This window comes from Macaca nemestrina, chromosome 1 (assembly GCF_043159975.1).
Source record: "Macaca nemestrina isolate mMacNem1 chromosome 1, mMacNem.hap1, whole genome shotgun sequence".
NCBI classification, from domain to species: domain Eukaryota; kingdom Metazoa; phylum Chordata; class Mammalia; order Primates; family Cercopithecidae; genus Macaca; species Macaca nemestrina.
This window is the reverse complement of record NC_092125.1, coordinates 225941122-226013210: the sequence shown is the minus strand read 5'-3', so window position 1 is coordinate 226013210 and position 72089 is coordinate 225941122. Positions and strand designations below refer to the sequence as shown.

General features: G+C 45.9%; 2 long non-coding RNA genes across 2 annotated transcripts; one reads left to right on the top strand and one right to left on the bottom strand.

Moving 5' to 3' along the window:
- Window positions 1-12340: 12340 nt before the first annotated feature.
- Window positions 12341-53100, top strand: LOC105479258 (uncharacterized). The gene is made up of 3 exons (XR_985783.2): window positions 12341-12482; window positions 12635-12718; window positions 52666-53100. It is a non-coding gene; the product is annotated as an uncharacterized lncRNA (long non-coding RNA).
- Window positions 53101-65583: 12483 nt separating this feature from the next.
- Window positions 65584-67547, bottom strand: LOC139355437 (uncharacterized). The gene is made up of 4 exons (XR_011606062.1): window positions 67413-67547; window positions 66820-67007; window positions 66402-66524; window positions 65584-66137 (listed from the first exon to the last, which is right to left on the bottom strand). It is a non-coding gene; the product is annotated as an uncharacterized lncRNA (long non-coding RNA).
- Between the last annotated feature and the right edge of the window lie 4542 nt (window positions 67548-72089).

The following is a 72089-nucleotide window of genomic DNA, read 5'->3' as shown; positions in this document are numbered from 1 at the left end:
ACAGGTCTCTGGTTGCCTTGGGTCAGGAGTGGTTGGTCCAGATTTACCGGGAAGGGACATAAGGGAAACTTTTAGGATGATAGAAATGTCCTTTATCTTTTTTTTTTTTTTTTGAGACGGAGTCTCACTCTGTTGCCCAGGCTGGAGTGCAGTGGTATGATCTCGGCTCACGGCAACCTCTGCCTCCCGGGTTCAAGCGATTCTCCTGCCTCAGCCTCCCGAGTAGCTGGGACTACTGGCGTGCACCACCACACCCAGCTAATTTTTTTATTTGTAGTAGAGATGGGGTTTCACCATGTTGCCCAGGCTGGTCTCAAGCTCCCAGCCTCAGGTGATCCACCCGTCTCGGTCTCCCAAAGTGCTGGGATTACAGGCGTGAACCGCTGTGCCCAGCCCGAAACATTCTATAGCTTAATCGTGATGACGGTTACGTGGGTGTACATATTCATCTGTCAAAACTCACATTGCACACTTAGAGTTTATACATTTTATGGCATGTAAATTATACCTTAATGAGGTTGAGTTTAAAGGTCCAGAACTTTTCTCATCTTGTGTGATTGAAACTGTGTGCCCATTAAACAACCCCCTACTCCCTCTTCTCCAGCTCCTGGCAACCACCATTCTACTTTCTGTCTCTTCATTTGACTGCTCTCAGTGCCTCTCGTAGGTGGAATCATACAATGATTATCTTTTTGTGACTGGCTTGTTTCACTTAGCATAATGTCTTCAAGGCTCATCTATTCAATTTTTTTTTGAGGGGCCATCATAATGATTTTTTGTAACGCATGACAGCCTTACTCCTTGCCATATTGCCGCCCCCACCCCCACATGAGTCCCAGTTTCAGCAAATAACTCCCATGTGGTGACATCATTATCCCCATCTTCTGCTCCCAGAGTTCAGAATTGGCTGCAGAATAAGGAAGTGCATGGGCTGGGGAGAAACAGCATGTTAGGTAAGGAGAATTCCCTTAGACAGAAAGAGGAAACACAAGCCCTTTCACTAGGGACAAAAGTCAAAGCTGACAAGACTGGGATTAAAACATTGCCTACAGCCCTCAGGTCAACAGAGAGCCCTACTTCCTGCATCCAGTGGTTCAACTTTTTTTTTTGGACATAGGGTCTCACTCTGCCACCCAGGCTGGAGTTCAGTGAGTGGTGCCATCGCAGCTCACTGCAGCCTCAACCTCCTTGGCTTAAGAGATTCTCCCACTCCGAGTGGCTGGGATCACAGGCACGAGCCACCATGCCTGGCTGATGTTTGTATTTTTGCAGAGATGGGGTTTTGCCACGTTGCCCAGGCTGGTCTCCAACTCCTGGGCTCAATCATTCCTCCCGCCTCGGCCTCCCAAAGTGCTGGGACTACAGGCGTGAGCCGCCGTGCCAGGTCACTTGATCTACCTTTTAAGATGCACCTTGGCATGCCTGAAGTCAAACCTTGACACAAAGCTGAGACACGTGTTCCCCATCATCTAACTCCATATTGTCATCTGCAGATAGAGGTCATGGCAGCAAGTAATCATAGTTTCTATTGACCATATGGAGGTCTGAAGGCAACTGCTTCATTAATTTTTTGAAGCCAGTGATTATTAAGGATGGAATCTGTTATTATTTCAGTGTTTATTGAGGACCCATAATGTGCTAAACACTTGTTTTGATCACCAAATAAACAGTCTGCACAAAGCAATATGGCTGTGGTTACTTCAAATTTCCAGGTCATGGGGACCAGTTGCAAGGGAAGCATGAGTGACCAGATAAATATTAATAAGCATCATGTGGATGAGTATAGGGAACATATATTTAAGGTAATATAATTTAAACTATATTTAGGAGGAGGATGCCATCTGAGGTGTTGATTATAACCCAGGAAGGAGATCTGTAAGTCATAGTAACCAAGCCAGACCATGCTGGGGACCATCAGCAGGTGTGTTGAAAACAAAGTATATTTTCATGCTATTAAATGTATATGGGGTGAACCAATGAATAAACGAACAATTTTTAGCAAATCACTTGTCTTTTTGGCCCTCAGGACGAACACCAAAATGGCCTTGCTATTAAAATGTAAACCTTTTCTTTTTCCTGAACCAAGACTCTCAGGCCGTGCAGAGTCTCTATTCTTAACTTTGGTTTCCTTGGCCAGGCGCGGTGGCTCACGCCTGTAATCCCAGCACTTTGAGAGGCAGAGTTGGGCAGATCATTTGAGGTCAGGAGTTCGAGACCAGCCTGGCCGACATGGTAAAACCCTGTCTCTAATAAAAATACAAAAATTAGCCGAGTGTGGTGGCACGCACCTATTATCCAAGCCAGTTGGGAGGCTGAGGCAGGAGAATCGCTTGAACCTGGGAGTCAGGGGTTGCAGTGAGCAGAGATTGCATCACTGCTCCACAGTCTGGGTGACAGAAGGAGACTCCATCTCAAAAAAAAAAAAAAAAAAAAAATGGATTCCTGTGTGAGACTCCTTGTTAGGAAGGACATTGTTGACTAATACATGGTTATCTAGTCCTGTGGTGATAACCTATTTTTCATGAAGTCCAGTGAGGAAAAAGAAAAAAGATTTTTAAAAAAGTCCCTATTTAAAATCAAAATAGATTTGAGACCCATGGGAAATATGTAGACTTAAAAAATTTAGGTTATCTTATTGATTCAGTAATAAAATGCCTTTGAGAAAAATGGAACTGCATTGTTAATATCGGCGACATCAGTCTGTAGTAAAATGAAAATGTTTTCTAATCTTTTATCCAGAAATTAGATCTTGGCCTGTGTAATGACAAGAATTGGCCTATATGTCCTTGATCACGGATGTGGCCCCTTGTGGCTTAGGTTATTGGCTGTGACTATCACTGGTAAGACGCGCTCCCTGCCTCTTCCCTCACGCCTTCTACCGAAACAGCAGTATAGCTTAAAATAAGGCATTTAATGACTAGTGCAACATATAATAATACTTTAGCCATATTGTTTATAACATATATAACCATAATGTACATAACATAACATACACATGAGAATTAAAACATGCTGTAATTAGAAAGATCATTACATTGTTTGTAATTAAATATTTAAGTACATGCCCTGTGTCAAGCACAGTACAAGCTGATGGGCAAAAAGGACTAAGCAATAATGAAAAAGACATAATAATGAGTGCCACTGAGGAAGTGGAGAAACTGAAACCCTTGTACAGTGCTGGTGGGATTTTAAGATGGTGTAGCTGCTTTGCAAAGCAGTTTGGCAAGTTCCTCAAACAGTTAAACATGGTGTCACCATATGACCAGCAATTCCACAACTAATTATGTACTCAAGAGATACGAAAACATATGTCCGTGAAAAACTTGTACACAAATGTTCAGAGTGGCATTACTCCTAATAGTAAAAAAGCGGAAACGACCCAAATGTCTATCAATGGATAAATGGATAAGTAAAATGTCATGTACATCCACACAGAAGTGTTATTCAGCAATAAAAAGCAGTAACCACATGCTATGCTGTGGTCTCAATGTCTGTGCTTCTTCCATCCCCCAAAATTCCTATGTTGAAACCTGATCTCCAATGCAAAAGTATTAAGAAATGGGGCATTTAAAGCCGGGCATGGTGGTGTGTGCCTGTAATCCCAGCTACTTGGGAGGCTGAGGCAGGAGAATCCCTTGAACCTGGGAGGCAGAGGTTGCAGTGAGCTGAGATCGTGCCACTGCACTCCAGCCTGGGTGACAGAGGGAGACTCCATCTCAAAAAAAAGAAATGGGGCACTTAGGAAGTGGTTAGGTCTTGAGGATAGAGCCCTGGTGGATGGGATTCATGCTTTTATAAAAGAGACCCCAGTGAGCTCCCTCACCCCTTCTGCTGTGTGAGGACACAGCAAGAGTGCACCATCTGTGAGACAGAGAGAAAGCTCTCGCCAGACACCGAATCTGCTGGTGCCTTGATCTTGAACTTCCTAACCTTCAAACTATGAGAAATCATTTGTTGATTGTAAGCCACCCAGTCCAAGGCATTTTTGTTATAGCAGCACCAATAAACTAAGACATGCTACTGCATGGATGAATCTTGAAAATGTGCAAGTGAAAGAAGCCAGTCACGAAAGACCATCTATTATATGATTTTATTTCTACAAAGTATTCAGAATAGACAAATCTGTAGAAAGTGGAGATACATGGTTGCCTAGGGCTGGGATGGCTGGAGGAAACAGGGAGTGACTGCTATTGGGTATGAGTTTTTTTGGGGGGTTGAAAACGTCTAAACTTGATTGTAGTGATGGTTGCATGATTCTGAATATACTAAAAGCCTTTGATTTGTACACTGTAAATAGGTGAATTGTGTTGGCATATGAATTATATCTTAAAGCTATTATGAAAAATACTTATATATATTTATATATAATATCTATTTTTATATATTTTATATATACATATATGTATGTATTTGAGATAGAGTCTCATCGTGTCACCTAGGCTGGAGTGCAGTGGCATGACCATGGCTCTTGAACTCCCAGGTTCGAGCAATCCTCCTGCCTCAATCTCCCGAATAGCTGTGCCACCACACCTGGCGAATATTTTTGCCTTTTTTTTTGAGATGAAGTCTTGATCTGTTGCCCAGGCTGGAGTGCAGTGGTGTGATCATGGCTCACCGCAACCTCCACCTCCTGGGTTCAAACGATTCTCCTGCTCCAGCCTCACCAGTAACTGGGATTACAGGCATACGCCACCATGCCCGGCCTAGAGAAATATTTTTTTTAAGAAAGGTAAATAAAATAGCCAAGATCTCTGTGCTAATAGAGCTAATTGGGACTAGTAACAATAAAGCCAGAAAATAGTGGAATACTGTAATGTCTTTAGCACACTGATATAAAATAATTTTCCATGGAGATTTGCATCTCTAGTGAAAGGATCTTTCAGGAATGAGTGTAAAAGAAAGATGAGGCGTCCCAGAGTAGAGCTCAGCCAATTTCAAAGGACTGATATCATGCAGTCCACTTTTCTGATTACAATGTAATTAGTAATCAATAACAAAACTGTGAGGCCAGGCGTGGTGGCTCATGCCTATAATCCCAGCACTTTGGGAGGCCAAGGCGGGTGGATCATGAGTTCAGGAGATCAAGACCATCCTGGCTAACACAGTGAAACCCCATCTGTACTAAAAATACAAAAATTATCCAGGCATAGTGGCATGCGCCTGTAGTCCTAGCTACCTGGAAGCCTGAGACAGGAGATTCGCTTGAACCTGAGAGGCGGAAGTTGCAGTGAGCCGAGATCGCACCACTGCACTCCAGCCTGGGTGACAGAGAGAGACTCTGACTCAAAAAACAAAACAAAACAAAAATTGTACCTAAAATTCCCCATACTTTTAGAAATTAAAAAGTTTCTAAATAACCTAATATAAAATAAAATATCATTATGGAAACAAGGAAGTATTTGAGAGTGAATGAGAAAAATAATTACATATTAGAACTGGAAGAATCTTGCTAAAGCAATAATTAGAGTAAAAATTTTAGCCATAAGTATTTCTTTATATCAGAAAGGAACTGCTGCTGTTAATTAGTGAGCCAAGTATTCGGTGTAATTCGGTGTAACAAGTTGGATTAAGGACTTGGGAATAAATGTGAAGAAAGTGAAAACAAGGGAATACTCAAAATAAAAACAGAAATCAATGAAACAGATAACAAAGAAATAGAAAGCATTAATAAGGAAAAATTCTTTGAAAAGACCAAAAAAAGAAACACCCACTTCAGCAAAACTGATCAAGGCCAGAAGAGAGAAGCACCAAGTCAAGACTGAAATAGGACCCACAAATACAGGCCCAACAGAGCTCCAAATGATAAGAGGACCCTGTAAACATCTTTAAGACTATCCACTGATAAGTTACCAGAGCAAGAAACCGTATCAACAGTGACTCACGAAGAAATAGTAAACCTGCCTGGTTCTAAACCCATTAAAGAAATTGAAACAGGCCATGTGCAGTGTCTCATGCCTGTAATCCCAGCACTCTGGGAGGCCAAGGAGGATCACTTGAGCCCAGGAGTTCGGGACCAGCCTGGACAATACGGCGAAACCCCATCTCTACGAAAAATATGAAAGTTTAGCCAGGTGTGGTAGCACGTGCCTATAATCCCAGCTACTCAGGAGGCGGAGGTGGGAGGATCACCTGAGTCTGGGAGGTTGAGGCTGCAGTGAGCTGTGATTGTGCCACTGCAATTCAACCTGGGCGACTGAGCAAGACTCTGTTTCCAAAAAAAATAACAAAGAAATTGCAACAGACAATAAAATCTGTCCTCAAGGAACTATCAAGCCCAGGTATTTCTACAGCTAAGTTTACCAACTGTTCAAGGAAGAAATAATCTCAATATTGCACAAACTCTTCCAAGTAATAGAAATGAAGCAAAGACTCCCTAATTAATTGAGACCCAAATCAATTTGTATAAGCACAAAACCAAAAAAACAGGCAAAAATGGTACAAGAAAGGAGAATTCCTGACCAATTTCACTCATGAACGTAGCTGTAAGAATCCTAAGCGAAATATTTGTCAGCAGAACCAAGGAAGGTGCAGGCCCACCCTGTTTTATTGTGGTTCACTCTCTTGCACTTCACTGATGCTATATTTTTTACAAATTAAAGGATTGTGGCAACCCTGCGTTGAGCAAATCTCCTGGTGCCATTTTCCAACGGTATGTACTCACTTCCTGTCTCTGTGTCACATTTTCAAACTAATTCTCACACTATTTCAAACTTTTTAATATGTATTGTCTCTGTTATGGTGATCTGTGATCAATGATCCTAGACGTTACTGTTGTGATTGTTTTGGGGCTTCATGAACTGTGCCCACATAAGACTGCAAACTTGATCGGTAAATGTGCGCCTTCTGACTGCTCCACCGATCGGCCGTCCTTCCCGTCTCTTTCCTTCTCCTTGGGCCCCCTATTCCCTGAGACACAACAATTAATAACCCTACAATGACTTCTAAGTGTTCAAGTGATAGGAAGAGCCGCATATCTCTATGTCGGTGAAAAGGTCGTTGCAGGTTTTGCCATTGAAAGTAACGCAAAACCCGCAACGACCTTTGCACCAACCTAATATTTTAAATCAAATGCTGAAAATGAGTACACTTAGTGAGGAGTGCATATTGAAAGCTGAGACAGGTCAAAAGCTGGGTCTCTTTTGCCAAACAGTTAGCCAAACTGAGTGCAAAGGAAAAGCTCTTGAAGGAAATTCCAAGTGCCGCTCCAGTGAACACACAAATGATAAGAAAGCAAAACAGCCTTATTGCTGATATGGAGAAAGTTCTAGTGGTCTGGATAGAAGACCAAACAAGCCACAACACTCCCTTAAACCAATGCCTAATCCAGAGCAGAGCCCTAACTCTTTTTTTTTTTTTTTTTTTTTTTGAGACAGAGGCTTGCTCTGTTGCCTGAGCTGGAGTGCAGTGGCGTGCGTGATCTTGGCTCACTGCAACCTCTGCCTCCAGGGTTCACGCGACTCTCCTGCCTCAGCCTCCTGAGTAGCTGGGATTACAAATGTGCCCCACCACACCCAGCTAATTTTTGTATTTTCAGTAGAGACAGGGTTTCACCATGTTGGCCAGGCTGGTCTCGAATTCCTGACCTCAGGTGATCCACCCACCTCGGCCTCCCAAAGTGCTGGGATTACAGGCGTGAGCCACAGCACCTGGTCTAACTCTTTTCAATCCTGTGAAGTCTGAGAGAGATGAGAAAGCTGCAGAGGAAACTTTCGAAGCCAGCAGAGGCTGGTTCATGAGGTTTAAGGAATGAAGCCATCTCCATAACGTAAAAGCCAAAGGTGAGGCAGCAAGTACTGGGAAGCTACCCCAGGTTATCCAGAAGATCCAGCTAAGATCCTTGATAAAGGTGGCTCCACTGAACAACAGATTTCCAATGTAGATGAAACAGCCTTCTACTGGAAGATGATGTCATCTAGGACTTCTATAGACAGAGAAGAGAAGTCGATACCTGGCTCCAAAGCTTCAAAGGACAGGCGGACTCTTGTTAGGAGCAAATGCAGCTGTTCATGTTAGATCGAAGTCCACGCTCCTTTGCCATTCCAAAAATCCCGCGACTCTTAAGACTTAAGCTAAATCTACTCTGTCTGTGCTTTATAAATGAAACAACAAAGTTTGGATGACAGCACATCTGTTTACAGCATGGCTTACTAAATTATTTTAAGCTCACTGTTGAGACCTACTATTTAGGAAAAAGATTTCTTTCAAAATATTACTGCTCATTGACAATGTACCTGATCACTCAAGAGCTCTGCTGGAGATGTACAAGGAAATGAATGTTGTTTTCTTGCCTGCTAACACAGCATTCATTCTGCAGCCCATGGATCCAGTAATTTTGACTTTCAAATCTTATTATGTAAGAAATTTGTTTTGTAGGGCTATGGCTGCACATAGTGATTCCTCTGAAGGATCTGGGCAAAGTAAATTGAAAACCTTCTGGAAAATATTTACCATTCTAGATGCCATTAAAAATGTTTGTGATTCACGGGAGGAGGTCAAAATATCCACATTAACAGGAGTTTGAAAGAAGTGGATCCCAACCCTCATGGGTGACTTTGTGCGGTTCAAGGCTTCAGTGGAGGAAGTAACTACAGATGTAGTGGAAATAGCAACAGAACTTGAATTAGAAGTGCAGCCTGAAGATGTGGCTGAATTACTACAATCTCATGATCAAACTTGAATGATGAAGAGTTGCTTCTTGTGGATGAGCAAAGAAAGTGGTTTCTTGAGATGGAATTTACTTCTGGTGAAGATACTGTGAACACTGTTGAAATGACAGCAAAGGATTTAGAATATTATTTAGACTTAGCTGATAAAGCAGCAGCAAGTTTGAGAGGACTGACTCCAATTTTGAAAGAAGTTCTGTGGGTAAAATGCTATCATACAGCATCACATGTTATGAAGAAATATTTCGTGAAAGGAAGAGTCCTAATCAATGCAAAAAACGTCATTGTCTTATTTTGAGAAATTGCCACAGCCATGCCAACCTTCAGCAACCACCACTGTGATCAGCCAGCAGCCATCAACATAGAGGCAAGACCCTCTGCCAACAAAAAGATTGTGACTCACTGAAGGCTCAGATGACTGTTAGCACTTTTTAGCAATAAGTTATTATTATTATTATTTGAGACGGAGTCTCACTCTATCGCCCAGGCTGGAGTGCAGTGGCACGATCTTGGCTCACTGCAACTTCCGCCTCCTGGATTCAAGCAATCCTCCTGCCTCAACCTCCCAAGTAGCTGGGACTACAGGCATGAGTATCACACTTGGCTAATTTTCATATTTTTAGTAGAGACAGGGTTTCACCATGTTGGCCAGGCTTGTCTCAAACTCCTGACTTCAAGTGATCCACCCACCTCAGCCTCCAAAAGTGTTGGGATTACAGGTGTGAGCCACCGTGCCTGGCCTTAATTAAAGTATGTACATTTTTTAGACATAATGCTATTGCACACTTACAGACTACAGTATAGTTTAAATAAAACTTTTATATACACTGAGAAACCAAAAAATTAGTGTGACTTGCTTTAATATTTGCTTTATTGAGGTGGTCTGGAATGCAACCCAAAATATCTCCATTGTATGCCTATATGAGAAAGATAAAGTTTATTCCAGGAAAATCTATTGCAATCTGTACCATCAGTCGATTAAAGGAGAAAAACTATGTGATTGTCTTAATCAATGTAGAAAAGTAAACTATAAAATTTAACATTCATCCATAATTTAAAAAATCTTAATTGACTATAAGTAGAAGCGAATATCCTTCACATAATGAAGACCATTTCTAAAAACAAACAAAACTACAGCAAACCTCAAACTTTATGGTAAAACCTTAAAAACACTCTCTCGGCTGGGTGCGGTGGCTCACGCCTGTAATCCCAGCACTCTGGCAGGCCAAGGTGGGTGAATCACGAGGTTAGGAGATCAAGACCATGCTGGCTAACATGGTGAAACCCCTTCTCTACTAAAAATACAAAAAATTAGCTGGGCGTGGTGGCGGGCGCCTGTAGTCCCAGCTATTCCGGAGGCTGAGGCAGGAGAATGGTGTGAACCCAGGAGGTGGAGCTTGTAGTGAGCTGAGATCATGCCACTGCACTCCAACCTGGGCGACAGAGCAAGAGTCTGTCTGAAAAAACAAAAACAAAACAACAAAAACAATTATCTTGAAAATGAGGAAGAACTCCAAGGCATCAAGTCTCGTCAGTTTGAGTTCACATAGTAATGGAGATGCTTGTCAGATCAGTAAGACAAGGAAGAAAAGAAAATTATAGAATTGGAAAGAAAGAAAGAAAACAGAAATCATTCAGAGATGTACTTGGTTGGCTTCTTAGAAAATCCTGAGGAATATACAGATGGATTAATAGAGCATTTCAGCTAAGTTACTGCATACAAAATCAAAATGCAAAGATCCATTACGTTTCGATAATATCATCACACTAACAACAGTGAAAAATAGATAATAAAAAGGATACCAGGAGGCGTGGTGGCATCATTACAAGCTCACACCTGCAATCCCAGCACTTTGGGAGGCCGAGGTGGGAGGATTGCTTGAGTCCAGGAGTTCAAGACCAACCTGGGCAGCATAGTGAGATCCCATCTCTACAAATAATAATACTAAAAACTAGCCAGGCTTGATGGCACATGCCTGTGGTCCCAGCTACTTGGGAGGCTGTGGTCGGAGGATTGCTTGAGCCCAGGTGGTAGAGGCTGCAGTGAGTTGTGATCACACCACTGCACTCCAGGCTGGGCGACAGAGCGGGACCCTGTTTCCAGAACAACAACAAACGATGCCATTTGCAATAATACTTAGGAATAAACGCAACAGAAACGAGCGAGACCTTCATGGAAAACAGGATGCAATAGGCTTGTCAGACATAAAGACCTAAATACATGGAGAATTAGATCATGTTTTTGAAGACATAACCTCCAAAAGACATCAGTTCTCCTCCCACTAAGCTACAGATTCAATGTCATTCCAATCAAAATCCCAACAATTGTTTCTGTTTGGTTTTGAATTCAGCAAACCACATTTTTAATGTGCTGGTTATAATGTAGTTATATACGAGAGGATCTCATTATGTAAAAGCAAAACATACGCACTCACCGTATGCATAATTAATTGCTCTAGAAAAAGATCTGGGTGGAGGGAGTATTCGTTTCCTGTTGCTCTGTAACAAAACAGCACTGACTGAGCTGGGAAAACAACACCCATTCATGAGCTCACAGTCGTGCGGGTCAGACGCCTGTCCTGGTGTGGCTGGGTTTTCTTCTCAGGATATCATAAGCCTCAGGACATCAAGGTATTGACTAGGTTGCATTCTTGTCTGGAGGCTCTAAAGGAAAATGCACTTTAAAAAAAAAAAATCTTCAACTTATTTTAAGTTCAGGGCTACACGTGCAGGATGTGCAGGTTTGTTCCATAGGTCAATGTGTGCCACGGTGGCTTTGCACAGATCATCCTATCACCTAGGGTTGGTTTGTTTGTTTGTTTGTTTGAGACAGGGTCTCGCTCTGTTGCCCAGGCTGGAGTGCAGTGGTGCAATCTCGGCTCAGTGCAAGCTTCGCCTCCCGGGTTCAAACCATTCTCCTGCCTCAGCCTCCCGAGTAGCTGGGACTACAGGTGCCCGCCACCCACACCCGGCTAATTTTTTGTATTTTTAGCAGAGACGGAGTTTCACGGTGTTAGCCAGGATGGTCTCCATCTCCTGACCTCGTACTCGGCCCACCTCGGCCTGCCAACATCACCTAGTTATTAAGCCCAGGATCCATTCTTCCTGGTGCACTCCCTCCCCCTATCCCCACAGGCCCCCGTGTGTGTTGTTCCCCTCCATGTGTCCATGTGTTCTCAGCATTCAGCTCCCACTTATAAGCGAGAACATGTGGTGTTTGTTTTCTGTTTCTGCATTCGTTTGCGGAGGAAAATCCACTTCTAGGCTCATTCTTGTTGGCAAAATTCAGTCCTTTGTATCACAAGACTGAGCTCCCCTTTCCTTGCTGCCTGTCAGCTGGGGACTGTTCTCAGCACCCAGAAGCTGCCCACGTCCCTTCCACGCGGCCCATTCAGGCCAGCAGGGGCACACAGAACCCTCCCATGCTGCCCCGACTGCCTTTTCTGTGACCGTCTGGAGAAAACTGTCTGCCTTAAAGGGCCCACGTCACTAGGTCAGGCCTATCCCGGCCCGCGGGATAGTCAGAGCAGGCCCTGGAGGAGGGGGTGGGAATTTGGGGAACAAGAGACACGAGATATGGAGACAAAACAGTGCTCTGATCAAGTCTCGTTTAATGGCTGTAATGCACTGCTTTATATATACTTGGAAGGGAAGGGGTTGGGCTAAGGCGGAAATGATCTCATTGCCGAGGGCGTGGCCAGGTTAGTTTCGGTTTCTCCGGTCGGACGTCATGTTGCGCTTGCGCTATTAAGTAACAATTTTCCCCGGCGCGGGAAAAGTGAGTGAAGAAGCAGCAGGAAGAGCGCCATCTTTAATGAGGTATTAGTACAGGGGAAAAAAGGCAAAGATAGGGAGAAGGTGTGGGGTGGAAATGAGTATAGCTCAGGCGTTTAATCCTCAATTATTATTCGCTATGGCCGGGGCGTGCAGCTCCGGACACAGGCCCACTGAGTGTTTTCTCTATTTTCAAGTCAACTGATTTAGGACCTGAATACATTGCAGCTCCTTTTCACAGCAGTACCTAGATTCACGTTTGATTGGATAACTGGAAAACGGTATGTGTATATCGGGGGCCTGGAAATTCGGTGGGGCGGGTTACATCTTCGATTTCTGCCAAGCACACTGAGATTACAATTTTGTGTGTGTGTGTGTGTGTGTGTGTGTGTATTTTAAGATGACTCTACACCGACTTTTAGAGGGAAAGATTTAAAAAATAATTTAGGAAATGGAATAAGTTACCAAATAAAAAGCGCATGTAGCCGGGCACGGTGGCTCACACCTGTGATCCTAGTACTTTGGGAGGCTGAGATGCATGGATCACCTGAGGTCAGAGGTTCGACACCAGCCTGGCCAACGTGGCAAAAACCTCTCTCTTCTAAAAATACAGAAATCAGCCGGGCATGGTGGCGCCGGGCACGGCTGCCTGTAATCCCAGCTACTCAGGAGGCTGAGGCAGGAGAATTGCTTGAACCTAGGAGTTGGAGGTTGCAGTGAGCCAAGATGAGATCATGCTACTGCACTCCAGCCTGGGCAACACAGCAAGACTCTGTCTCAAAGGAATAAAAAAAAAGAGCATCTATAGACCACAGAGGATTTTTAGGGCAGTGAAGACACTCTGTATGATATTATAATCGGTTGGTTTATGTCAATATGCGTTTGTCCAAATTCATAGAACATATAACACCAAGAATGAAACTAATGTGAATGAAGGACTTTACTTAATAGTGAAGATTGGCTCAGCAATTGTAACAAACATGCCACACTCATGCAAAGTGTTAATAACAGGGGAACTGAGTTGGGGCATCTGGGAATTCTGTACTTTTGACTCTGCTTTTCCTGTACACCAAAAACTACTACTACTACTACTACTACTAATAAAGTCTACTAGTTACTAGTTAGTTAAAAAATCAAGGCTGGGCGCAGTGGCTCACACCTGTAGTCCCAGTACCTTGAGAGACCAAGGCAGGTAGACTGTGTGAGCCCAGGGCAACATAGCAAGACCCCATCTCTACAGAAAATTTAAACAGCTGGGCATGGTGGTGAGCACTTGTAGTTTCAGCTGCTCAAGAGGTGAAGGCACAAAGATAGCTTTGAGCCTGGGAGTTTGAGGCTGCATTGAACTATGCACACAACACTGCACTCCAGCCTGGGCAACAGAGTGAGACCTGTCTCAAAAAATAAAAAAAATTCAAACAGCACAGAACTAGTATCTTAGGCCATTATTGGGCACCGAAGAGGCTTTGGGTTGCATTTCTTCACTCATCAGCGTGGGTAAACCATTGCAGAGCTCTAGTGTGGACACCACTGGGGAAACAAGGTTGGGAGTAGCAAGGAATATGGGAAGCAGAGACAGTGAATAGTGCCTGACAGTGAATAGAGCCGGCTCAGCTGGCCTCTGGCCTCACAGTGAATACAGCCGGCTCAGCTGGCCTCTGGCCTCACAGTGAATAGAGCCGGCTCAGTCGGCCTCCCGGCCTGACAGTGAATAGGGCCAGCTGAGTTGGCCTCTGGGCCTGACAGTCTATGTGTCTTAATGTTTTTCATGTAGCCCCAGTGTTCAGAGCTTGCTGGCTGTGATGTCACACTTTCCTTAATGCCGGGATTGCAGTCATCCTCGTGCCTACCTGCCTGGCTGCGGGAAGCTCTGTTTACTTCTAGGCTCTTCTCCCCAGGGCCACTTCCTTGTCTGCAAATCCGTGTGAGCCAGCCCTCTGCTCTGATTCCAGACTTCACCTCCTGGATTCCCGCAGGCCACCTCTGCCGCTTCCCAGACCTTTCCCTCCCGTCCCTCTCAGGGTGAGCTGTGACCAGGCAGTAACTTTCAGCAGGACATTGCTGCATGCTTTGGAATCACAGATGGCAGTGACACCACAGAATGTAATGCTGGACGCCAGACGCACCTGCCTATGAGTCCCAAGGCCTGAGTCTCTTTGGAGAGTGGGTTCCTCACTGGTGCCTCTGTGCGTGCCATGGCCGGCCACATGCGGGACGATACAGATGACACATGTGTCACACCAAGGCAGGCTCAGAAGAATGTTTGAGATTTCAGAAAAAGTATTCAAGAAATCATTATGGGAGACCAGAACCTTGTGGGGTCAGAGTTGTTGGCTCACAGCCTCTTAAATTTTAGTTTTCCATATTAAAAACTTAGAGGGCAGGTGAAGTGGCTCACGCCTATAATCCCACACTTTGGGAGGCCGAGGCAGGCGGATGACTTGAGGCCAGGAGTTCGAGACCAGCCTGGCCAACATGGCGAAACCCCGTCTCTACTAAAAACACAAAAACTTAGCCAGGCGTGGTGGCGCACATCTGTAGTCCCAGCTTCTCAGAAGGTGAGACATGAGAATCACCTGTGGGAGGCACAGGTTGCAGTGAGCCAAGATCGCGCCACTGCACTCCAGCCTGGGTGACAGAGTCGAGATTCTGTCTCAAAAAACAAAAACTTAGAGATTTCTTGTTTTTCTTTTAAAAAGTCAGATGGTGCCGTGACAGTGTGCATTGGCACCAGATGTCTGGCGGTGGGCAGGGCTGTCTTTTGGGGCAGATGTGCTCTTTTGAGCTCACCAAGGCCCCTCCATGCCCCACAGCCTGGATGATGACACCATCTCATTTTTTAAGCTTCATATTAAGGGCATTGGGTGTTCCCAATTAGCAGGTTGCGCTGATGGCCAAAAGTATTTCTCAATCACGTAGAGTTTTCCTGGGATCTTCCTGGTTCGTGGCTGAGTAAAAACAGGCCCTACCATCTAATCATTTAGACCCTTCTTTTGTGCCCTTTCTGTCCCCGGGTCTTGGAATGTGCAATTCCTTTAACAGCCATAAAAAACATAATGCTGAAACTTTTCAATATCAGTAGAACAATCAGAAAGGGGCCTTTTCTGTGTCTGTTTTAGAGTTGACTCAAAAACAAATTCTAATCCTGCAGAGAACTGCTTGTGTTGAAATATTTACAGAAGGTCAGGGGTTTCTCCTCCCGCCTGGAGCAGAGAAGTGAAGCTGTGGGCCGTGGTTGAGCGAGGCTGGCCTTTCAAGCCTTGTTTATTCTGGAAATAACTTTGGAAAATGCCTCATATGGTTCCCCAGAGGCCTGGAGGTGGGCCTGTGCCGTTCACGACCAATGAAAACAAACCATTCCTCTGCAGTGTTTAGCAGAATTTATTAAAAAGATCTTTTTTAGAACTTCTAGACAGACCCGATGGACTAGAAATGAAAGTGTGAGGAAGTCACTCCACAAAGTGACACACACACACACACACACACTATATAGATGTATATATTTATGTATTTCACCCACTTTATAACTGATTTAGATAGTGGAAATTTTGTAAAGTACACTGCAAAGCAGCGGTTTGAAGTGGATATGAGACACTTGTTTGTTTTCTTCAATCTCCGGAATGAAATCATTCCCCGAGGACCGGGTTAGCTGCTCCCTTCCCGGCATGGCCCTGCCTGTTTAAACTCACTCCCAGGGGGACGAGACTGTTGCCTGATGCAGCTGGGGCAGCCAGCAGAAGCACTGCTGGCTGCTGGATGAAGAAACCTTTACATCCCAGGATCCCTCTCTGAGATCAATGAACAGATGGGTTTTCACAACAAGCTCCGTCTCCAGGCAAGCTTTATGTATGTTACCGACCATGGCCGTGAAGTCCAACCTACAGCATCTTTTTTTTTTTTTTGAGACGGAATCTTGCTCTGTCACCCAGGTTGGAGTGCAGTGGCGTGATCTCGGCTCACTGCAACCTCTGCCTCCCAGGTTCAAGTGATTCTCCTACCTCAGCCTCTTGAGTAGCTGTGACTACAGGCACCCGCCACCATGCCCGGCTACTTTTTTGTATTTTTAATAGAGAGGGTTTCACCGTGTTAGCCAGGATGGTCTCAATCTCCTGACCTCATGATCCAACCGCCTTGGCCTCCCAAAGTGCTGGGATTACAGGCGTGAGCCACCTGCCTGGCTGCATCCGTTGCATTCCTAGACACCTGACTCACGGAGCATTTATGAGGGATAGTTGCCTCCGAGTGTCTCATGCTTTTTGTCAGCCTCTCTCTCTGCCATTACTCTGATAAATCTCCGTCCGCTGCCACTCTCTTCTCCTGCAGGGACCAGTTCTAGGACCTGGTGTAGGGTCTCTGGGACCCAAAGTTCATCAGTGAGTTCTTCCTCCAGATTTTTCAAGCAGGACCCGAGAGAGAAAATCCATGTTCCTCCACACTCTTGGAATTTTTAGGGCGTGGGCCTCGGGGCTGTTGGTAGACAAGAGCTCCTGCTGTATGGACAGGATGATGGCCTCTAAGAAGCCTCAAACCCCAGCAGTCTGGCTGAGACCATTGTGTTGTCCCAGCGTGTGACAGTGAGGGGACACTCAGGACACACAAGGCCGTGGTGGAGCGAAGCTTCTGGGCCCGCACCGTCCTCGTGTGAACGCTATGTCTGCCTTTCCTGCAGCGTGCTCACCTGGGCCTGCACGGAGCTCCTCTCACCTAAGCTGGTTTGAATTCAGTTGGCATCATTTACAATGAAAAAGGTCTTAAAAATAGATAGGCAGGCACGTCACTGAAACGCTCCTTATGGTCTGAAAAAGAAGGTCAAACTTTAATGTTGATAAGAATTATTTGAAATTTGAAACCAGGCGCGGTGGCTCACACCTGTAATCTCAGCACTTTGGGAGGCCGAGGCGGGTGGATCACCTGAGGTCAGGAGTTAAAGACCAGCCCGGTCAACCTGGGGAAACCCCGTCTCTACTAAAAAACATAAAAATTAGCCAGGCGTGGTGGCACACGCCTGTAATCCCAGCTACTCAGGAGGCTGAGGCAGGAGAATAGCTTGAAACCAGGCAGTGGAGGTTGTGGTGAGCCGAGATTGCGCCACTGCACTCCAGCTTGGGCAACAGAGCGAGACTCTGTCTCAAAAAAAAAAAGAAATTTGAACGTGCACATCTAGCCAATGATGGGCAAAATTAAATAAATAAAAAGAAAGTGCACATCTTTGGTCTGTGTGCGGATTTGTTCATTGTAGCTTTTAAAAAAATTCACATTCTTTTCCAAGTATAAAATCCTTTTTAAAAAAATGTTGTAACGATATTATTGTGATGAGTGTTGGCATTTATTGAGTGTTTACTATGTGCCAGGCACTACTTTATATTTGCACTGGCTCTTTTCATCCTCACAGACACCTATGAGTCCCTATTGTTATCTCCCTCTTTTTGTAGATGGGGAGACTGAGGCACAGAAAGATTAAACAGTTTCTCCCGAGTCACACAGCTAGTAAGTGGCAGAAGTGGGATGTGAACCCAAGTGCCTGTGCAAAGTTCAGGGACTGGACTTTGAATACAGAAATATTGAGAAGTATTGAAAACCATTACGTTTATTTCACTGTGACAATCTTATTTATGACCGAATTATCCATTTTTAATTTTTATTTGTTTATTTTTGACATGGAGTCTCGCTGTGTTGCCCAGGCTGGAGTGCAGTGGCATGATCTCAGTTCACTGCAACCTCTGCCTCCCAGCTTCAAGCAATTCTCCTGCCTCTCGAGTAGCTGGGACTACAGGCAAGCGCCACCACGCCCAGGCAATTTTTGTATTTTTAGTAGAGACAGGGTTTCACCATGTTGGCCAGGCTGGTCTTGAACTCCTGACCTCAAGTGATCTGCCCACTTCAGCCTCCCAAAGTGCTGGGATTACAGGTGTCAGCCACTGCGCCTGGCCCATTTTTAATTTTTAAAAAATGTTTTCTACTGTCGAGTAGGGGTTCAGGACAGACTGCCCCCAAATATGCTGCTTTGGAATGTTGGTGATTTTAAGTGGAAGGCACTGGAAAACAGTAAATGCAGAGACAGGGTTTCCCTGAACTCCTCTCATCTGCCCAAAGGCAGAGCCTCCAAAAGGACATCAGTTGTGCTAAGTCCCCTCCCCAGGAGTCAGTGAGGGCTGCCCTAACATCCAGACAGTCACAAACCCTCACGTCTCCCATCCAGTCTTCCAAAGGCCAGTTTGCTTTCCTAAAAATCATTTCGTCTCCTCGCAGTAGCCGACATCTCCTCTCCCTTTTCTCTGTTAAGATGGCATCACTTTTTTGTAATATTCAGTTTTTTTATTCCTATGAAACCCCCTGTGCACATATTAAAAATAAATAAATTTGTATACCCTTTTTCCTGTTAAATCTGTGTATCGTCAGTGTATTTCCTAGACCCAGCTATCGAACCTAGAGGATAAAGTCTTTCTTCCCCTGACTCTATTTCAAGGCAATAAAAAAGCTAAAAATGCCCTAAAAGACATATTTTACTCTATGACTTGGGTTATTAGAAGACGTTAACCCAGGGAGGTTGTACTCTGTTTTTCAGCGGTGGAGCTGGTACTGGAATTCACACCCTTGTTTTCATCCCAGCTGGGCCATTCCACAAATGGAACTTTAAACAAATACTCACTTCTAGAAGTAGAAGCTGGGTTGGGGTCTGGTCTTAAAGGATGAACCTGAAATGGCGGAAGAGAGCCTGGCGAAGCCCTCTGGCCTCCTTCCCAACGGGTCCCAGCTGTTTACCACTTCCCTAACTTGTATTTGGCTACTAAGGAATCGAATCTGTCTGTCCAGTTTTTTATCTTGATCATCCATAGTGTTCTACAGACCACATAGAAAGATGGTTACAACGTTCAGCACCTCTTGCTAAACATCCTGTCCTGGAGGCACATGGAGAAGGTCGGCAAAGGCTCATTCCTCTGAAACATTTCATGCAAAACGGATTTGGTTGAAACCCAAGATTGTGATCTGGAGTCTTTAGCAACTGTGCTAATTTCCTACCTTGAGCATTTCATTTTTGAGCAACTAGAATAACAACTGGTCTTCTTTAGTCTTGACCAAAGGGGGATAAGGGAACCAAAAATCCTTCGCTCCTCATTTCCTGTTAGATTGTGAAACAAAAAGGTAAACATTTAACGGAATGTGGCAGCTCAGAACAATTACCCCTATTGTGGTGTGGACACTAATTTCTACTCCTTTTTACACAAACTCCTTCCGGTAGAGAAACTGAACAAAAGAACATGCCAGCCCAGCCGTGGGCTCCTCGGGCCGTGCAGATCAGGAAGTGAGAAACACCGGCAGAGATTTGCTTTGGGAAAGTTTGTAGACATTTTCAAAGTCAAGGGTGAAGTGTCCTTGGTTTACTCAGAATGGTTTTCTTTAAAGGAAATCACTGTTACAACTTCAGAAGCCCCGACATGCCTGTGTAGTTATGAGAAGGGATGAAGGCTTCTCATAGCTTCATAACCTTGTTATTCAGAGACTGGAACTCGGTGAATGGCTGGGTGCTTGACCCTTTTGTTCAGTAGCCCTGGCAAGAGCTCGCATTTTCTTCCTTTTTAGGTTTCCCCACTGTGAGCCCTTCGAGAACAATGTCATGTTGATCGATGGCAGTGACTCACGCCAGACCTTTCCATGCCTCCTCTGCAAGGACTCAGGAGAGTCGAGAGCAAAACCATGCCATAGCTCCATGAAGGAGGGCAAAGAGCTTTATCCACGCTGAAGAACAGGCGGATCTCGCGGCTACAGCATTGGTCTTTACCTTTTAACTGCTTGATTCGAAACATTCCAGCCAGGTATGGTGTGAGCCACCGTAATCCCAGCACTCTGGGAGGCCAAGGCGGGTGGATCACTTGATCTCAGGAGTTTGAAACCAGCCTGGGCAACCTGGCAAAACCCCATCTGTACAAAAAAATACAAAAATTAGCCAGGCGTGGTGTGTGTGCCTGTGGTTCCAGCTACTCGGCAGGCTGCGGCTGGAGGGCCACTTGAGCCCAGGAAGTGGAGGTTGCAGTGAGCTGAGATCATGCCCGTGCACTCCAGCCTGGGTGATAGAGCCAGACATTGTCTCCAAAAAAAAAAGAAGAAAAAGGAGAAATAGTCCAAGACTATGGAGAAAGCCTTCTTTGGGGTCAGTGTGAACCATTCTTTCATTCGTTCAACAAATGCTTACTGAGGAGCTACCATGTCCCGGAAATTGCCTCCACCTCCAGGAAGACAGTGGTGAGCAAGTCAGACAATCTCTAATCTCATGGAATTTATAAATAAATGGGCCGTTACAATTACCAGATCAGAAGTGCTGTGATGAGCAAATAGAGGCTCATGGGAAACTCCTAAGAAGGGCTTCTGAGCTGGACTTGGGGGTCAGGAAAGGCAGAATGCGGGGGCTGACTCATCCAGACCGGGGTGGGGTGGAGGGGGGTGCCTCCTACTTACTGTCTGTCTCCTTCTAGACTGACTTCTCTGTCATCATGAATACACCCCTTTAAGAGATACTTTTAAGAGAAAATAATAGGATGCCTTATTTATTTAAATGTTTGTTACATTTTTACTAACCACCACATACCTACAGGAAAGTCACCAGTAAACCTCAAAAGCTTTTTTCTCTGGGACATTGAAGAGTCAATTGCCAGCCAGAAGGCCCATTGAGCCTGAGCAGTTCAGGGTGTGCTTCCTACAGATAAGGACGTCCTCCTGCATAACTGTCCCAGGAAAGGGGTCCCGATCCAGACCCCAAGAGAGAGTTCTTGGATCTCACACAAGAAAGAATTCAGGGCGAGTCTGTAATGTGAAAACCAGTTGATTAAGTAAGCAAAGGAATAAAAGAATGGCTACTCCATGGACAGAGCGCCTGTTTTTATGGCTATTTCTTGATGATATGCTCAACAAGGGGTGGATTATTTATGCCTCCCCCTTTTAGACCATAGAGGGTAACTTCCTGATGTTGCCATGGCATTTGCAAACTGTCATGGCGCTGGTGGGAGTGAAGCAGTGAGGATGACCAGCGGCCACTCTCGACACCATCTTGGTTTTTGGTGGGTTTTAGCCAGCTTCTTTACTGCAACCTGTTTTTTCAGCAATGTCTTTAAGACCTGTATCTTGTGCCAACCTCCTATCTCGTCCTGTGACTTAGAGTGCCATAACCATCTGGGAATGCAGCCCAGTGCGTCTCAGCCTTATTTTACTCAGCTCCTATTTAAGATGGAGTCGCTCTGGTTCAAACGGCTCTGATATAACTGCTGCACAACCATTGACGTTGGGAAGGTAGCACAGGCTCGTTGCCACCATTGAACCCTCAGACCCCACCCAAGCGTTGCCAATTGTTCCAATAATGTCCTTTATGGTGAAAGGACCAGATCCACGGTCACACTTTGCATTGAGTTGTCACGTCGTCGTCTTTAGTCTTCCCTTGACCTATATCACCTTGCCACTTTTGTATGTAATAGTGTAACAGTCCAGTGGGTTCACCTTGCCCGCTGCCTAGACAGAGGTGAGTTATCACGACAGGGGAATTGCAATGGAGAAAGAGTAATTCACAGAGTCGACTGTGTGAGAGACCGGTGTTTTATTAATACTCGAATCAGTCTCCCCGAGCATTTGGCGATTAGAGTTTTTAAAGATCATTTGGTGGGTAGGGGCTTGGGAAGTGGGGAGTGCAATGGAGATGGAATCATAGGGGGTTGAAGTGAGTTTTTCTTGCTGTTTTCTGTTCCTGGGTGGGATGGCAGAACTGCTTAAGCCAGATTACTGGTCGGGGTGGTGTTAACTGATCCACTGAGTGCAGGGTCAGCAAAATATCTCAAGCACTGACCTTAGGTTTTACAATAGTGATATTATCGCCAGGAGCAATTTGGGGAGGTTCAGACTCTTGGAGTCAGAGGCTGCATGACCCCTAAACTGTAATTTCTTGTTTTGTTGGCGGTGGTGGTGTTTGTTTTTTTTTTTTGTTTTTTTTTTTTTGAGACAGAGTTTCACTCTTGTTGCCCAGGCTGGAGTACAATGGCACATCTCGGCTCACCACAACCTCCATCTCCCAGGTTCAAGTGATTCTCCTGCCTCAGCCTCCCAAGTAGCTGGGATTACAGACATGCACCACCACGCTCGGCTAATTTTGTATTTTTAGTAGAGGCGGGGTTTCTCCATGTTGGTTAGGCTGGTCTTGAACTCCTGACCTCAGGTGATCTGCCTGCCTCAGCCTCCCAAAGTGCTGGGATTACAGGCATGAACTACTGTGCTTGGCCAGTAATTTTTAAACTTGTAGCTAATTAGTTAGTCCTGCAAAGGCAGAGGGGTCCCAGGCAAGAAGGGGGTCTTTTCGGGAAAGGGGTTTTACCAATTTTGTTTCAGAGTCAAACCATGAACTGAATTCCTTCCCAAAGTTAGTTTGGCCTCTGCCTAGGGATGAACAAGGACAGCTTAAAAGTTAGAAGCAAGATGGAGTCGGTCAGGTCTGATATCTTCCACTGCCATAGTTTCCTGAGTTATAATTTTGCAAAGGTGGTTTCAATAAGACACTTGCTTTGTAGCCTGCACTTTGGTGTTCATTTCTCTGATGTGCCTTACAGTTTGGGCCAAGTGATGCATCTTTAGCGGGAACAGCTCAGGAGTAGTGCAGTCTTACTGTATTACAACACATGCGGTGACATTTGTTGGCTCGGCTTCTACACTGTAAAGTTGCTCTTTTTCCCTCTTAATGAATAAGTAACTTGAGGGAGATACTAAAAAAAAAACCACCCCTTTCCTCATCAAACTCTGAATGTGTTCAGTATGGATTCATGGCTTTCTATTGTATCCACTAGGTTATAGTCTGTTGCCATCTTTATTTTAATGCTCAAATTCTCCCATATTCAGTGACCACTTCAAGCTGACTTCTGTATCCTTTTGACACATCTCAGTCATTCTTTGAGCACTTCCTTTTCTGCTGAGATGGGTACCTGTTCTAGGCTCCCCCTGTGCTCCCCCTGTCTAGTCTGGAATCAGCTGTTTCTCAAAGGAACTCTTGGTGGAGAATGGTGTCTAGAAACCAAGATCTGGACAGCAGGCGTGCTCATTGTGATTGAGCTACTGCTGCTCCCAATCCTCTAGGCAGCCAGAAAAACAACCACAAAATTAGCTGTGGACATGAAAACATGTATGTTTGGCTGGGCATGGTGGCTCACCCCTGTAATCCCAGCACTTTGGGAGGTTGAGGCATGTGGATCACCTCATGTCAGGAGTTCGAGACCAGGCTGGCCAACATGGTGAAACCTTGCCTCTACTAAAAATACAAAAAAATTAGCTGAGTGTGGTGGTGCGTGCCTGTAATCCCAGCTACTTGGGAGGCTGAGGCAGGAGAATTGCTTGAACCTGGGAGGTGGAGGTTGCAGTGAGCCAAGATTGTGCCACTGCACTCCAGCCTGGGTGACGGAGTGAGACTCCATCTCCAAAAAAAAAAAAAAGTGTTTATTTCTGTATGTTTTTACTCACACCAATACCTTCAATTCCAGTCCATTACCACAGGATTTATTCTAGTTTTATCTCTTTTCATATTTGTATCTCCTTTCTCTGACAGTGAGACCCTGGCTCACATTATTCTAAGTATACTAACTTGTTTGACTAATCCCCTGTAGATGATCAGTCTCTGCCACCTTCTCCCCGACCACATGTGGATGCCCTCCTCACTCTGCTTGGCCCTGTGCTGAGTCTTCAACATGCACAGAGGTTCTCCTGACCCCACTCGGGCTCTGATCCTCCACACCAGACCATCCCTTCACACGGGCTCCCTCCTCCCGCATTTGGGCTCCGAGTCCCCATGCTGAGCTGCACCTTACCTTGCTTGAGCTCCGACATGCCATGCCAGGTCTTGGCCTTGTGAGGACACCTTTCTCACCTTATGCTGGAGCTCCCTGGTACAGACTGCCTTGCACTGTGCTGGGCTTTGCCTGCTGCCTGGATGTGCTCCTCACCCTGCCTGGGCCCTGAAATCACCCTGCCTGGGCCCTGAAATCCCACTGCAGGCCATTCTCACACATGGATGCCTTCCCTACCCTGCTTGGGCCCCCACTCCCATGCTGACTGCCTCTCCCCCATTGTATTAATCCATTTTCATGCTGCTGATAAAGACATAACTGAGGTCAGGTAAGGTGACTGACACCTGCAATCCCAGCACTTTGAGAGGCCAAGGCGGGCAGATCATGAGGTCAGGAGTTCGAGACCAGCCTGGCCAACATAGTGAAACCCTGACTCTACTAAACATACAAAAATTAGCTGGGCATGGTGGCAGGTGCTTGTAATCCCAGCTACTCGGGAGGCTGAGGCAGGAGAATTGCTTGAACTTGGGAGGTGGAGGTTGTAATGAGCCGAGATTGCACCACTGTACTCTAGCCTGGGTGACAAGAGTGAGACTTCGTCTCAAAAACAAAAAAACAAACAAAAAAAAACCATACCTGAGACTGGGCAATTTACAAAAGAAAGAGGTTTAATGGACTTATAGTTCCATGTGGCTAGGGGGACCTCACAATCATGGTGGAAGGTGAAAGGCATGTCTCACATGGTGACAGACAAGAGAAGAGAGCTTGTGCAGGGAAACTCCCCTTTATAAACCAGATCTTATGAGACTTATTCACCACCATGAGAACAGCACAGGAAAGACCTGCTCTCATGATTCAGTTACCTCCCACCAGGTCCCTCCCATGATACGTGGGAATTCAAGATGAGATTTGGGTGGGGACACAGTCAACCCATATCACCCATGCCTGGATGCCCTTCTCATGCTTGGGCTCTGTCATCTGCACCAGGCCTTCCACTGCCCGGCTGTCTTACCCACCAGGATTCTGACTCTCCCCACTAGGCCACCTCTCTTCTCCATCACTGCTATGGATTGAATGTTTATGTTCTCCCCAAATTCACATGTTGCAATCCCAATCTCCAATGCAATAGTATTAGGAGGTGGGGGCCTTTGGGAGGTGATTTGGTCATGAAGGTGGAGCCCTCACAGCTGGGATGAGTGCCCTTCTACAAGAGGCTCCAGTAAGCTCCCTTGCCCCTTCCACCATGTGGGGACACAGCGAGAAGTCATTGACTATGAACCAGGAAGCTGGCCCTTGCCAGACACTGAATCTGCACTTTGATCTTGGACTTGCAGCCTCCAGAAATGTGAGAAATAAATGTCTATTGTATATAAGGCACCCAGTCCATGGTATTTTTATTAAAGCAACCTAAATGGACTAAGACACCTACCTTGCTCTACCAACGCTTCATGATGTTAGGACTGAATTGTTCAGGAAGGAACAAAAAGGGAAGGGAAAGAGAAAGGGAAACAGAAAGGAAACAAGAAGAAGAACATGAAGACGACAGGGAAACCATTTGCTTTTTTTTAGCTTCCCTTTTTTGTTATACCTTCGAAGTCCCCTAGGATCTGTCATCATATCAGACCTCATGTCACACTGCACAGGCGCCCCCAGCTTAGCCACCTTCCCCATCCCCCTCTTCTATTCACACCTCCACTCCTCCATCTCCCTCCTTCCTCAGATCCAGTGATCCATCCTTCTTTGTTTCAGCCCTCTTGGAATCGGCTCCAGAGTGTGCAGGTCTGGACTGCCCAGTTTGTCAGCCTCACTGAGAACCAGTTATGTGAAAAGAATGAGGAATTTTAACTTCTCTCTAGAGGATGGTGAAGACACGGGATACGTGATACCTCAGATGTAATACCCTGTGATTATGAGAATGTTTCTCTGCAAGGGCAAATAGAGATAAACATGTCCTTTTAAGGTTTTGATCAGTTTTTAAAATGATAACTAGCATTAGTATTTATCTTTTTATTTTTATTTTTTTTGAGGCATGATCTCCCTGTCACCCAGGCTGGAGTTCAGTACTATAATCATAGCTCACTGAAGCCTTGGACCCCTGGGCTCAAGCAGTCCCCAAGGTTCCTGCCCCAGCCTTCCAAGTATCTGAGACTACAGGTGTGTGCCACCACACCTGGTTAATTTTTATTTCAAATTTTTTTATAGAGAAGGGGTCTTGCTATGTTGCCCAGGCTAATCCCAAACTCCTGTCCTCAAGCAATCCTCCTTCCTCGGCTTCCTAATGTGCTGGGATTACAGGTGTGAGCCGCTGTGCCCAGTCTAGTATTTCTCTTTGATTCGGATCATTTTCATTTCAATAAGTATAGATATTCATTACTTCACTATTATATTGATTCAACATTCCTAAAACTAATTAAGAATGTTGGAAAAAATACAACTAAATTAATAATAAGACTCATTACAGACTTTACTTTTTATTTTTATTTTATTTTATTTTTGAGACAGTCTGTTGCCCAGGGTGAAGTGCAGTGGTGCGATCTTGGCTCACTTCAACCTCTGCCTCTTGAATTCAAGCAATTCTCCTGCCTCAGCCTCCTGAGTAGCTGGGATTACAGGTGCTCACCACCATGCCCAGCTAATTTTTGTATTTTTAGTAGAGTCAGGGTTTCACCATGTTGGTCAGGCTCGAACTCCTGACCTTAGGTGATCCACCTGCCTCAGCCTACCAAAGTGTTGGGATTACAGGCGTGAGCCACCACGCCCGGCCTATTAGAGCCTTTAAAAGTAGAAATATACCTCCAGATTTCTATCAGCATTTCAAAAGGAAGCTTGAATCAGTACTGTTTGCTTCCACTAGAATTAATTCATAAACAAAACCAAAAACCCTCAAAACAGATTGAGTCTGTAATTTATTTCAGTTGAAATTTTAATTTTACATTACATTGGCCGGGCGTGGTGGCTCACACCTGTAATCCCAGCACTTTGGGAGGCTGAGGTGGGTGGATCACCTGAGGAGTTTGAGACCAGCCTGGCCAACATGGCGAAACACCATCTCTGCTATAAATACAAAAATTAGCTGGGTATGGTGGTGTGCACCTGTAATCCCAGCTACTTGGGAGACTGAGGCAGGAGAATCGCTTGAACCCGGGAGGCAGAGGTTGCAGTGAGCCGAGACTGCACCACTGCACTCCAGCCTGGGCAACAGAGGGAGACTTTGTCTAAAAAAAGAATAAAAAAAAATTACATTTATCCACCATTCACATGTTCAGTTGGGAAATGGTATGTATTAGAAATTTTAAAAATAGAAGCAAGACCAGGACAACCACAGAAAGTTCTAACACAAATGTATTAGTCCGTTCTCACAATGCTATAAAGAAATCCCTGAGACTGGGTAATTTATAATAAAAAGAGGTTTAATTGGCTCACGGTTCCACAGGCTGTATAGGAAGCATGGCTGGGGAGGCCTCCAGAAACTTATAATCATGGCAGTAGGCAAAGGGGAAGCCAGCACATCTTACATTCTTACATGGCTGGAGCATCAGGAAGAGGGATCGGGGAGGTGCTCCCCATTTTTTTTTTGAGATGGAGTCTCGCTCTGTCACCCAGGCTGGAGCGCAGTGGTGCGATCTTAGCTCACTGCAACCTCTGCCTCCCGGGTCCTAGCGATTCTCCTGTCTCAGCTTCCCGAGTAGCTGGGATTACAAGCAGGCACTACCACACCCAGCAAATTTTTGTATTTTTAGTAAAGACGGGGTTTTACCATGTTGGCCAGGCTGGTCTAAAGCTCTTAACCTCAGGTGATCCACCCACCTCGGCCTCCCACAGTGCTGGGATTACAGGCATGAGCCGCCGCGCCTGGCCTATTTTAAATTTTTAGAGACAAGCTCTTACTCTGTCTCCCAGGTTGGAGCACCATCATGGTTCACTGCAGCTTCCATAATCCTAGGCTCAAGTGATCCTCCTGTCTCAGCCTCCAGAGTAGCTAGGACTACAGGCACACCACTGCCTTGGCTAATTTTTAAATTTTTTGTAGAGACTCAAAATATTAGGTCTCATTATGTTGCCCAGGCTGGTCTTGAACTCCTGACTTCAAGCCATCCTCTCGCCTCTGCCTCCCAAATTAGTAGGATTACAGGTGTCAGCCCAGACTCATGGCCAATTGGTATTTTAGTATTTATTTCAGTATCAAAATTCCGCTTTAAAAAAACATCAGTATAGGCTGGACGTGGTGGTTCATCCCAGTAAAACAGCACTTTGGGAGGTTGAGGCGGGCAGATTGCTTGAGCTCAGGAGTTCAAGACCAGCTTGGGCAACATGGCAAAACCCCGTCTCTACAAAAAATACAGAAAATTAGCCATGCATGGTGGTGTGCTCCTGTAATCCCAGCTACTCAGGAGACTGAGACAGGAGGATCGTTTGAAGCTGGGAGGTCGAGGCTTCGGTGAGCTGAGATTGTGTCTCTGCACTCCAACCTGGGTCACAAAGTGAGACCCTCTCTCTTAGAAAAAAAAAAAAAAAAGATATTTTGGCCAGGTGCAGTGGCTCACCCCTGTAATCCCAGAACTTTGGGAGGCTGAGGTGGGTGAATCACTTGAGGCCAGGAGTTCAAGACCAGCCTGGCTAACATGGCGAAACCCCATCTCTACTAAAAATACAAAAATTAGGCCAGGCTGGGTGGCTCACGCTTGTAATTCCACCACTTTGGGAGGCTGAGGTGGGCAGATCACTTAAGGTCAGGAGTTTGAGATCAGCCTGGCCAACATGGTAAAACCCTGTCTCTACTAAAAATACAAAAATTAACCAGGCATGGTGGCACGCACCTGTAATCCCAGCTACTCGGGAGGCTGAGACAGGAGAACTGCTTGAACCCAGGAGGCGGAGGTTGCAGTGAGCCAAGATTGCGCCACTACACTCCAGCCTGGGTGACAAAGCAAGATCCTGTCTCAAAAAAAAAAAAAAAAAAAAAAAAAAAAAAGGGACATTTTATTGAAAACTTTTCAAATTCATGAAATGGAGAATAGAAAGATCAAAACTAAACATCTATAACACATCCCAGAGCATCTCTTGGAGCCTAGCTTATCGTGGCTTAGCTGTTTCCTTTATCTCCAGGGCACCCCCAGGGCCCTGACTGAGCAGCTCTGTGACCCTGAAAACACACAGAGTGGTTCCACTGTCCCCTCCGTGAGTGAGGGGCTTTGGTTTTGGGGTTGGGGGCAAGAGGATTTGGTAGGGAATAGCAGGAGGAAAGTGATGATGAGGGCTGGCAGGGCTTGGGATAGGAGTGGGGAAACGGATTGAGGAGAGAGCCAGAAATCTAAGCCAATTGCCCACTGTAGTCTAAAAGAATGGCGCTACACTCACAAACACACTACGTTTTTTCATTGTTGTTGTTTTTTGAGACAGAGTCTCGCTGTATCACCCAGGCTGGAGTGCAGCGGTACAGTCTTAGCTCACCGCAAACTCTTACCTCCCGGGTTCAAGCGATTCTCGTGCCTCAGCCTCCTGAGTAGCTGGGATTACAGGTGTGAGCCACCATGCCCAGCTAATTTTTGTATTTTTCGTAGAGATGGAGTTTCACCATGTTGGCCAGGCTGGTCTTGAACTCCTGACCTCAAGTGATCTGCCCACCTCGGCCTCCCAAAGTGTTGGGATTACAGGCGTAGCCACTGTGCCTGGCCCACACTGCTGTTTTGACACATGAAAATACTATGGTATCAAAGGAGCACGAGGAAATGACGACGGTGAGGGTAGGTTCACTGACTTGATCGTGGCAAATAGTTTTAGGGGTGAATTCCTATGTCAAAAGTACTCACCATTAAGTGTTTATTTTATGTTTGTTTTATTTGATGTCTCAATAAAGCTGTTTATTAAAAATACTAAGGTATACAAGAATGCTAAAGCCAGTATTGCAGTTGCTAGAATGTGTCAAAATATAAACAGGTCACCTGACACTGGGCTTTCTGTTGGGCATGGGGAGGGCCTGGATTAGTAATTTATCTGTAGGTCATGGGTGGCCTCAAGGATCTGAACAGCTTCAGGTGAAATATTTTAATGGGGTCTGGCAATTAGCCCAGAGGTCCCCATTTTGTGCATTTAATTAACCCTTGCATGCAGGTGTCAGGGAGGAAAAACGTTGCCTCTACCCTCTTATATGATTAGGGGCCTGCGAATTAAACGAGTTAAAGACAGGCCTGGCACAGTGGCTCACACCTGTAATCCTAGCATTTTGGGAGGCTGAGGTAGGAGGATCATTTGAGCCTAGGAGTTCGAGACCAGCCTGGGCAACATGGTAAGACCCCATCTCTACAAAATATACAAAAATTAGCCAGGTGTGGTGGCACACGCCTGCAGTCCCAGCTGCTTGGAAGGCTGAGGTGGGGGGACAGCTTGAGCTTAAGAGGTGGAGGTTGCAATGAGCCAAGATCAAACCACTGCACTCTGTCTGGATGACAGAGCAAGAGCCTGTCTCAAAAAATGAAATAAAATAAAATAGCAAAAAACAGGTTACCAGGAGACAAGGCACACAATTTTTATAAACATTGACATGCATAAGAGTTTAAAAAAGTGAAACTCAAAGAAGTGGTTAGGCTCAGGAATATACACCATTTTAACAAAGAAAGGCAGGTTTGAGCTTGGAGAGACAAGGAATCATAGGAAAGTGACTAAGAAGCATATGGGGATGAATGGGAAGTCAGGGGTTATTTTAGTAAGGGTCTGTTCACGCAGACTCGTGTCGGGGTCAACCGCCTCTGGGGATGAGTGCTCTTCTCATCTTCTGATGGGGGTGGAGGGACACCTTTACAGGGGAAATTTATGCCCTGCTTTCAGGCAGTGAGGGGGAGGACGGAGAACTCTACTTGCTTGTCGATTCCTGAGTGCTTCCAGCTCAGAATAATCCTTATGCCAAAATACATCTTTGGGGGTGGCATATTCTTTTTAAATTTTTAATATTTATTATATAGAGATGAGATCTCAATGTGTTACCCAGGCTGGTCTTGAACTCCTGGACTCAAGTGATCTGCCCACCTCGGCCTCCCAAAGTGCTCGGATTACAGGTGTGAGCCACTGCACCCGGCATGGGGGTGGCATATTCTGATCCCCTTCTCAGGGAAAACCATGAGCAACTGAACATGACAGAGGGCTCTGTGTCTCTACTCCCGCTCTCCCCTCCAACCCCTGCCATTTTATTGGACTTGACTGTGGGACAAGGAGGTGTGGGAACCTGGGCCAGTCTGCCTGGAGGGTGATGGAGCTGGCATCTCCTCCAGGGTTCGGCATTTCAAGCGTCTCCTCTTCTAAGCCCTGGGGTCTCCATCCTCCTCCCTCTCTCTTGCCTCGGGCACCCGCACCTCCCCACATACCATCTGGTTTTCTGACTTCCTCCCTCTGTTCTCCCCAGACTGGGCGCTAGGATCAGCTTTTGCATCTTTTAAAACCATATGCACAATTTTCCCTCAAAGTTTGTTTCTCTAACGGGTTCACAGTTTTTCTGATTTACTAACTACACACTTTTTTGAACACCGATCATTTATTTTTTCCAATACAAAATATTTTCTTCTGCTTAATATTTTCCATATAATATCACCGTACTTTACAGAACATTTAAATAACCTCTTAAAAAAAAAAAAAAAGGAGGATGACTCAGAAGCCTCAAAAGCTGTGGCCACCAGCTGAGATCCTAAAATGACCCAACTGTGGAGCGGGGATAGAATGAAATAAAATAAACCCCTTTCCAAGAAGCTCAGCCCTGGAGAAGAACATTTGTGAACAGAACTGTGGGCCTGTTGCCATTCTCCACCCTTCTGTTTGGGTTGGCCCCCATCCCACACGGTCATCTTCTCTCCTAACCAAAACAATGGCTGAGCTCATGAAGATTTTTACATTTTTCCTAAAAAGAAGTTTTCTATCTCAATTAATATTTAAAATTCCAAGTTAGAAGGTACCTTTGGAAAAGTACATCCTTAGGCCGGAAACCCTGTCCTCTGAACACCACTTAAAAGAACTCAACAGCCTGCACGAATCTGAGAATTCCAAGGTCATAGGTTTTTTTTTTAGCCTTGTTTGTAAGAATAACAAGACCAGCTCACACATGTCCAAGCGTATTACTCACAGTTAAAAGTAATAGTAAGATTTAATTGGTTTTCTTTTTTCTTCTGTGATATGTGTCTATTCATCAGCCTCTTACCACTCTTAAGTTTTTCCTCCCTCCCTTAACCCACATCCTCAAGAAGAATTGAAGAATTTTCCAGTTATGCAATTTTGCCTGCAACTTTGCTTAGTGCTAGTCTGGAGTGGAGGAGGGGGCGGGGCATCTTCAGGTTCTGTTCCATTTCCTTAGCTCCCCCCACCCCGTAATTTGGAATCATGAACATTTTCGAATATACCAGAAACAGAGCGAATAGAACAATGGGCCCATCTTCCAACTCTAACAATCGTTATCACTTTTCAGCGTTGTTTTATTTAGTCTCCATGCTCCAGCCTCTTTTGTTTAGAAGTATTTTAAAGCAAACCCTAGAAATGACATAATTTCACCCATAAATGCTTCAGTGTGTACCTACAACAGAGAATGTCTTGCCTCCAGTGTAATGCAATACCATGATGAAGCTAATGCAATGAACAAAAACCCTTTAATAAGAACTGCTCCAGCCAGAGTGGACCCCAGCCAAGCATCTGGAGGCTGGCTCAGGGCCGCTGCTGGTCAGCAGAGTTGGTGGTCGCAGAGAAGTGGATGGGGACAGGAGAGCAGGGACAAGCTGGACTTCATTGATACCTGTGTGTGTGTCTGTCATGCATCAAGTCTAAGAACTTTGGAGAATCATGGCTGGTGCTTCACGCAGCCTCCCGAATCCCACGACAATGCCTCTTTTGGCCACCTCTTCACCCAGAACTCCACAGAGAGAGGGATGTGGGGAAATCTAGCTCCAGCTTCACCACAATGACGTGGTCCAAGCCACCACTATCCTTTCAGGTGCAGCCCGCTTTCCCATTTCCCTGCTTTCTCAATAATGGATTTTTACTGTTGGTTTGTCCAGATTCAGAACCAGACAAGAGCCCAAGGTTGCCGCTGACTGTTCCTTCTTTTTTAATCTGCAATGCTTCCCGCTCCATCTTTTCTCATGACATTGTTTTTTGATGTACCTGGGCGGTTTGCCCTGCAGAAATTCCCCATATCCGGAATCTGGCCAATTCTATGCTCCTGGTGTAATGGTGGTTGGTTCTCGAGGCTTGATAAGGTTCAAGGTTTTGTTTTTGCTGTTTTATTTTGTTAGCTTTTCATTTTGTTTTGTTTTGAGACAGGGTCTCGCTCTACTGCCCAGGTTGAAGTGCAGTGCCATGGTCTCGGCTCACTACAACCTCTGCCTCCTGGAGTCAGGTGATCCTCCCACCTATGCCTCCCGAATAGCTGAAATTACAGGATCGCACCACCATGCCCAGCTCATTTTTGTAGTTTCTTTTTTAGAGATGGGGTTTCATCATGTTGGCCAGGCTGATCTCCAACTCCTGAGCTCAAGTGATCAGCCCTCCTTGACCTCCCAAAGTGCTGGGACCACCGCGCCCAGCCTGACGTTCTTAGTTTTTTAACTCCCTTACGGCTCCAAGTCATGTCCAGGTGATAGGTGGCTGGGAGAAGTCAGGGAAGAGTCAGTGGGCTACCTGGACTTTACTCAGCTTCCTTAACTTAATCACTGCGCATGAATCGTCCCGTGTAGGGAAACTGCTTAAATGCCACTGTTATATTCTTCCACCCCAGCCTCATGGCATGGGTGGTGGTGGCTCTGTATCCACCTTGGGAATAGCTAGCTCAGTGTTTCTTCTTTCAGCTTGCTGAATCTTCCACGCCTGGTGGTGCCCGTCTCACTTTGGATATCAACTGTAGTGTTTCAGTTGGATGAGTGTCTAGTGGGAAGGAACCACATCCCTCCCTGCCCTGTACGATGACTCTAGGTTCTCTATTTAACAAAGGACACGGAAACTTATGGAAGTGGGTCCCCTCTCACCAGGATGGAAGCAGATGAAACACATTTCAGTGTAGCGTCCAGAGACCCACAGTGGCCTCTCCGTGGATTCCCTAATGTGGCCGATTGATATTGTCCATGATTTTTGCTATGCCCTTGAACTTGTATAGCCTGGTCTTATTGTCACAGTTCAAGAAGAACTTGCTCTAGCAATCCGTGACTTTCGTTCAAGATAATTTTCATCAACATTGAACTCTCCTCTTTCTTGAACCAAACTCAGCTTCAGCCAGGCCACATCTTCATCAGGGAAGAGAAGTCAGACTGGGTGCCTCAGTTTCCCCAAGCTCCATCGCTGCCTAAATTCCCAGTGTTTTGAAAAGCTTCTTTACCTGAAGTTGTTTACTCTCCAACTCTGAACTGATGAGCTTTAGGATGAATGTTTGATACAGAGCTTGATGGGAGGCTCATGATCCTACCATATGATTTTTACATTAATCCTTTAAGATTTTCACTGAATGCCAGGTGGCTCATGCCTATAATCCCAGCACTTTGGGAGGCTGAGGTGAGAGCATTGCTTGAGCCCAGGAGTTCAAGACCAGCCTGGGCAACATGTGAAGCCCCGTCTCTACAAAAAATACAAAAATTAGCCAGGCATGGTGGTGTGCACCTGTAGTCCCAGCTACTCGGGAGGCTGAGGTGGGAGGATCACTTGAGGTCCAGGAGGTCAAGGCTGCAGTGAGCTAGGATCACCCCACTACACTCTAGACTGGGCAACAGAGTGAGACCCTGTCTTAAAAATAAATAAATAATAAATAAATAAATAAATAATAAAACAATGACAATATTTTTGAAAAGACCTCATGGATTGATTAGAACACATCTACAGGCCAGAGCTCCACCAAGTTTGATTTCAAACCCCGATCTGCAGTTCCACTTGTGTTCTGACAGAATAATATGTATTCGAGATAAGACAGAGCTCTCGGGAAGCCAAATCAAGGCTGATAGGGACGGGTGCCTCTCCTATGCACTAGGCTCACCAGTTAGAGTGTAATGGAAGCAAAAGGGAACGTACTGGAAGTCTCTCTTGGACTCATCCAACAGATGTGAGGTTGAGGCACTGAGTTTGAAAAGGAGTGGAAATTGGCCGGGGGCAGTGGCTCACACTTGTAATCCCAGCACTTTGGGAGGCCAAGGCGGGCAGATCACGAAGTCAGGAGATCAAGACCATCCTGGCTAACATAGTGAAACCCCATCTCCACTAAAAAAAACAAAACAAAAACAAAAAAAATTAGTTGGGCGTGGTGGCGGGCGCCTGTAGTCCCAGCTACTCGGGAGGTTGAAGCAGGAGAATGGTGTGAACCCAGGAGGCAGAGCTTGCAGTGAGCTGAGATCACACCACTGCACTCCAGCCTGGGCGACAGAGCGAGACTCCGTCTCAAAAAAAAAAAAAAAAAAAAAAGAAAAAAAGAAAAAAAAGAAAAGGGGCGGAAATCATGTAGTTCCAGAAAGCTAGCAGCTCCACATTCTTGCTGGGAGGCAGGTGCTTGGATTTGAGATTTCATCAGATTCCCTCAAAGGGGAAGAGGCAGTTCCATAAAAGGAAATTCAGATGCTCTAAGGATGGAAGAATGGCTAGAAAGCAACTGAAACCCAGCACACATCCACAGCAGCAGGCAACTCAGACGAGCGTCTGTAATTTAAGTAGAAGGAGGAGCGCCAGCTTTCTTGTATCATGAAAACGTTTACAGTTTCTGGGCTTAGAAGAAAAAAGCCCTAAAACCTTGAGGATAAAGGAATTCATTTTCTAAAATTCAGTTCTATAAACAACACTGTGAAAGGCCAGAGGAAGGTTATCAGATTGGGATATTTGTGTTTAATTTCTTGACTTACCACATTCCAGGAGCAGATTTATAGTCATTGGTCGGGAATGTGTCAGCGAGCACCCGGGGGTCAGGGAAATGTGGTCATTTGCATTTTGAAACACAGAACTGTATGTTTCTTCAGCTGCCGATTTACCAGCTCTCCGGAGACAACAGGCTGAGTTCATCTTGGCTGAGGGACACCGGGACTGACCGATTCTCTCTGGTTGCAGAAATCACGGCTTTCCTTGTTCAGGACATCTGACCAACGTTAGGGACTGGCGAGTCAGTCAGCTGTAAAGGATGGTCCCTCCAATTGGGGATCTGAGAGATCAGCGAAAAGGGATTTGGGAGGAAATGAAGTTTGTCATGCTGGGCCAGAGTGGTCATATCATTAGAGGCAGAAAAGTGTCTGTTTCCATTTCTGTTTATTAAAAATCATTAAACACTTTGGAAGCCTCAGAGAGGTGCTCAGCCTGGAGTCCCTACAGCTGTCCCCAGGTTGCCGGTTCATAGCTGATCCCTACGGAAGCTCATGGACACTTGAAATTCATTTTCATTTATAAATGTACACCCATAATGAATCTCTGATGAAAGGAAACGTAAGGAACACTGATAATGAAAAGAAAGGCCATCGATGAGAAGAGAATAATCAAATTTCTACAAGTTGTCTGTAACATGAGTTTTCCAAGACTTTTTGTTTATTTGTTTGTTTTGTTTTGGAGACAGGGTCTTGCTCTGTCACCTAGGCTGGAGTGCAGTGGCACATTTCTGCTCACTTGCAATCTCCACCTCCTGGGTTCAGGTGATCCTCCCACCTTGGCCTCCTCAGTAGCTGGGACCACAGGCACAGGTCACCATGCCTGGCTCATTTTTTGTATTTTTTGTAGAGATGGGGGTCTCGCCATGTTGCCCAGGCTGGTCTCAAACTCCTACTCAAGTGATCCTCCAGCCTTGGCCTCCCAAAGTGCTGGGATTACAGGCGTGAGCCACGGCGCCTAGCCCTTCTCAGCTTTCTTAGCTGTTTCCTTCTCATCAAAATTAGACTTCTCCAGGCCAGGTATGGTGGCTCACACTTGTAATGGAGCAATTTGTGGGGGCCGAGGTGGAAGGATCTCTTGATCCCAGAAGTTCAAGACCAGTCTGGGCAATGCAGTGAGACCCCATAAAAGAAAAAAAAAAGTTATAAAGAAAGAAACAAGAAAATTAAACTTGTCCAATATTAACAACTAAAAATATAAAGACAGTGGTGTACAATTTTGCTTGTCATTCTTTAGAAATAAAGGTTACCCATACCGATGATGTGTTATTTGCTGAGGCGTTCTTGCAGCTAGCAGCCTGAAACTTCTCTCTGAACTTGCCATTTAGAAGTAAAGTGTGGAATTTACATCTATAAAAAACTTCAGTTCTTAAAAATTCAGTGTTTAAAAACAGTGACATGCAAAAACTTCCAAACAATTTATAAAACCAGTTTTTGTGGCCAGGTGCGGTGGCTCACGCTTGTCGTCCCAGCACTTTGGGAGGCCGAGGCAGGTGGATCACTTGAGGCCAGAAGTTTGAGACCAGCCTAATCAATGTGGTGAAACCCCGTCTCTACTAAAAATACAAAAATTAGCCGGGTGTGGTGGCGCACCTGTGATCCCAGCTACTTGGGAGGTTGAGGCATAAGAATCATTTAAAGCTGGAAGGCGGAGGTTGCAGTGAGCTAAGATCACATCACTGCACTCCAGCCTGGACAACAGAGTGAGACTCTGTCTCAAAAAAACCAAAAAAACAAATTAATAAAACAAAACCAGTTTTATCTTTCTTTTTTGATGCCATAAGATGTATTTAACTTTGAATTTACATTTGCCACAAAATGTCACTTAAAAATTCATTGAAGAATCAGACTTTTCTTAATGTAATTAAGTAAAAGTAAATTAAACAGCATGTGTCTCTACTTAAATGTGATAAAGTTGAAATACATGTTTTTATGTAAATTGGGTTTTTGTTGTTGTTGTTGCAGTAGAAATTGACCAATTGCAACAGTAGGAGATGGTGTGGGGGCTTCAGCCTCTGACACACACTACAACCCCCAAAAGAACCAACAAAAATGAACTCCAATCCGAAAATGACAGCCTCTTGCTGCACGAATGCTGAGCGTAACGTTGCTATGTTTCTTTGCCTCACTCTGTGCCAGAATGCGGCCCCTCTAGCCCTTGACTTGGAAAATCTGGAGCTACCACTAAAGTCAATGGCCACTGAAGGCACAAAAGGCCGTACGTGGTGGGCGAGGGGGTGCTCAAGAACGGGGGAAGTGGAGTCGCCAGGCCTCAGAACAGTGCCAGGGATCTGGGGAGCAGGAACTACCAGGCGATCTCTTTAGAAGTCCAAGCTGCCCTTTACTCAGAGCTGTTGATATGAGTTACCAAATTGCCTTCTAGAACAAATTTGGGAGTCTTGTGCCTTGGGCCATGTGCTTCTTTCTGTAGCTGCTCTAAGTCGACTCTCTGACGGTCTCTTTTCTGTGGTCTCTGCCCTACCCCAGGTTCTGTGCAGGGGTCTACCAGAACCTTGACCTTCCTACAGTGTCTGGTGTGGAGGCGGCCACCCAGTCATGATTAGTGGGCTCTCCCCGACGCTACCTCTCTTGTGACAAGTTAGTCTTAAGGCCAGACATCCCCCGGGGTCGTTGCTCTTGGCCCTTCCGTGTGGGAGACACTGCTACCTGCCTACTTGGTAACCATTCCCTCCTTTTGCCTAATTGTCAGAAGCCCAATTTTGTTCAGAGTGGCACCATGGCCAGCTTAAATTTCTACCTTTAGGCCAGGTGTGGTGGCACACACCTGTAATCCCAGCTACTCGGGAGGCTGAGGCAGTAAAATCACTTGAACCCCAGAGGCAGAGGTTGCAGTGAGCAGAGATCGAGCCACTGCACTCCAGCCTGGATGACAGAGCAAGATTCCATCTTGAAAAATAAATAAATAAATAAATAAATAAATAAATAAATAAATAGCTGGGCATGGTGGCTCACACCTATAATCCCAGCACTTTGGGAGGCCAAGATGGGTGGATCACCTGAGGTCAGGAGTTCGAGACCAGCCTGGCCAACATGATGAAATCCTGTCTTTACCAAAAATACAAAAAATTAGCCAGGCATGGTGGCAGGTGCCTGTAATCCCAGCTACTTGGGAAGGATGACGCAGGAGAATGGCTTGACCCTGGGAGACAGAGGTTTCAGTAACCTGAGATCGCACCATTGCTCTCCAGCCTGGGCAACGAGAGCTAAATTCTGTCTCAATAAATAAATAAATAAATAAATAAATAAGTAAGTAAATAAATAAATAAAACAAAATGTCCACCTTTCCCAAAGCCTTTGCAGCTAGGGATGGCCAAGTGAAATGGTTCTGAGTTGTGCAACAGATCAGCCAGGCATTTCTGGAAGTTCTTTGCTTTTGTGATATAGCACCACCTTGCCCTCCTTCTCCTGGTTTTTGTTTCCCTGCTTGGAATATGGACATGAAGCTGGAGCTGGAGCAGCCATCTTAAGCTCATGAGGTGAAAAAAGCATGAAGCAAAAGTCACATATGGCCGGGCTTGGTGGCTTATCCCTGTAATGCCAGCACTTTGAGAGGCCAAGGCAGGAGGATTGCTTGAGGCCAGGAGTTCAAGGTCAGCCTGGGCAACATAGCAAGATCCCATCTCTACAAAAGAATAAAATTAGCTGGGCGTGCCTGTAGTCCTAGCTACTGGTGAGGCTGAGGCGGGAGGATCACCTGAGCCCAGGGGATTGAGGCTGCAGTGAGTGGTAATCTCACCACTGCACTGCAGCCTGGGTGACAAAACAAAGCAAAAGTCACATGCTAAGGGTGGTGGAGCAGGAAGAATGGCATGTCATAGAGGTCAGGCCTGGCCCTAACCTTTAGAGACCCAGGGCAAGAAGACATACAGAGGGCGTTTGAATTTTTTTTTTTTTTTTTTTTTTTTGACGGAGTCTCGCTCTGTCGCCCAGGCTAGAGTGCAGTGACGCGATCTCAGCTCACTGCAAGCTCCACCTCCCAGGTTCACGCCATTCTCCTGCCTCAGCCTCCCAAGTAGCTGGGACTACAGGCGCCTGCCACCACACCCAGCTAATTTTTTTTTTTTTTTTGTATTTTTAGTAGAGATGGGGTTTCACTGTGTTGGCTAGGATGATCTCAATCTCCTGACCTCGTGATCCATCCACCTAGGCCTCCCAAAGTGCTGGGCTTACAGGTGTGAGTCACCACGCCCAGCCGGGTGTCTGAATTTTAAAGAGTATCAAGCAAGTGAACAAACTTAAAAAAATATATATGTTCTCCATTCCCATCTTAACAATACACCTCATCATGGCAAAATTTTAAAAACATATGTGAGGTCATGGTTTTTATGTGTCAGCAAAATATGAAAGTCAACCAAATATTTCAGCACACTTTTCTGTATTCCAGTGCCAATTAGTTCATTGGGAATTATGATTCAGAATCTTACTGTGTTTTTTTTTTTTTGTTTTTATTTTTTGAGAGGGAATCTCACTCTATCGCCAGGCTGGAGTGCAGTGGTGTGGTCTTGGCTCACTGCAACCTCTGCCTCCCGAGTTCAAGCGATTCTCCTGCCTCAGCCTCCTGAGTAGCTGGGACTACAGGCACCTGCCACCATGCCCAGCTAATTTTTGTATTTTTAGTAGAGATGGGGTTTCACCATGTTGGCCAGGATGGTCTCAAGCTCTGGACTTCATAATCCGCCCGCCTCAGCCTCCCAAAGTGCTAGGATTACAGGCGTGAGCCACTGTGCCCGGCCTCTTGCTGTGTTTTAGTATCAGCTTTTTGAGCACTAGTTCTCACTGTAGAGGGGTGTGCACATGAGGATATAGGATGAGACCTATTTGAACAAATAACGCAGCAAACCGGGATATGGCCTGGAAGGGTTTTTTTGGTTTGTTTTCGTTTTGTTTTGTTTAAGTAAATCTTACGTTGGATGCAGTGGTTGATGCCTGTAATCCCAGCACTTTGGGAGGCTGAGGCAGGGGAATCACCTGAGCCCAGGTGTTTGAGACCAGCCTGAGCAATATAGTGAAACCTCGTCTCTACAAAAAATAAAAAATAAAAAAAAATTAGCTGGGCATAGTGGTGCACGCCTGTAGTCCCAGCTACATGGGAGGCTGAGGTGGGAGGATTGCTTGAACCCAGGAGATTGAGGCTGCAGTGAGCTGTGAGTGTGGCACTGCGCGCCAGCCTGGGCAACAGAACCAGACCGTGTCTCAATAAAATAAATAAATTAGTTAATTAATTAATTAAAGTAATTCTTAAATTTGGGCTTCTTTCATTATGATTTATGTTATTTTCAAGGAGAAAAAAAACCCTTTAATTCTTCTTAGTCGGGAAGGTATTTTTGGCTTGATCTAAATGATGGCAATTTTATTCCATTTGTACATCTTGTACAGTGCTATGGAATCCGAGCTAAGCCAAATAATTATGAAAACAGCTTCATAAGATAAAGTTTAAAGAAGTTCTTTATAAAGACACATGATGGATGATAGCTTTCCGTTTTCTAAATGGCAGTTGCACAGGTCATGCAGAAGGCAAACTTAATAGGTAGCTATTATGTCAAACCGCAAAGAACTTTGAATTCCGTGGTGGCGGATTCTCTGACCTCACCGCCGACATGCGGAGACTTAAATCTTCTAGTGGTTTCAGATTCAGAAATGTAGTCTTTCCATAGCCCTTTTCCTGTGAGTTGTCAATGGAAAATGCTTCCAGAATGACTGTCTCACAGACAGCTATGCTTCAGGATAGTGGTTGAAAGTGTACAAGGGTTCAAACTACATCCAAGAGGGTTGAAGTGCACAGAGCAGAAGCTTTTAGGTGACAATTCTTATTGATGGGTCCGAATCTAGTAAGCCCTCCCATGCCTGTGGGACCACCCTGGCCTCAGTCTGTAGCCTTAATTCTGTGAGTTCCCGTCTATTTCTGCTTCCGGTCTAGACTGAGCTCCTGTCACAGGCAGCCGCCGGGGCACTCACCTCTTGTATCATGCTACTGGCAGGGTTCTCTTTTTCCTAAGAGACTTGGTCTCTTCTTTTTTTTTTTTTTCCCCCAAGGGAAGAATGAGGTCTTCATTTTTCTATCACCAGTACCTACAAGTGTATCTAGCATAAAGAGTAAGGTGGTTTTTTAAACTGGCATATAATAATCATACATATTTTAGGCTGAGCACAGTGGCTCATGCCTGTGATCCCAGAACTTTGGGAGGCTGAGGCGGGCAGATCACTTGAGGTCAGGATTTCAAGACCAGCCTGGCAAACATGGTGAAACCCCCTCTCTACTAAAAATACAAAAATCAGCCAGGTGTGGTGGTGCATGCCGGTCATCCCAGCTACTTCAGAGGCTGAGGCTTGAGAATCGCTTGAACCTGGGAGGCAGAAGTTTCATGAGCCAAGATCATGCCACTGCACTCCAGCCTGAGCGACAGAGAGAGACTCTGCCTCAAGTAATAATAATAATGATTATACATATTTTATATGTACACATGATATTTTGATACATACAATGTATAATGATCAAATCAGAGTAACTGGGATATCTGTTATCTCAAACATTTCTCTTTTCTTTATGTTGAGAACATTCCCATTCCCCTCTTGCCACTATTTTGAACTCTGCATTACACTATTGTTAACCATAGTCACCCCACTGTGCTGTCGAACACCAGAACATATTCATTCTATCTGACTGTGTTTTTGTACCTGTGTTTGTACCAACCTCTGTTCATCTCTCCTCGTCCCCTCTCCCAGCTTCTGGTAACCATCAATCCAGTCTCCATCTCCATGAGACCTACTTTTTTGGCTCCCACATGACTGAGGACGGCGTCTTCCACCCTCCAGTTTTTACTGCTCTCAAGTTGCTTTCTGTCTCCCATTGTCCTGCGCTTGCCTTGTTCTGTGTGCCCTTTGCTCTGGCTCACCTTGTGGAAGCCCTCAGCCCCTGGAGATGCTGAATGCCAGAGACACAGCTGTGCAGGTGCACACAGAAGGCGCCGGCCGATCGGGCTCAGGGAGACAATCCACACGTGGGAGAAGGGAAGCGTGTGTGTGTGTGTGTGTGTGTGTGTTATGGGTGGAATTGTGTCCCTCTCTGCCCCCAAATTCACAGGTGGGAGCCCTAATCTCCAATGTGATTGTATTTGGAGATAAGGCCATTAAGAATGTAATTAAGGCTAAATGAGTGGAGGTTCTAATTTGTGTGGGGACCTAATCCAGTAGAAATGATGTCTTTAGAAAAAGGAAGAGATGAGCTGCCGGGAGATGCTCATGAACAAGGTCTTTGTCTTCAGGGGATGAGGAAAGTCCAGGTGTTCGTTTACTCTAGAGCTATGGGTCAGAAAGGGGTTTCGGCATCAGCATCTGCAACCTTTGTAAAACGGGGCACAAAATCGGTGATGGAGAATTAAGCTCTTTAGAAGCCTGGTTCGGCCCGGTGTGGTGGCTCATGCCTGTCATCCCAGCACTTTGGGAGGTCAAGGCAGAAGGATCATTTGAGCCTAGGAGTTCAAGACTAGCCTGTGCAACATGGCAAAACCCCATCTCTACAAAAAAAAAAAAAAAAAAAAAATTAGCTGGGCATGGTGGCTTGTGCCTATAGACCCAGCTACTCGGGAGCTTGAGGTGGGAGGATCACTTGAATCCAGGAGGCGGAGGTTGCAGTGAGCTGAGATGGCACCACTGCACTCCAGCCTGGGTGACAGAGCGAGACTCTGTCTCGAAAAAAAAGAAAATAAGAAAAAAAAAGAGACATTAGGGGTGCTTGTACCCTAAGTAAAGGTCATATGAAGGCACAGCAAGAAGGCAGCCATGTGCACACCAGGAAGAGAGCCCTCATCCTGATGGCACCTTGCTCTTGATCTCCGGTTCTCAGGACTGTGAGAAAATGAATTTCTGTTGTTGAGGCCACCCAGACTGTGGTCAGCCGAGCAGATGAATACAGTGTGGTTTTCCCCGAGTTCCTTTCTCATTTAAATCTAGTACATGCTTCCCTGAACTCTTCCTTGCCAGGCTATAAGATCTTAGCTGTCCCACAAGTTTAAACATATAGGTTATTTCATGTTTGGCTCTATGTTTTTCTCCTTACCCTGGTAACTGTATGTGAATTAACTTTGGGGAGGGTGTGGGGCCTGTAGAAGGGAAGGCTCTAAGGGGAGGCCAACAAATAGCTGAGTTTGTCTGTTTGGCTTGAAGGAATACGGATTGGGCAGATGATTATAATGGTGACACCTCTGATTAGCACCTTCCAGTTCACAAACACCCACCCAGGAATGATCACATTGGTGCCTCCTGTTAAGTCTGGGAGGCATGCAGCCTAGATAATAGCACGTCTGTTTTAGAGATGGTACAACCGAGGCTTGGAGAGGATAGATGCCTTGGCCAGACTCATAGCTGCCAGTGTGTGTCAGAATCAGGACTCCCGGCCACACGGGGAAGATGACAGTGCGTCTCTGTGGGGTGCTGTGTGAGGGGTATTTGGGGAAGTTATGGTAATGAACTGGATGATATTGTATCATTCACAGAGGTTCCAGAAGGAGAGGTGTCCACCCAGGCCTCTGCCTGGAGATGTGCATTCCATCCGCCATGTGGACTGAAAGCTGTCTCCTCCATGGCCTTGCACCTTGCTGGGGACTCCTGTGACACTTTATCTGTGACCCTTTTTCAAAACAACAGATATTTTCATAGAAATAGATCATTTGTTATCTCTCTGGGTCATTTCTAAAGATTTTTCTTTTTTTTGAGACAGGGTCTTGCTCTGTTGCCCAGGTTAAAGTACAGCAGTGCTATCTTGGCTCATTGCAGCCTCAACCTCCTGGGATCCTCCCACCTCAGCCTCCCAGGTAGCTAGGACTGCGGGAATGCGCCACTACACCTGGTTAATTTTTACATTTTTTGTAGAGATGGGGTTTTGCCCTGTTACCCAGGCTAGTCTCGAACTCCTGACCTCAAGCAATCAGCCCACCTTGGCCTCCCAAAGTCCTGGGATTACAGGTGTGAGCCACTGTGCCTGGCCTAAAATGTTTTGTTTTGTTTTTAAACTCTTGGTAAAAGAAGCCATTTATGGTCAGACACAGTGGCTCACGCCTATAATCCTGGCACTTTGGGAGGCCGAGGCGGGCAGATCACAAGGTCAGGAGATCGAAACTATCCTGGCTAACATGGTGAAACCCTGTCTCTATTAAAAATACAAAGAATTAACTGGGAGTGGTGGCAGGCACCTGTAATCCCAGCTACTCGGGAGGTTGAGGCAGGAGAATAACTTGAACCTGGAAGGCGGAGGTCGCAGTGAGCCGAGATTACCCTACTGCTCTCCAGACTGGGAGATAGAGCCAGACGCCTTCTCAAAAAAAAAAAAAAGAAAAAGAAAAAGAAAAAGAAAAAAAGAAGCCATTTAATTTGGCTTTGCTTGGGTTTGATTTTGAGATTGGCAGATAACACCTTGTTTCTCCTATTACATCTTGGAAATCCCCCTCAATGCATGAAGAACAAGAAAGAAAACACAAAGTCAATCCTAGATAAAGCTGGGAGAGGTTTGTATAACTGAGCTAAGAAGGATGAAGCCGGAGTCGATGGAAGCGAAGTGGCCCAGAAAGCAAGCAGCTCACCTGGGATGGCTCAGGCGTGGGAGGGGCTGTTGTCTGTGGGAAGGTCAGGGTGGGCTGGCGCTGGAAACAGCAGGATTTTTATGAAGAGCAATTAGATGCTGCCCACTCACTTCTCAGAGCATAGCTGGGTTCTTGCCCGGCTGCACTGAATCACCTGAGGGGCTTTAAAAATGCTGACACCCAGGCCCACCCCCCATAACCACCCCCTACCCCCGCCACTGTGACTTATCTGATTGGAGAGTCTGGGGGGAAGAAACTGGCCCCACTCCTTTGCCCTTCCCTGTCTGTCCTTTGGGTTCTGCTGGCCCTCAGAGAGCAGGCGCTCAGGTGCTCCCGTCCGCTCTGGCCCATCTGGAGAGCCTGCCATTTTCCGGCCGGGCTGAGTGGGTGAGCTTAATTCTAGGGTGTGGTGGGAGCATGCGCCCTTGGCCAGGAGACAAGAAGCCACCTTCTCCAAACAGCTGCAGCAGTCAGGGAGCTGATGTTTTGATCTCCGTCTCTCTGACTCCAGCACTCATCTCTCAATTAGCTCTGCATGTTTTCTCAGGAAGCCACTGGGAGATGTGGCCCATCAGAATGAGGGAGTATCCAAGAATAACCAAGAACAAGGAAGGCAGGAAATCCCAGAAACAAGGGCTTCGACAGTGAGCCCAGGGAATTTCCAGGGTGATGGTGCAGTGGTGAAGGGAAATCCAAGGACAAACTTGTGTGGCAGCTAAGGGAACAGAGAGTGAGCCAGGGCCAGGGGCCCAGGGCTCCAGGAAGGAATGTCCTGAAGACACAAGTGGGACAGACTGATGGTCAGATGGGTCTAACCATGTGGAACGACAGGCTGTCAAGGACTGTGGGGAGATGAGTCCAAATAAAACTCAACGAATTCAAATATAAGGCAACCACTAACTTTGGGGCAAAGTTAACAAAAAGTTGTAGAAGCAGTAAACAATATTTACACAGTCCTAATATATAAATATTGAATGCCAGTGTAACCAAAAATAATGTCGTAACTGCATTAGAAAGATGGGGTGGGGGCAAGAGCACAAAATCCTCTGATAGGGGCTGGGTGTGGAGGCTCATGCCTATAATTCCAGCACTTTGGGAGGCCAAGGTTGGTGGATCACTTGAGGTTAGGAGTTGAGACCAGCCTGACCAACATGGTGAAAACCCATTTCTACTAAGAAAAAGAGAAAAATTAGCCCAGTGTGGTGGTGCGTGCCTATAATCCCAGCTACTCGGGAGGCTGAGGCAGGAGAATCTCTTGAACGTGGGAGGTGGAGGTTGCAGTGAGCCAAGATGGCGCCACTGTACTCCAACCTGGGTGACAGAGAGAGACTCCGTCTAAAAAAGAAAAAAAAAAATCCTCTGAAATCCTCTGATAGGAAGAAGATGGTAGATGATGTCTAAAATAGATAAATCAAGACAGTGGAGTAACTATACAAAAGTAAATAATGGCGGTGGGAGGGAGAGCATCAGGATAAACAGCTAATGCATGCAGGGCTTAATACCTAGGTGGTGGGCTGACAGGTTCAGTGAACCACCATGGCACACGTTTACCTATGGAGCAAACCCGCACATCCTGCCCATGTATCCCAGAACCTAACATAAAATAAAAGTAAAAAGTAACTATTAGAATAATTTGCTAAGAGTTGAAAGTACCCAGGAGAATTGGGTGGGGAGGGGGCAAGAGATTGCTCTTTTGCTTGGTTTTTGCCTTGTAACAAATGTTTAATACTAGTTGACATCCCAAAAGCTCACAAATTAAAAACATATGCTTCACCTTGATACACATTTTAGAAATGTTGCCCTGTATTCAGTCCCCAACTCCTGCTCAGATTTGAAGAAGACAAGCTTCACCCAATACATGCTCCATGAAGATCATTGGTCCCTTCGTATCTCTGGCATATAACCTAGCTATTCACACTCTGAGTGTGTAACTGGAGTATATCATCAATAATAAAAATCATCAGTTACAGTTCTAGTTTTATTTTTATTTTTTTGAGATGGAGTCTCACGCTGTCACCCAGGCTGGAGTGCAGTGGCGTGATCTCGGCTCACTGCAACCTCCACTTCCCCGGAACAAGCAATTCTCGTGCCTCAGCCTCCTGAGTAGCTGGGCCCACAGGTGCACACCATCATACCTGGCGAATTTTTCTATTTTTAGTAGAGATGGGGTTTTGCCATGTTGACCAGGCTGGTCTCGAGCTCCTGATCTCAAATGATCTGCCCGCTTCAGCCTCCCAAAGTGCTGGGATTACAGGCATGAGCCATCACCCCTGGCCTAAACTTGATTCTGATTGGCAGGTTTAAAAAAAAAAAACATACTCTATAATGTAAACAATCGTATTTCAATACTAATTTATACTCTCAGATACTTCCAAAAGGACTTTGAGGTAGCATACAGTAAAATAATAATGAAAATCAGTAAAACTAGAAGCTTTATTCATAATTGCCCCAAATCAGAATCAACCAATATGTTTTTCAGTCAGTGAATGAATAAACAGACAGTGGCACCCGCAGACAATGGAGTATTATTCAGTGATAAAAAGAAATGAGGCTGGGCACGGTGGCTCACACCTGTAATTCCAGCACTTTGGGAAGCCGAGGCTGGTGGATCACTTGAGCCCAGGAGTTTGAAACCAGCCTGGGCAACATAGTGAGACCCCTGTGTCTATAAATAATAATAATAATAATAAACAAAATTAGCCAGGCATGGTGTCACGTGCCTAGGTCCCAGCTACTGGGACCTGTTTCTGAAGAAAGAAAGAAAGAAAGAAAGAAAGAAAAAGAGAAAGAAAGAAAGAAAAGAAAGAAAGAAAGAAAGAAAGAAAGAAAGAAAGAAAGAAAGAAAAAAAGAGAAAGAAAGAAAGAAAGGAAAAAGAAAGAAGGAAGGAAAGAAGGAAGGAAAGAAAGAAAGAGAGAAAGAAAAAGAGAAAGAAAGAAAGAAAGAAAGAAAGAAAGAAAAAGAAAGAAAGGAAGGAAGGAAGGAAGGAAGGAAGGAAGGAAGGAGAAAAGAAAAGAGCTATCAAGCCACAAAAAATTGTGGAGGAACCTGAAACATATCGCTAGGTAAATGAGCCAGTCGGAAAAGGTTATACACTGTATGATTTCAACTATATGACACTCTGGAAAAAGCAAAGTGATAGAGACAGCAAAAAAGATTGGTGGTTGCCAGGGACCAGGGAGTGAGGGAGAGGGCAGAGATGACCAAATGGAGCACAGGAGCTTTAGGGCAGTGAAACTATGATTTGGTGCTACACTATAATGGTGGATCCTTGTCATTGTACATTTATCAAACCCATATAATGTGTAATACAAGGAGAGAATCGTCATGTAAACTACGAGCTTGGTCGTAACGAATCGGTATAGGCTCAGCAAGTGTAACGAGTGTACACCCTTATTTAAGATGAAAGTGGGCGCGGTGGCTCATGCCAGTAATCCCAGCACTTTGGGAGGCTGAGGTTGGTGGATCACTTGAGGTCAGGTTGACCAGCCTGGCCAACATGGTGAAACCCCCTCTCTAGTAAATATACAAAAATTAGCTGGGTGTGGTGGTGTGCACCTGTAGTCCCAGATACTTGGGAGACTGAGGCAGGAGAACCCAGGAGGCAGAAGTTGCAGTGAGCTGAAGTCACGCCACTGCACTGCAGCCTAGATGACAGAGTGAGACTCTGTCTCAAAAAAAAAAAAAAAAAAAAAAAAAAGGTTAATAACAGGAGAAAGTGTCTACAGGGAGAAGAGGCGCACATGGGAGCTCTGTGTTTTCTGTTTCATGTTCCTATAAACCTAAAACTCCTCAACGAAATAAAAAGCTCCATTTAAAAAATCAGGACCTTCGTACCAAAAAAACATTAAAATAAGAATGAAGTGACAAGTGCAATTTAAGTCAGGAACTTGTTAGGTGAAAGTACTGAGGTGGAAAAACAAACCTTTATTCTGAATTCTCTGAGAAGCAGATCAAAGGAGGGATGAGTTACATATGGCACATTGTCTACGGAAAGGAAATAGACCTGTTTTTCAGGAGAGACAGGCCAACTCCGAGATGAATGTGTCCCACAGTTTGTTGTTGTCATTGTTTATTTTAGAGACAGGGTCTCTTTCAGTCACCCAGGCTGGAGTGCAGTGGCACAATCTCCGTTCACTGCAACCTCTACCCCCCCAGGTTCAAGCGATCTTTCCGCCTCACGCGCCTGAGTAGCTGGGACTACAGGCACCCACCACCGCAGGGATGGGGTTTCACCATGTTGCCCAGTCTGGTTTTGAACTCCTGAGCTCAAGCGATCCATCCTCCCGCCTCAGCCTCTCAAAGTGCTGGGATTATAGGTGTGAGCCACCAGGTCTGGCCAGTTTTTATTTCTAAGGGAGAAATAGCATAATGGGTGATGAGCCTGATTGTGCTGTTGCTGTAAGTTCTACACATTACCTTAACAATCCAGGTTTCAAAAACCCATGGGGGCTTGATGCTACATTTTAGCTCATCAGGACAGGTCTGTGCTGCGCACCGAGTGGAGTACACAGATATCTTTCTTCAGGATCAGTGCTTATGGTTTCATTTTAGGAATATCTATTTGCCTCTCAACTTTAAAGTTGAGTCAAGGCTGGGCCAGATGTGTTTTGTCTGCTTCTATACTCCTGACTTGTTCACTTTTCCTTTAAAACGCTGCTTTCAGGCCAGGTGTGGTGATTTATGCCTGTCATCCCAGCATTTTGATAGGCCGAGGCAGGTGAACTGCTTGAGGTCAGGTGTTCGAGACCAGCCTGACCAACATAGTGAAACCCCATTTCTACTAAAAATACAAAAAAAAAAATTAGCCAGGCATGGTGGCATGTGCCTTTAACCCCAGCTACTAGGGAGGCGGAGGCAGGAGAATCACTTGAACTCGGAAGGTGGAGGTTGCAGTGAGCCGAGATCACCCCACCGCACTCCAGCCTGGCTGACAGAGCGAGACTCCACCACACACACACACATACACACACACACACAAATGGTGGGGGTGCTGCTTTCACAAATCACTGCGTAAGCAGTGTGCTTATTGTGATAGATTTTAAAACTTACAATCTTCTTGTTTTTTTGTATTAGCAAAGGAAAACATGAAACCACACGTTAGAATTCAGGGGGCTTTCCCTGGAGTCTCTGGCCTTTACAGTTGAAGAGGCTCTGACAAATGTCAATGGTTTGCTCATGGGTACATGGCTAGTAGACACCAGAGCTGGCTCTAGGACGCATTGATGTCATTTAATTGATATATCTGACCCCGCTACTAGCACACAATTACTGCTCTGGGTGAGGCCGAATTTAGGGGCATTGGTCATCATGTTGGGGACATTTTCCCAAAGGAGATGACATGGCTGTCCTCAAGCAGGGAGCCCAACTGTGTCCGGAATTGCTTCCTTCCGGTGGGTTCTTGGTCTCACTGACTTCAAGAACGAAGCCACGGACCATTGCGGTGAGTGTTAGTTCTTAAAGATGGCGTGTCCGGAGTTTGTTCCTTCAGATGTTCAGATGTGTCCGGAGTTACTTCCTTCTGGTGGGTTCGCGGTCTCGCTGACTTCAGGAGTGAAGCCGCAGACCTTCGCAGTGAGTGTCACAGCTCTTAACGGTGGCACGTCTGGAGTTATTTGTTTCTACCAGTGGATTCGTTGGTTCGTTGTCTCCCTGGTTCAGGAGTGAAGCTGCAGACATTCCCGGTGAGTGTTACTGCTCATGGAGGTAGTACGAACCCAAAGACTGAGCAGCAGCGAGATTTATTGCAAAGAACAAAGCTCTCTCTACCTGGAACACAACCCAACAGGGCTGCCCCAGCTGCCTCGGGTGGCCATTTCTTATTCCCTCATTTGGCCCCACCCACATCCTGCTGATTGGTCCACTTTACAGAGCACTGATTGGTCCATTTTACAGAGTGCTGATTGGTGCATTTACAAACCTTTAGCTAGACACAGAGCGCGGATAGGTGTTTTTGCAGAGTGATGACTGGTGTGTTTACAAACCTTTAGCTAGACACAGAGCAGTGATTGGTGTGTTTACAATCCTTTAGCTAGACAGAAAAGTTCTCCAACCCGGAAGCCCAGCCGGCTTCACCTCTCACAATGGCTGTCCTGCTCACACAACCTGCCTACCTCTTGGGAAGATACCTCCTATTTGGACTTGCTGGTTTTTGTGCAGTCATGCAGAAAGCCCATTTTGCATGACGCCAGCTGAACTAGGAGCAGAGAGACATGTGCAACATTATAGATCTTTTATAGTTAAAAGGATGAGGAAATTCTGATCCCCTGACCCTCTCAACACCCTCCCCCCATCACCCAAAACAACCACCATGAAAGCGTTCTGCACTTCAGTGTAAAAGGTAAATCTTGTAACACTTGGCCTTGGCCTAAGTGCTGGGTGTCCAGAGCGGACAGAGGCACATGGCGACAGTCGTGACAGCAGATTCCTACTGCTAAGACCCCGGCCTTTGTGCTCTGTGGCCTGGGCTGATGGGTGGATGGGTGCCTTTACTTGCCTGATTGAAGAGAGCACCCACTGGGGGCCTTTTGGTTTGAAACATTTTTTGCAACTAAGGGGTGGTAAAGATGACGCTAGTTTAACTGATTTTAAGGCTAATTAATCAGTCTTATTTTTTTCTTTTTCTTTTTTCCTTTTTTTTTTTTTTTTTAGACAGAGCCTCACACTATTGCCTGTGCTGGAGTGCAGTGGTGCGATCATGGCTCACTGCAGCATCAACCTCCTGGGCTCAAGCGATCTTCCTGCCTCAGCCTCCCAAGTAGCTGGGACTACAGGTGCCCAACACCATTGCCTGGATAATTTTTTTGTATTTTTTGTAGAGACAGGGTTTTGCCATGTTGCTCAGGCTAGTCTCAAACTCCTGGTCCCAAGTGATCCTCCTGCCTCAGTCTCCCAAAGTGCTGGATTTACCGCACCCAGCCAAATCAGCCTTCTAAAGAGCTTAATTTTCCATCACTGATTTGTGCTCTTTTACAGGAAGGTTGCAGACTCCGATGCTGATGCTGAAACCCCTTTCTAACCAGTAGCTCTAGAGTAAACAAACGCTTGGACTTTCTTCATCCCCTGAAGACAAAGAACTTGTTCATGAGCCTCTCCAGGCAGCTCGTGGTCTGAGCTGTCAGGAATGACGGATGAGTGGCTGCTTTTGCCGGGCGCCTCCGCGGCAGCTAAGGTAGCACTCACAAGACTGTCTACAGCATGGACTCAGTGTTCAGGTGTTCAGGGAGTTATTACTGGAGCAGCTCACTCTATCTTAAGGCAGACAGCCCCGGGCAAAGCACAGCGGATAAACACAAATGACATCTTATGAAACCTAAGTTCATGTGAAATCCCAGATAATTCTGTTGTCAGAAGTGAAAATATATATTGCATTTTTATCTAAAAATAAAAATGAACGTGATCTTTCTGCTCTTTGAGATCTAGATTTCGAAAATCGTTTCTCAGATGAAGAAGGAAGCCATTTCTTTGTACTATATCTTGGAAGAAGATTTTTTTTAAAGGAAAGCTGTAGGTTATATATACAGTCAGAAGTTTGAAAAGATACATATATATATTTATTGAAAACTAGAAATGTTTTTGAAATAAGTTTTAAAAAGGAAAACAGAGTAAAAAGGGGGAAAGCAGTTAATTACGTAATACAATACGTATTAGATAGGGGGAAAACCACTCCATTTTTCTGATCCTAATCCTAGGAAGAAATTTCCTTGGAGAAATCTGCATCTTAGGCAGCTCTGGGAAGAACCCAAGGGCCCTCACTCCATCTTTAAAGAGCCCACCCTGGCATTCCCCAGTGGAATTTGCTGTGTTCGGGAAGTTTAAAAAATGTTTAAGACAATGTGGATTTTGCAATGAGATTTACCCATAATTAACTCATGAGTCGCTTCTTTTGTGTTCCACTCTACCTCTGCTTTGTGGTTCCTGGAAGTCCTTGAAGAACCGGAGCTGAAGGTACAGGGCCCACGTTTGCCCAATCCCAGGCTGCAACAATTGGTTTCAGTCACCGCCTCTCTTGGAATGTGGTTTGGAGGTGGAGGAGAGGGAGGAGGCAGGAGGCCAGTGGAGCACCACGAAGCAAAGCAACTTTCTTCTCCAAAGAAGTACTCCTCTTTTTGGTCACTCCTTTTCTGTTTTTGTCTTTGAGACAGGGTCTCGCTCTGCTGCCCAGGCTGCAGGGCTGTGGTGCAGTCACAGCACACTACAGCCTCAACTTTCTGGGCTCAGGCCATCCTCTCACCTCAGCCTCCCCAGTAGCTGGGACCACAGGTATGAGCCACCACACCTGGCTAATTTTCTTGGTCACTCCTACCTGCGTCCCTGCTGCCTTCAGAGTGACTGCCTCTCTTCGCCTTTCTCTTGGTTCGCCTTACTGCCTCAGTTTCCCCCAGCCCCAATCCTTTATGCCCAGGCCTTCCAACCAGCACAGTTGATGTAGACATTTTGTTTTAAACACTGGGGGTTGAATAATGGAGGAATCTTGTCTGGAGGGGAGGTTTCTCTCTAGCGGAGGGGGCTTCCCTCTGTTCTCCCAGTTCCAGGACGCCTTTCTACCAGTCCTATGCTGTTCTCAGATTAACCAAGAAGCCTCTGGTTGGATGACTGGGTTAGGAATCCCCAGTTTATTGGCAAGGTGGTGACTGGTTGACACAAATTCTTGGCTGGGCGCAGTGGCTCATGCCTGTAATCCCAGCACTTTGGGAGGCTGAGGTGGGTGGATCACTTGAGGCCAGGAGTTTGAGACCCGCCTGGCCAACATGGCAAAACCCTGTCTCTACTAAAAATACAAAAATTAGCTGCACGTGGTGGCGGGCGCCTGTAATCCCAGGTACTCTGGAGGCTGAGGCAGGAGAATCACTTGAACCCAGGAGGCGAAGGTTGCAGTGAGCTGAGATTGTGCTACTGCGTTCTGAGACTCCGTCTCAGAAAAAAACAAAACAAAACAAAAAACACACAAATTCTCGGTATACTTGGTGTGGTACTGTGGGAAATAGATACTTGGTCTCTATCTGTGTTCCTAGCACAAGCTCCTAAAGTTCTTGAAATTGTCAGTGTGATAAGAGTGTTTTTTGTATGCTAGTGAGATTACTGATGACTGGGGGCCCCTACAAAGCTTCAGGATGACTTGCTGGCCGCCAGGAAGACCAAGGAAGGATTAGAGGGTTAGAGCTTTCACTGCTTCCTCCACCATTGGGCCAATCACCAATGGCCAACGATTTCATCAGTCATGCCTGTGTAATGAACCTGCATAAAAATCCTAAAGTTTCTAGCCTGGTGAACGGGGTGGCGGTGCTGGGAGGGGAGCTCCGAGACCCCCTCCCCACACCTTCCCCTGTGCATCTCTTCCATTTGGCTGTGCCTGTGATGAATCCTTGGTGATGAACTAGTAATGCTAAGTAAAAGGCTTTCTCTTTCTGTGAGACATTCTAACAAATCATTGAGCCTGAGCAGGGGCTTGTGGGAGCCCCCAGTTTCCAGTCAGTCAGTCAAAAGTACAGGTGGCCTGGGACTTTCGCCAGGTGTCTGGACTGAGGGTGGTCTCGTACGACCGAGCCCCTCACCTGTGAAGTCTGCTGCTAACCCTGGGAAGTTAGTGTGAAGACTGAGTTGCAAAGTTGGAGACACAGTTGGTATGTGGGAAAAGAAACCACACTTTGCTGTCAGAGGCAGCGTGAGTAAAAACAGTTCACTTGGCAATTGCATTCTTATATTTCTTCTGCTTTAATAATTTATTATATGTAATTTATTATTACTCAGTAATGTGAATCCATCTAGAAAAAGAGTTTCTGGGATGGGTGCGGTGGCTCATGCCTGTAATCCCAGCATTTTGGAAGGGTGAGACAGGAGGATCACTTGAGGCCAGGAATTCAAGACCAGCCTGGGCAACATAGTGAGACCCTGTATCTAAAAAAAAAAAAAAAAAAGAAGAAGAAGAGGAAGGAGGAGGAGGAGGAGGAAAAAGAAGAAGAAGAGGAAGAAGAAGGAGAAGGAAGAGGAAGAAGTGGAAGAAGAAGAACAAGAAAGAGGAGGAGGAAGAGGAAGAAGGAGGAGGAGGAGGAGGAAGAGGAAGAGGAGGAAGAAGGAGGAGGAAGAGGAGGAGAAGGAGAAGGAGCAGGAGGAGGAGAGGGAGGAGAAAGAAAAAAGAAGAAGAAAGAAGAAAGGAAGAAGAAAAGGAGGAGAAGGTGGAGAAGAAGAAGAAGGAGTTTCTGAATGTACATTGACCAAACCTTGGGACCTATGAGTTCTCATCAAGACACTCTACAGGAGACCTGGCCTGCAACAGCCAAGCAGACTGCCGGGTTCCCAGTCATGGTGGTGTGAATACCAGGCTCGGGATACTTAAGGAACTTGCCCCACATTACGTAGGAAATGGTAGCACTGAGATGAAGACCCAGGTCCCTGGTTGCTTATCTGTGTTCTTTGCACATATTGCTGCTCAGAAGAACACGGGACCCCAGGAAAGCCTGGGCTTTTTGGGAGATAAAAATTTTCCAATGACACTTTGTATCATTACCTGTGCCATACAAATTACAGACAGGTATTTTCAACCCTAAAATTATCCTTCCCTGACTCCACATCCTTCTGGGCTTGGAGAGTGAGGACCTTCAAGAGAAGCTCCTGGGGCAACAACGATGGAAGTTGTCTGTGGGATGGGCTTGAGAACAGCCTTGCAGAAATCAGCACACCCAGTGTGGTTGGTGAGAAACGGACACGTGGTCCCAACACCCCCAGAAGAGCGCCCAAGTGACTTCAAGGGCTAGGGATGCAAAAAAACTTCAGATTTGATCAGTGAGGACAAAGAGCCTAACATTTGACAACTGGAGGCCCCAGTGGATTCTTTGGACATCATCACAGGAGCCATAGAGGTGGGGGGCCATGCTCTGGACCTGGTGGGACAGGTCAATCTTAGCAGTGGACAGGAAGGACAGGATTTTGGACCAGTGTGTGCATTTCTGTCCAAGATGCCAAATCCACCTCCCTGAATCCAGATTCCACCCAGGATAAGGAAAGAAGGGGCGGGTGAGATGGGGAAAATCCCAAATTGACCAGAGGCCCTGGTTACACAAAATAAGTGGAATGTAAACCAGTTGTCCAACTGACTTTGATTATCTAAGGTTTTCTGTTACCAAAGGGTGATGTCAACAGAGTAATGAGTTCAATTATAGAGAAATAGACAACATTATTGTGTCAGCCAGGGTTCTCCAGAAAGACAGAACCTAGAGGATATATTTATTAAGAGATGTCCTTTGAGGAATTGACTTGTGTGATTGTAGGGGCTGTGTGGTCTGAAATCTGTGGGACAGACCAGCAGACTGGAAATTCAGGTGGGAGCTGATGCTGGAGGGATTTTGTTTTGTTTGTTTAGTTTTGGTTTTGGTTTGGGGATTTTTTGGAGACTGGGTCTCACTCCTGTTGCCCAGGCTAGAGTGCAGTGGGAGCAATCACAGCTCACTGCAGCCTTGACTTCCTGGACTCAGGTGATCCTCCCACCTCAGTCTCCTGAGTAGCTGGGATTACAGGGATCGGCCACATGCTCGGCTATTTTTTTTGTATTTTTAGTAAAGACGGACTTTCTCCATATTGCCCAGGCTGGTCTAAAACTTCCAAGCTCAAGCAATCTTCCCTCCTTGGCCTCCCAAAGTGCAGGGATTACAGGCATGAGCCACTGTTTCTGTCCCATTTGTTTTGGGTTTTTAATGTGGTGTTAGTCCATCCAGGCTGCTATAATAAAATACCATAAACTGGGAGGCTTATCAACAATGGAAATTTCTTTCTTTCAGTTCTGGAGGCTGACAAGTCCAAGGGCAAGGCAGATCTGGTGTCTGGGGAGGGCCCACGTTTGACTCATGGGTGGCACCTTCTTGCTGCATCCTCATATGGTAGACGGGCCAAATGTGCTCCCGTGGGTCTCTTTGATAAGACCGCTGATCCTGTTCGTGAAGGCTCCACCCTTATGATGTAATCACCTCCCTAGGCCCCACCTCCTAAAACCATCCCCTTGGGGGTTAGGATTTCAACAGATGAATTTTGCAGAGGACACAAACATTCTAACCACAGCAATGATAAAATACACATATTGTAAATTTTACAATTTTCATCATTTGTAAATCTAATGTTTGGAGGCATTAAGTCCACTCACGTTGTTGTGCAATCATCACCACCATCCATTTTCCGAACTTTTCAACTTCTCCAGCTGAAACTCTGTACCAAATAAACACGAACTCCCCACTTTTCTCCCACTGTCCTGGCCCATCGTAATCACGGATGCTGCCGTCTAGAGGCAGTTTTTGTTTTTGTTTTCTGAGACGGAGTTTCACTCTTGTTGCCCAGGCTGGAGTGCAGTGGTACGATCTTGGCTCACTGCAGCCTGCACCTGCCAGGTTCAAGCTATTCTCCTGCCTCAGCCTCCCGAGTAGCTAGGATTACAGGGATGTGCCACCACATCAGGCTAATTTTGTATTTTTAGTAGAGATAAGGTTTCTCCATGTTGGTCAGGCTGATCTCAAACTCTGACCTTAGGTGATCCACCTGCCTCGGCTTCCCAAAGTGCTGGGATTACAGGCATAAGCCACCGCGGCCCAGCCAGTTTTTGCTCTTTTTTTTTTTTTTTCTGACAGTCTCGCTCTTTCACCAGGTTGGAGTGCAGTGGCATAATCTTGGCTCACTGCAACCTCCATCTCCTGGGTTCAAGCAATTCTTCTGCCTCAGCCTCCTGAGTAGCGGGGACTACAGGCACCCGCCACCACGCCCAGTTAATTTTTATATTTTTAGTAGAGACAGGGTTTCACCATCCTGGCCAGACTAGTCTTGAACTCCTGACCTCAGGTGATCCACACACCTCAGCCTCCCAAAATGCTGAGATTACAGGCGTGAGCCACCGAGCCCAGCCTCTACCTCCTGCCTTTAATTCCTTCTCCTCGTTTGAAAAATGGGGTTGCTTCTATTTGATCATCCTTATCAGTGTTTCTGCCTCAGCTTACAAACAGCTGGTGACATCCTCTATCCTAACAAGGATGGTGCCCTAACAAGGATGGTGCCCATCCTCCATCCCACCACTCTGCTCCTGTTAACGTCACCTGCTCCGGCTCACATCGCCTGCCAGCTTCTCCTTCCTCCTGGTGCTTGGTGGCTTGAAAGCAGCATCTGCCATTGCTGGGCTCTGCCTCCACCTCCCGTTCACTTCTCAGGCTCCATGGTGGCAGGGGGGTGGTCAGGTTTGGGGTGGCCTCTCATCTCTAAAGCCCACGGCTCTTTCTTGGACGCCTCCTGCTTGACGTCCCTGTGATATCTGATGCCCCCTCCTCGAGCCCTCTCTCCCCTGGGTTCTTTCCTGGCTCTGCGACCATTGTCACTTTCTCCTGCCTCCATTTCTTCTTTTCCCTTTCCTTACCCCTTAAAGGTAGATGTTCTCAAGGTATCCCCTTTAGCCCCCTACAGTTCTGCTGTTGTCTGCTCTACTGGGCGGTCTCATGGTTCTACTTGACCAACACACTGATTGCTTTCAGATCTGTGTCTCTAGACCCGGTCTCTCTCCTCTCCTGGACTCCTCTTCCTACATAGCTCCCTGCTGCCTGGTGATGCCGAGCTCCACCTGCACCTCCCTCGGGAGCCTCATTGTCTGTCTGTAGTGCGATGTGTTGTTATTATCTTCCTCATCCTAGGCAGAAGCCTCCCCCTCGGGCTCCTGGACTCGGTCATCAGTGTGCACCGGTCACTCATCTAAGACCATCTGGGCCTTCTCTCTTTCCCTTACACTCTCGACTAATGAGTCACCAAGTTTACTGATTCTTCTACCTGAACAGCACCAGGACCTTCCCGTCCCTCCCTCCACTGGTGCCCAAGTCCAGGCTTTCCCGTCCCTCCTGTGATATTACAACAGCCACCTGGCTGTCGCCTTCAGCCTTCCATAAAAGCATTTGTGATGACGTTTCTTCCATGCAGAGACCTTTTTTATACTCATAAAATAGGGAGTACTCTTTATCATCAATTCTTTTTAACATAAACAGTAAAATTTTATTGGAAATATATATATTTTTTCTTCCTGCTTAGACTTTTGACGTCCCCTTCCCATTGCCTGGAGGACCAAGTCCAAGCCCCTTAGCATGACCTCTAAGACCACGGAATCCCCGTGGTACCTTCCCACTTGGGGCTCCTTTCGTTAACCCAGGACTTGCAACTATGGGTCTCAGCCTGTTTAAGGAAAGAAAAACCCAAAGAGTTAAAAAATTGAGATATAGTTCATATGTCATAGAATTCACACTTTTTTTTTTTTTAAGACAGAGTCTTGCTCTGCTGCCCAGGCTAGAGTGCAGTGGTGCAGTCATAACTCACTACAGCCTCAACCTCAAGGGATCCTCCCGCCTCAGCCTCCCAGGTAGCTGGGACTACAGGCAAATGCCATGACACCTAGCTAATTTGGGGGGGTTTTGAAAAAAATTTTTATAGAGATTGGATTTTGCCATATTCCCCAGGCTGGTCTCAAACTCCCGGGTCAAATGATTCTCCTGCCTTGGCTTCCCAAAGTGCTGAGATTTTAAGTATGAGCCACCATGCCCGGTCCACACTTTTACTCTATTTTGTTATGCTTTTGAAGTATGTAATTTAGTGACTTTTAGTATATTCATGGAGCTGTGCAACCATCATCACTATCTAATTGCAGAACATTTCATCACCCCAGGAGGAAATGCTGTACCCACCAGCAGCCACCCTCCATATACCCACAACCACATCAACCCAAGGCAACCACTGACCCACTTTCTGACTCTGTGGATTTGCCTGTTTTGGACATTTCTCATACATGGAATCATACGATTTGTGGTCTCTTGTGCTTGGTTTCTCTCACTCAGTAGAGTGTTTTCAAGATTCATCTATATTGTAGCATGTGTCAGAATTTCATCTCTTTTTACAGCTGAATAATGTTCCATTTCATGGAGAGACCACATTGTACTCATCCGTTCATTTATCAGTTGATGGATCTTTGGGAGGTTTCCACTTTTTGGCTCTTCGGAATATTCTGCTATAAATATTCATGTACAAATTTTTGTGTGGACATATGTTTTCAATTATCTTGGATATATATACCCCACAGTGGGACTGCTGGGTATGATAACACAAGGTTTAACTTTTTGAGGAACTGCCAGACTGTTTTACACAGTGGCTGCTCCATTTTCTATTCCTACCAGCAATGTATGAGGGTTCCAATTTCTCCACATCTTCACCAACACTTACTATTATTTGACTTTTTAATTATACTCGTCCTAGAGGGTGTGTCTTTGCTTTTTATTTTTGTATGGCCTTTGAGCTAAGAATGTTTTTACTTTTAAAAAGGGTTGTAAAACACACACACACACCAAGAATATGTGTTAGAGTTCACATGTGGGCCACAAAGTCTAAAATATTTGCTATCTGACCCTTTAAATGAGACCATCCCGGCTCTCCTCTAATCCAGAGGAAAAGAAAATCACGTTCCACTTTACTCTTTTCTCACCTGGTTCCTCTACTGTGAATGCCTGGCTTTCCCTTTTCTGCCTGTTTGCTGCCTTCTCCCTAAGGCCCAGATGAAATCTCATTTCCTTGGGGAAAAGTTTCTTGGTTCCCTTCACATTCCCAATTGCATTTCCATTGTTTTGTGAATGTTCTCTTATATCAGATCATAGCATTCATGTTCATGTTTTTACCCCTAGAGTTCATCTGAGACAAAACATTCTGTTTTTACCCCTACAGTCTACTGGGAACAGTAGCAATTAGGTTTCGTTTTTTTTTTTTTTTTTTTTTTTCATCTCTCTGTGCTAAGTCTTGTGCTGAGCACAGGACATGCTTGTTAAATTAAGGAGGACACAGAACGATAAGATAGACTGGAAGATAGTCTGTCTTTTCAGGAAGCTTAAGATATAGTTAGAGGGGCTGGACACAGTGGCTCATACCTGTAATCCCAGCACTTTGGGAGACCGAGGCAGAAGGATCACCTGAGGTCAAGAGTTCGAGACCAGCCTGGCCAACATGGAGAAACCCCGTCTCTACTAAAAATACAAAAAAATTAGCTGGACATGGTGGTGGGTGCCTGTAATCCCAGCTACTTGGGAGGCTGAGGCAGGAGAATTGCTTGAACACAGGAGGTGGAGGTTGCTGTAAGCTAGAGGCACACAACTTACATCACAAGACTGTGGGGAGCTGCAGAATCATTATTCGAGCAGCATTTATTATCATGTTTTATTATCATTATTGCTTATTATCATTATTATCAACCATTATTCAAGTACGTACTTGTGCCCAACACTGTGCCAGGCACCAGAGGCACAATTGTGAGCAAGAAAGAAGTCATTGTGTTGAACTAAACAAGCTGCTGCAGCCTTAACCGTCCCTTTGATTTTTTCCCATTTGAAAATGTTTACTTTTGTCATCATAAGAAACAACATATGTACGTTGTAGGGAATTTAAAATATAATAGACACAAAGTTGCATTAACACTTTGGATTATTGATATATATACTTAATTGCTTTCCACTGAGCTGATGCTAATCTATCTTCTTATCAACATATTACCTCTGCACAAACTCTGGCATTTTCTTTGGTTTTTCAAGAAAAAGTTGAAATAATTTTACAAATCCTGGTCCATATATATTATAGATAACATGAAAATTGGTAATTAGAGAAGAAGATCACAAACAATTTCACTTTTTTTTTTTTTTTTTTTTGAGACGGAGTCTCGCTCTGTTGCCCAGGCTGGAGTGCAGTGCCACAATCTCCACTTACTGCAAGCTCTGCCTCCCGGGTTCTCCCCATTCTCCTACCTCAGCCTCCCGAGTGGCTGGGATTACAGGCGCCCGCCAGCATGCCTGGCTAAATTTTTGCATTTTTAGTAGAGATGGAGTCTCACCGTGTCAGCCAGGATGGTCTCGATCTCCTGACCTCGTGATCCACCCACCTCGGCCTCCCAAAGTGCTGGGATTACAGGCATGAGTCACCACAATTTCACCTTTTATGATCAGTGATAACTTATTAAGTTGATTGACTTCTACACATCTTTGAGATATAATTCACATACCATAAAACTCACCATTTAAAGCATAAAACTCGATGGTCTTTAGCATATTCACAGGGTTATGCAACTGTTATAACAAAAAGTTTAGATTTTCATCATCCCCAAGAGAAACCCTGGTGTCCTTTAGCAGTGACTCTATGACTTCACCCCAACCCACCACACTAGCTTTATGCAACCACTAACCTATTTTCTGCCTCTGTAGATTTGCATATTCTGGACACGTGGTGTAAATGGAATTATATAATACGTAGTCTTTTTTTTTTTTTGAGACAGAGTCTCGCTCTATTACCCGGGCTGTAGTGCAGTGGTGCGATTTCAGCTCACTGCAAGGTCTGCCTCCTGGGTTCACATCTTCTCCTGCCTCAGCCTCCCAAGTAGCTGGGACTACAGGCACCTGCCACCACGCCTGACTAATTTTTTTGTACTTTTTTAGTAGAGACAGGGTTTCACCATGTTAGCCAGGATGGTCTCGATTTCCTGACCTCATGATCTGCCTGCCTCAGCCTCCCAAAGTGCTGGAATTACAGGCATGAGCCACCACGCCAGGCAATATGTAGTCTTTCGTGACTAATTTCACTCAGCATAATGTTTCAATGTTCCTCTATGTGATAGCATGTGTCAGCACTGCGTTTTCTTGTTAAGTGATATTCCATTGTATAGATATGCTACACTTTTTCTATGTATTCATCAGCTCATAGACATTTGGGTTTTCTACTTTTTCTCAGCCATCCCTTTGAATGCCAGTGTCCATTCAACCACCCGGCTGGCCAAGGAGGCCCCATCTTCTTCCAGCCTGGAGAGCTCCCTCCCTGGTGATGACGTTTGGACGCTGTCGTTCCTAAACTGACAGCACTGCGTGTGATGGCATGGACACTGTGGTAGTCACTAGAGTTCTTTAACAAATTGTCATGGCCCTTTTTTTTTTTTTTGGCAGTGTCTTTCTCTGTCACCCTGGCTCAAGTGCAATGGCACGATCGTGGCTCAGTGCAGCCCCAAACTCCTTGGCTCAAGTAATGCTCTTACTTCAGCCTACTGAGCAGAAAGGTAAGACTACAGGCATGTGCACCCCACGCAGCTTTTTTTTTTTTTTTTTTTGAGATGGAGTCTTGCTATGTCACCCAGGCTGGGGTGCAGTGGCTCGATCTCGGCTCACTGCAACCTCCACCTCCCGGGTTCAAGCGATTCTCCTGCCTCAGCCTCCCGAGTAGCTGGGACTACAGGTGTCCGCCACCACACCTGGCTAACTTTTTGTATTTTTAGTACAGACGGGATTTCACCATGTTAGCCAGGATGGTCTCGATCTCCTGACTGCGTCATCTGCCTGCCTTGGCCTCTCAGCTAATTTTTTTATTTTGTAGAGATGAGGTCTCACTTTGTTGCCCCGGCTGGTCTTGAACTCCCCTCCTCAAGCCATCCTCCTGCCTCGGCCTCTCAAAGCCTGCTGGGGATTAAGGCATGAGCCACTGTGCCCAGCTGGGCTCTTCTCTAAGTTTTCATAGAATTGCACTCCCCCACCCCCTTTGTAGTTGGGGCGGCCGTTTGACTTACTTTGACCAAAGCAATCTGAGTGCAAGTGATGTCTGTCGCTTGGGTGGAAGCTTGTTGTGATTTGGCTCTGTGTTCCCACCCAAATCTCATTGTAATCCCCAGGTGTCAAGGGAGGGACCTGGTGGGAGGTGATTGGATCATGGGGGTGGTGTCCCCCATGCTATTCTCATGGTAGTGAGGGAGTTCTCATGAGATCTGACAGTTTTATAATGGCAGTTTCCCCCACTCTTTCCTCCCTCCTGCCACCTTGTGAAGAAGGTGCCTGCTTCCCCTTCAGCTTCCGCCATGATTGTAAGTTTCCTGAGGCCTCTCCAGCCATGCGGAAGTGTGAGTCAATCAAACTTCTGTCCTTTATAAATGACCCAGTCTCGGGCATTTTTTTAATAGCAGTGTGAGAACAGATGAACACAAAGCTCTAAGAGCCAGCGTGCATTTTGTCCTGTTTTCTTCCCCATGCTGCAGTGGCCGTGGGAGTGTATGACAGATAAAGCCTCCCTCTGCCTGGATGACTCTGCCCATGAGAACCTTCTGGATCATATTGGACAGACCACGTAGAGCTTCAAGGTTGTGTGGGCCCATGCCTGATCTAGCTTGTCTCAACCAACAGTTCTATGGGAGTTCACTCAGGACAGGATCTGGAGTGGCTGCTGCAGGGGGTGGGGTTGACCCAGGACCTGAGGATGAGAGGACGGGGTAGGCAGAGGGTGGAGGGAGGGTGGGGGCCAGAAACAATTAGAGTCGGGTACCTGCCGCCCCCTGGAAAACTTTAACTGAGATGGCTACTTGCAAAGATTACAATCCCACTCAGCTTTTCTTCCAGGGGTAAAACTGCTTCAAAAGTAACCATTACTCAATCTACCTCTCCAGGGAGATATTACATTATTGAGCATTTCATTATAGTTCTTGGGTGAATTTGGATTTATCATTCTGTGTCTTATGTTTCTTTGAAGTGAATCCAGCAGTAACATATCCCTGCTCTTTTCGGATCACACAATGATCCAATTCTGGTGCGCAACTGACAGAAAAGACAGCTGGTGTGTTTTCGGCACAACTCCAGCGTAGCAATAATGGCCAAGGCCTCTCAGAGGGAATTATGTCCTTGTCCAAAGAGCCACCTTTGAGATGGGGGGAACGGTGTCACCCTATTTTATGCATGTCCAAGTGCTCACCCGTGAAGCCAGACTAGAGACTGAAAAGCACTCCACACCTGGGCATGGTGGCTCATGACTGTAATTCCAACACTTTTGGAGCCTGAGGCTGGTGGATTACTTGAGTCCAGGAGTTCGAGACAAGCCTGGGAAAACAGCGAAACTCTGTCTCCATTTAAATCATTATTTGTATATATAAAATAAAAAAGCACTCCACATCCCTTTATTGCTGGAGATCACACTGTTTTCTGTAACTTTCATTGTCTCACTCTTTAGAGGTAATGACGTGAATTATTTTAGTGCCAGTGTGAGTTAATTTACCCAAATGCTTTCAGCATTAAGGTGTGAACTGAATTTCAGGAAAATACTTGTGATTAGTATCGCTTATTGCTATTTTACTTGAAGCTAAAAGATAAAATCAGAAACAATATCCCAGTAAGGGCCCCCAGCAGGCGGTCCATCCCGACGATGACAGAGGGAGAGGAGGAACAATGGCTACACTTTAAAGTGGCTACATCACCTTTTTCTGGGCCAAGAAGCCCAGGTGCAGATGTTTTCCCTGCAGGGAGTGTGCCGAGCTGGGTTTTATGGGCTGCAAACTCCTATCAGAAGTTGATAAAGTTCTGGGCCATTGGTTTCTAGCTGATTGGAGAAGTATTTCATAAGCTTAGAGTGTGAAACACCTAGAGATGAATCATCCATATGGGCCAGTTCCCCTAAAAAAAAAAAAAAAAAAAAAAAAAAAAAAAAAAACTCTCTACTGTTGTAAACAGACACACACACCCCTTAAACTTTATCAGGGTCTCAAGTAACTGATGGAATCGGACGTGAGCGGTGGCTCACACCTGTCATCTCAGCACTTTGGGAGGCCGAGGTGGGTGGATTCCCTCAGGTCAGGTGTTCGAGACCAGCCTGGCCAACACGGTGAAACCCCTTCTCTACTAAAAACACAAAAATTAGCTGGGTGTGGTGGCACACACCTGTAGTCCCAGATAGTCAGGAGGCTGAGGCGGGAGAATCGCTTGAACCCGAGAGGTGGAGGCTGCAGTGAGCCCCGATGGTGCGACTGCACTCCAGCCTGGGTGACACAGTGAGACTCTTGTCTAAAAAAAAAAAAAAAGAGAGAGACGGAATCAGACGATGTGTGGACAACCCCTACACAGGAGGGAAGAACACAGCAGCCCTGGAGGCTTCCGGTCATTGGAAGAGACCGGGGCTGCATGCATATGGGGTCACTGTTGACAGCAGCCCCTGCCTGCCATGCTGAGTCCCTGTGTGTGAGCATTGTGAGCATCCCCAGCTTGGTGACTGAGCCATCTCCTTGTACCCCAACCACAACCTCCTCTGTGACTCCAGTCACCTCCTGTCCCTTCAGAAGGCCACTCACAGGACACACACCCTTCCTGTGGTGACCAGTCACCTCATTCATGAAGGAATGACTGAGGCCATGACTGAGGTGTAGCAGAGTTAAGCTATACCGCGAGTGTCTGTGGGCACTGCAATACTTTGCAGTTGCTGGACTGGTGAACGTTTTCTAAATCATTTTTCACAGCCGTCCATCTTCTGCCACGTGGAATCCAGGTTTCCTGGTGAAAGAGAGGGGTTCAATGAGCCACGGCATTTTCCACCAGAGCGTCAGCATCTGGGCCTGTTACATTTCCTTTTGAGGCCCAGTTTTCATGAAAACGAATAAAACTTACAGCTTTAAAAATATCTAGGATGGGCTGGGCACGGTGGCTCACACCTGTAATCCCAGCACTTTGGGAGGCCGAGGTGGGCAGATCACAAGGTCAGGAGTTCAAGACCAGGCAGACCAAAATGGAGAAACCCCGTTTCTACTAAAAATACAAAAATTCGTGGGAGAACAGTGGCTCACGCCTGTAATCCCAGCACTTTGGGATGCCAACGTGGGCGGATCAAGAGGTCAGGAGTTTGAGACCAGCCTGACCAACACGGTGAAACCCAATCTCTACTAAAAACACAATAATTACCTGGGTATGGTGGCGCACGCCTGTAATCCCAGCTATTCAGGAGGCTGAAGCAGGAGAATCACTTCAATCAAGGAGGTGGAGGTTGCAGTGAGCCGAGATCATCCCACTACGCTCCACTCTGGGTGACAGTGCAAGACTCCATCTCAAAAAACAAAACAAAAATTAGCCGCCTGTGGTAGCACATGCCTGTAATTCCAGCTACTTGTGAGGCTGTGAGGGGAGAATCACTTGAACCCGCGAGAAAGAGATTGTGGTGAGCCAAGATCACACCACTGCACTCCAGTCCGTGCAGTAAGAGTGAAACTCCTGTGTCCGAAACTGGTTCCTTTCGGTGGGTTCTTGGTCTCACTGACTTCAAGAATAAAGCCGCGGACCGTCACAGTTAGTGTTGAGTTCTTAAACATGGTGTGTCCGGAGTTTGTTCCTTCAGATGTTCAGAAGCGTCTGGAGTTTCTTTCTGGTGGGTTCGTGGTCTCACAGACTTCAGGAGTGAAGCGACAGACCTTCACAGTGAGTGTTACATCTCTTAAAGGTGGCGTGTCTGGAGTTGTTTGTTCCTCCCAGTGGATTCATGCTCTCGCTGACTTCAGGAATGAGGCTGTCCCTCACAACCTTACAGCTCATAAAGGTACTGCAGACCCAAAGAGTGAGCACCAGCAAGTTTTACTGTGAAAAACAAAAGAACCACCACTCCCCAGCATAGCAGGCGACTCCAGCGGGTTGCTGCTGCCTCCTGGGTGGTCAGCTTTTATTCCCTTATTTGGCCCCGCCCACATCCTGCTGATTGGTCCATTTTACAGAGTGCTGATTGGTCCGTTTTACAGAGTGCTGATTGGTGCATTTACAAACATTTAGCTAGACACAGAGTGCTGATTGGTGCATTTTTACAGAGTGCTGATTGGTGCATTTACAAACCTTTAGCTAGACACAGAGCACTGATTGGTGTGTTTACAATCCTCTAGCTAGACAGAAAAGTCCAAGTCCCCACCTGAATCAAAAGCCTAGCCAGCTTCACCTCTCACTCCATTTCAAAAAAATGAAAATCGAGAAAAACCTAGGATGGGCCAGGGGTGGTGGCTCATGCCTGTAATCCCAGCGCTTTGGGAGGCCAAGGCAGGGGATCACTTGAGGTCAAGAGTTTGACACCAGGCTGACCAACATGGTAAAACCCCACTTCTTCTAAAAATACAAACATTAGCAGGACATGGTAGCAGGTGTCTGTAATCCTAGCTACTCAGGAGGCTGGGGCAGGAGAATCACTCGAACCTGGGAGGTGAAGGTTGCAGGGAGGTGAAGGATGCAGCAAACTGAGATCGTGCCACTGCATTCCAGCCTGGACCACAACAGCAACAGCAAAATAGCTAGGATGCAGCACTTGTCATGGACTTAATCTAATTATCGTGTGAGATGAGTCAATGATCATGAATTGTAGGGGTAAAGAAAATGAGTCACAACGAGACCATTGGTGATGGGTCAGAAGGGGCTCCCTGGTTTCACCTTCTGCTGCCCTGGGGGGTCCGCGATTCCCTGGGAGCTGTGGCTGGGCGGTGCTGCCCTCAAAGGCCAGCTGTCATGGGCTTTCCCCACCCCAACCCTGAAATTTCCCCCATTTGTCAGAGCTATGGCCACCTTACTGGCTCAGAAGTCAAGCTACAATACTGCAATGGAACCGGGTGACGAAGTGTCATAAATAATTAATACAAATTCTGCCAACAAGTTTGGAGTTAACAGCCAATCTTAAAATGGGTAAGAGAAAGAAAGGGGGAGGGAGGGAGAAAGGAGAGGAGAGGAGAGAGAGAGAGAGAGACAAAGAAAAAGAGAGAGATTTTCTGGCATTCATCCTAAGCATTTCAGCCGCAAACTGGTTTAGGCCAGTGAGACAGGATGTTCTGCAGAGCAAAGATCATGTGACTACACAGTGCGAACAAACAGATGGTGTATCATTAACAAACTGCAACGCTGCATTTCCTAGTCTCTCCAGGGTGTCAGTGACCCAGGCAATTTAATTAAAAACATTAAAAAAAAAAAGTGACAAGGGCCAAAGTTTCATCCTGTTTAAATTCAACCTCATCAAAAAAGTAGAGGGGCCGTCCCTTCCATGAAACGTCCACATATGAGCCCCTCGGGGAAGTGGCACCAACGTGTAGGTCAGTGACACAGTCAGGCCTCTGGTCAGTGGGCATTGATCCAGAAATGCAGCCAGGGCATGGCCAGGGCAGGGGCAGCTCCAGGACAGAGAGCAGCTCTCCTCCAATCGGCCTCCTGGGGAGACGGGACAGGCAAGCTGCAGGGAGCTCAGGGGGGTTTATGGACCAGGCTGTGTACACAGTTTGTCCTGGGTACAAACAAGCAGGTGGCCAGTCTCACCTTTGCTCTAAGAAGCGGGATCCAGGCAGGCCAGGAGGCCCAGAGAGTAGCTGTCAGGAGACGCTGGGGCCCAGCCAGAGCTTCTCCCACTGCAGGAGCGGAGCAGGAGCTCAGACACTCAGCACTGTCTTCGCTTGAACCTCCCTAGAAATGGCAGCATAAAGTGATGGTCAAGGGACGTTGGGTTGGGATTCAAGAAGCTTATTTCCAAATCCCTGCCCCACAGTCCACCAGTGACAGACACTGTGCTGAAGTTAGCCTCCGCACGCTCACCTGCAGAATTGTGACAACATGGCAAGGGCAGATGAAGGCCCCAGGACAGTGCCTGGCATTGAGAGTGCCCTGTCGTGCAGGTGGGCATGGGGCTGTCTAGAATTGAGCTCTTTTTATTTTTATTTTTTGAGTTGGAGTCTTGCTCTGTAGCCCAGGCTGGAGTGCAGCGGCGCGATCTTGGTTCACTGCAACCTCTGCCTCCCAGGTTCATGCGATTCTCCTGCCTCAGCCTCCCGAGTAGCTGGGATTACAGGTGCCCAACACCACACTTAGCTAATTTTTAGATTTTTAGTAGAGACGGGGTTTCATCGTGTTGGCCAGGCTGGTCTCAAACTCTTGACCTCAGGTGATCCACCCGCCTCGGCTTCCGAAAGTGCTGGGATTACGGGTGTGAGTCACTGTGCCCGGCCAATATCTATGTTTTTAAAGATTCCCAAAACGGTGGCAAACTTGAGGCTCCTGGACATGGAATGTGAAGAGGCCAAGAAAGCTGCAGGAGAAACCCTAGAGCGGTGGGACAGCTGGGGATCAATGGCTTAGGAATCTGTAAAGAAGGATATTTAGGTTTTTAGAATTTACAAAAGGCCAGGCATGGTGGCGCACACCTGTAATCCCAGCTCTTTGGGAGGCTGAGGCAGGGGGATCCCTTGAGCCAGGAGTTTCAGACCAGCCTGGGCAACATAGGGAGACCCAGTCTCTGTAAAAAATAATTTTTAAAATTTAAAAGAAATTCATATAATCTTGGGCTTCCCAGCAGGTAAACAAAAGAATCCTAATTAATCTCAAATGCAGATCATAAGAATTTGGAGAAACTGTTTGCACTCCATCTATGGAGATCAGTAGCTTTCTAGATTACAAAAATTCTAAATAAAATGTAACTTGGATAAAACTTGATTTTTGCACAGTGATACACCTAAAAGAAGCATAACTCTGACCTCAAAGGCTTTGAAGAGAAATACAGGCAGATCACACAGCGGATCATACGCGATGAACCGTTCTCAAACATCTTTATCCCTCTCTCCTCTCAACATTTGTTCATCACTTGCTGATATTTGTTGAGCACGCAATACATGCTCTGCTCTGGATGCCGGACCAGCAAACAAGACCCTTTCAGTTCCTGCTCCACTACATTCTAGAGAGGAAAGGCAGACCGGCAAATAGCTAGATCTTGTCGTGTACAGTTACTTTAGATGAAAGGCAGAGGTATCTCTCCATTGCTCAAAGTATGATCTGAATGACAAAATAATCCAGCCACACAAAGATGTAAGATAGAGCCTTCTAGGCAGAGGCAACAGCTTGTGCAAAGGGCCTGAGGCGGAAATGAAATGAGCCTGGCATGTTTCCAGAGGGAAAGTCAATGTTGCTGGAGTAGGGGTAGCAAGAGGCAGGTGTTGGGAGGTTTGCAGGAGCCAGAAAACAAGAAAAGGCCTGTCGAAGATCTAGTGTAGAATCATTGTGGACCGCACAGACGATGCAGCATTAGGGATCTATGCAGGAAGCACTCACCTCCGGGTAAGCAGACCCAGGTGTGAAGAGAAAGCTTTGCTTGGCTGTGTATCCAGGCAAATGCTGGATGAATACATTCATACACTTGAAGTTACGATCAAATGTCCAGGGCTGGATCTTTCACTTTTTATTTTAAAAATTTTATTATTTATTTATTTACTTACTTGTTTTGAGACAGGGTCCAGCTCTATTGCTCAGGCTGGAGTACAATGACACAATCACAGCTCACCGAAGCCTTGAACTCCTGGGTTCAAGCGATCCTCCCACCTCAGCCTTCCTAAATGCTGGGATTATGGGCGAGTGCCACCACTCCTGGTCTTTTACTTTTTTTTTTTTTTTTTTGAGACAGATCTCACTTTGTCACTCAGGCAGTAGTGCAGTGGCACAATCGCAGATCAGTGCAACGGCCACCTCATGGGCTCAAGAGATTCTCCTGAATCAGCCCCCGAAAGTAGCTGGGACTACAGGCATGCATCACCATGCCCAGCAAATTTTTGTATTTTTTTTTTTGTAGAAATGGGGTTTTCCCAT